Source organism: Nannobrachium achirus, assembly GCF_963921795.1.
Source record: "Nannobrachium achirus genome assembly, chromosome: 10".
Taxonomy (NCBI): Eukaryota; Metazoa; Chordata; class Actinopteri; order Myctophiformes; family Myctophidae; genus Nannobrachium; species Nannobrachium achirus.
The window spans coordinates 62544832-62616920 of NC_137819.1; the positions used below are offsets into that span (position 1 = coordinate 62544832).

Consider the following 72089-nt stretch of genomic DNA (forward strand, 5'->3'; position numbering starts at 1 on the left):
CCCCCTTGCCTATGCAAATACAGAATTCATCTAGATATATATATACACACACACATTACACACAATCTATCAAAAGTCAATATACAGCAAATATATGGTAGTTTCTAATCAAGCGGTGAGCAAAGAGCATGGTGTTATTCTAAATGCCATCTGTTGTTGGAACATCCCCATTGTTTGACAGCCTGTCTGTGAGTGCATTTGTGAGTGTGTGCGTGCATGCGTGCGACGTGCATGTGTGCGTGCATGTGTGTCCTTGCGGGTGAGGTGCTAGGGAATGGAGCGGATGGGCGAGTAGATGGCTGTACAATAGTGCATGTGATTTGAGCAAACATGAGATTTTCCTGTCATACCACAACCATCATAGACGAAGCAGCAGGACTACAATCAAGCAGCTGAGAAACAAAAAACAAAAAGGACATGGACACGAGCTCAAGAGAGTCAAAACATGAAGAATGCAGATGCCTTTCAACCTGAGTATAGGGCTAAACTCAGTACGGCACACCTCATAAGGCCCATTCCCACTGGGCCAGATAACAGATACAAAAATCTTTTTCTCCATTCAAAGTGGATGGTAGATACAGATAAAAAGAATATTTGCCACAGATAAAAGTATCTGTGGCAAATATCTGTGGTAGATATTTTTTTTATCTGTATCTACCATCCACTTTGAATGGAAAAATATCTGGAGAAAGAGATTTTTTTATCTGTTATCTGGCCCAGTGGGAATGGGCCTTTAGTTTCATGTCCAGTGTAATCACTATGATACAATATATTGTCAGTGGTGGAAAAAAGTACTCTAATTTTTTACTTAAGTAAAAGTATGCAATGTAGAAGTAAAAGTCTGGAAAAAGTCTGTACTTGAGTAAAGGTATCAAAATGTACTTGTTATAAGTACCAAAAGTACAAAATGTTTGAAAATAGCAAATCTACAAGCTCACAAGCTTCAGCTATTTTCAAATAGCCTAGGTATAAAATATGGATAAAGTGGTTAATGTATGTTTTGTAATATTTTATAATTTATATCTGCAAAGTAACTAGTAACTAAAGTTTTCTAATAAATAAAAAGTGCAATATTTGGATCCAAGGTGTAGTGGAGTAGAAGTAAAAGTATTGGAAGTTGGAAATACACAAGTAAAGTACAAATACCTCAAAATTATACTTAAGTACAGTATTTAAGTAAATGTACTTAGCTACACGCCTGCGTTGCCTCAGGAACTAGCCCGAAGGGCGAGTTCCGTTGACAGCGCAGAAGTGATGATATTGACGATAAGGCAGACCCTCGAGTGTAATATTGCGATTATACAACCGTTGCCCTTAAAAAACAAACGTTAAGATTTTCAATATAGAAATGTGTAATTTTTAATGCCACATTTAGCTACTATGTCCCTGAACTCCACATGAAAACTGCTAGCATAGCCGCTAGCATAGTGTTGGGACAGGCAGCTTTTTTTTTGCAAACAGACAAAATCCAACAAATTTCACAAAACTATACAATACAATAATACATCTAAAAGAAAAATACAGTAACAATACCCCAAAATACAAAAAATAAGATTACAAATGATTATGTATATAATTTGTCCACATAATGTCACTTGTCATACAGATTTTTCGTCATGAAATTCACAGTCCTATGCCTGAGCGTCCCCAGCCAGAATCTAAGTCTGAAATAGTTAAAAAATGGCTGCCAAACCTTATAGAATTTCTGGACAGAGCCCCTGGTGGAATACTTAAGCTTCTCCAATTTTAAGTGAGCCATCAAATCTCCGACCCAACGTCGATGTGATGGTGGAATGGATGGAGGCGGCGAGCCAATAAGGAGGAAAATGCTATTGCATCAGATTGAGCAACAGAAATACCTGTTGTATAATTTACACCACTGTATAAATCATATGACCCAGCTGGGGATTGAACTCATGAAATCTTAATCCCAGCTACCGGTAGGTCAAGCAGTCTTACCACAAGGCTGCAGCCTTGCCACTCGGAAGTTTTATATTAAACATATGAATCAACAATGAAGAACATTATGTTCAGCCGAGCGAGTAATACAAAAAGATTATTAAGCTATGTTTATTGAATCTATATTGTGGTAATTTACAGCTTTACCAGTTAGATTCACAATCGCAACCAAGAACATTGTGTTTCGGGAGAAAATGTATTTGCATGCTCGACATTTTCAATGATAGTCATGCCAAATCATGCATAAATAAATTATGTTTTAATTTGTGTGTGTGTGTGTGTGTGTGTGTGTGTGTGTGTGTGTGTGTGTGTGTGTGTGTGTGTGTGTGTGTGTGTGTGTGCGCGCCTGCGCGCCTGCGTGTATTTATGTTTACACACACACGCGCGCACACACGCGCAAACACAAATCTATATTATTATACAGTATATTTTGTAAAGCAATTTTTAAGAACAGCATCGCAAAGTGCTTGACGGGAGAACTCACCATACAAAGAAGAATCCACAATACAAGGATAAAAATCACAACTAACAAGAAATACACCCATAAAGTCTATACACCACATTTTTATACACCTCCTTACTTGGTGAATGGACCAGTCCAGGACATGCCTGAGGTGGAGAAACATTGAGTTCCAGCTCCACAGTGTTGTGCGCTGCAGAGATTTGATAGCCTTCCACCTTTGCCCTGCTCTCTGACTCCCCCTGGCCCTGTGGACCGCTCCGAGGAAGAATACTAATTTCCCTGGTGCTCGTCTGCTCCTCTGCCAACCATCCACCCTCCCACTCATTATTTCACCTCTGCCTCCACCACCTCCCTCTCCTCCCACGTTCTCTGTGGTTTGTAATATTAGTGGTGTCTCACCAATTTCTGGGCCCTGCGTACAAGGATTCACTGCAGGCCCCCCATGAGTTTAGACTGGGAACTCATTATTACGCATTATTTTGTGTTTTAGCTATTGAAAAATAGCAGATATACAAGCTTGCAGGTGCCGCGCCGCGAGCCTGTAGATCTGCTATTTTTTAAAGTCTTTGAATATTTCAAATCCTTCTGTTTCTGTGTCAGTGGTGCTCAAACGTTTTCACGTGAAGGACGCCCAAAATGATATGTATTTAGCCACGGACCCCCATCTCAAAATATTTAGTTCCAGGAACCCACCCAGAAGCAAAATTTGAGTTAGAAATGTATCCTTAAAAGAATAAATACATTCAAAGATTTGCACACATTTTCGCGACTTTTCAAAAATAGCAGATGTACAAGCTCGCGAGCTTGTATATCTGTTATTTTTCAATAGCTAAAGTATAAAAGAATTAAAGGAGTTGTTCACCCCCAAAATGACTTTTTCTCTATTGATTACTCATGTCATGGAGACTTGAGTTCAACAATGCAATGATTTAATTACAATAAACGTACCCCCATTGATTCCGGATGGGGACCCAAATAATTTGGGTCCCCATCCGGAATCAACATTATTGAACTCAAGTCTCCATGGCATGACTAATCAATAGAAAAAAAAACATTTTGGAGGTGAACAACTCCTTTAAGGTCCCTCCACCTTGGGCCCTGGTAACTCAGTCCCACTCCCCCCCCTCCCCTTGTGACGCCCCTGCTCTCCGCCCCCATGCAGGTTCTGTCCGTAGAAACTCGGCGGTGAACAGCAGATCCAGCGGCCTGAGCGCCAACCACCGGATAAAAGACAGGGACTACCTGGGCTGGATGGACTTCGGCCGACGCAGCGCAGAGGAATACGAGTACTCCTCATAGAGGGACGTCGCAGCTCACAAGCCTGGTTCATTCATACTAGTTTACTTATAGTCTCGCACCGAAAATAGACACTTTATACTAGCTCACAATGTGTTGCAGCACGGTGCCTTGTGAGTAGTGCTGCACAATATATCGCTATCGCATCGTTATCGAGGTATGACCATGCACAATATCCGTATGGTAAAAGGCGGCGATAGCGCCATATATCGCCCCGGGTGATATATCGCCATATCGTTGCCCATATCGTCAATATCGCTCACATCATTGCCCATATCGTTGCCTTTTGCTACAATTAGAATATCAGATAACAAGTGGGGACGTTCTGGCCATTGGGAAAAGCGGGACAACTCCCGAACGGCCGGTTAATTCCCGGCCAGTCCAGGCCGGCCATTAGGAAAAAATTGAAAATAAAATGTCGGCCTTCGTTCCATTTTGGGGGCTGGGCGGCCAACAAAGTAAATTGTCACTGTCGGGCAGAAACCTCGCATCTCCAAGTTTTAAATGTGTACATTTTTTCGGAAAGCAAAGCCCTGCTTCATCATACAAGGCCGTCGCACTAAAGTATCTATAAGCACACAACGCCGCGTTGTTGATCGGCTGTTTTCACTAGTTTAAATCATTTTTAAAATGATAAATACAAAACACAAACGGTTTTGGACATACAAGGTTTCCACCCGACAACGACGAATTATAACTCATGTAATTGGCCCACTGGCTTGTCATGATCTGAAATGGCAAAGTAGCAGCAGCGCTATAGAGAGAGATCTCTCTCTCTCTCTATAGCGCGCAATGAGGGCCTCTCCAACTCTTTTTCCCGGGCTGAATCAGGGGCCCAGCACGTCCCTGAGTGTGGGAACCCATAGCACTTCAAATCAAGAGTGACAAGGACTTGATATTTTGCCGTCTTTTGAATAATGCTTCGTTTTCACCGTTGCAACACCTAAAATATTGAATATGAAATGTGTACGGTAATATCTTATATCGTATCGATATCGAAATATTTGGCATAATACCGAGATATAACACTTTGCCATATCGTGCAGCCCTAATTGTGAGCTAGTAGTGCCGCTATTTCCGTTGCGAGACACTGGCGCGTTTCGCTAAGAATGAATCAGACCACTCCTATCCCCGCCGTATGAGCACGCAAGAAAACAACGCAAGCTGGCCTCTCAGTGTCTCACGATAAGAAAGTCTGTTCATGATGTATTTGTTGTACATTTGTTTGTAAAACTATATTATAAGAAGAATGCAATATACATATGCCAAATTTTGCAGAAAAGCTCTCACGGTCCATCCCCCCCCCACCCCTCCCCTCCCCTCTTTGTTTTCCTTTTCTTTAACGTTTTGGATGTTTAAGGGTTGGGTGGACTGGACTGGGTGTCTGATGGGAGGGACTTGGATGAATAAACATGAATAAAGACCAAAACTATGATTCTGATGCATGTTTTCAACCAAGCACTCCACCAGGTGTTCTCACTAATTAGTCGCCTCCTTCTCAAGGTTGCACTCGTGCTAATTAATGAAATCAGCCGTGTTTGATTTGAAGGAAAACTAGAATAATCTTGGTAATCTGCTGCACGAGTTGTATAAATTTTGAGCGGTGCAAACCGCTCCTATAAGTGGCTGTGCGTGTGTCCGTAGCCTTTTTCCTCAGCGTTTTGCCATAGTAAAATGTGTGTGCGTAGCATAGCCTGTACATCCTAGACTTAAATCCTAGTCTGAAGATGTTATGCAAGCACGACCACCGCTCACTTCACATTGGGTGTGATTTTTAAATATTTCATGAACTTTCAGCTGCAAAAAAAGGAAACCCACACACCAGAAAAATATTTCAACGGCAGAAAAAAAATACAAATATATGAAGATGGAAACTATACATTCGACATTGTACTGTAAACACCAATGCTTTAGTTATTAATTGTTAATGAATTATTACTAGTAAGACGCCTCGGGTGATGTCTTGGCCAACTGTCCAGTGATGTATATCAGACAAGTTACCCATTTATGGAGACCCCTGGTACCCATATAATATATGGAGATCCATATACTGTATATGGAGATATGCTGTGAGATCAAAGTCACTTTACATGTGAGGGGGTGGGGGGAAGAAAAATTTTTTTACAGACTCTAGCAGAAAGAAGAGTCAGAAGAACTTGCCTGCACATTAGCCCCATATAGAACCTCACCCTGCACATTAGCCCCATATAGAACCTCACCCTGCACATTAGCCCCATATAGAACCTCACCCTGCACATTAGCCCCATATAGAACCTGACCCGTCGCTGCATACTGTTGTGCTCCGAGATGAGGTCCTATAAAGCTACATGTATCCCAGGGCTGGTTCGGGGCTAGTCTGCACTCTGCACATCAAACATTCAATGTTTGTGAAATTACAGACCAAATTTGTAGCCAACTATGCAAGATATATACTCACCCAAGATATGTTCACCCTTGCTGGTGCCAAGCAAGCTCTCAATTCCCAAGAAGACAGTCAAAATCAAGGTTGTTATCATCATGCCCATGGTTTCCCACCCCAGGGCAACCCGAGGGCCACATTTGAGACCTAAATCCAAAGATTTGGATCTCCCTGCAGTCAGTCTCCTGAATATTTCATGACTAATTGTGAAAGAGTTAAGTACAGAGAAAATGGCAAAATGGATTAAAAGATCAAGGAAAATGATGATAGCCTCTCCCCACACACACACACACACACACACACACACACACACACACACACACACACACACACACACACACACACACACACACACACACACACACACACATACACACACACACACACACACACACACACACACACACACACACACACACACACACACACACACACACACACACACTCAAACACATGATATCCTGTCAGAGATAATTAGGGGGAAATCTCGCTTTTGCGAACGCCCATCATTTCGACCGGAGGGTTAGAGGAGGTTAAGGTTAGGGTGAGGGTTAGAGACTCACTCCACGGAGGTTAAGGTTAGGGTGAGGGTTAGAGTCGGGTGTCGAAAAGATGACATGTAGTAACAGCGACACACTCCCGATAATTAAACTTATCAGGCTTATGCCTGGCTGGCACCCCAGACAAGTCATAGCCTATACACTGTTAAAACATAATCATACCCGTGCAGGGGTGTCGCACCAAATTCTGGGCCCTGGGTACAAGGATTCACTGCGGGGCCCCTGTGCTTTAACTATAGAAAAATAGCAGATATACAAGCTCACAGCGCGGCACCGAGTGCCGCGCTGCGAGCTTGTAGATCTGCTATTTTTGAAAAATCATGAAAATCTTTGAATATTTCAAATCCTTCTGAGGTTTTTTGAAAAACCTATGTTTCTATGTCAGTGGAGCTCAAACCTTTTCATGTGAAGGACCCCAAAATGATATGTATTTGGCCACAGAACCCCATCTCAAAATATTGAGTTCCAGGGACCCCCCAGAAGCAAAATTTGAGTTACAAATGTTCGCTTAAAAAATACATATATTCAAAGATTTGCACACATTTTCACGACTTTTCAAAAATAGCAGATCTACAAGCTCGCAGCGTGGCACTCGGTGCCGCGCTGTGAGCTTGTATATCTGCTATTTTTCAATAGCTAAAGTATAAAATAATGAAGGCCTCTCCACCACCTTGGGCCCTAGTAACTCAGTCCCACTTTCCTACCCCTTGTGACGCCCCTGTACCCGTGAGCTGAGCAGTAAATCCCCCGTGACCAGTGATCAACTGATTGGGAGTTAATTGCCTGACACCTCGCCTGCAGTCTCTCTGCATCAGCATCAGCAAAGATCTTTCCAAGTTACCTCAGGTAACACTACAGTCAGACATGTGGGCGTTGTGTTCAGTGATTTGAGTTGGAGATCCCACACGTTATGACAGTGGTGTAGAGTAACTAAGTACATTTACTTAAAGGAGTAGTTCACCACTGTCTTCATATAATAGGTCCTCACTAATGTTCATGATAAAATAGCACAATTTTTTTCTACTCAGTCTGGGTCTCATAGGAGAGCTGTCAAATCCTTCCTACCGGTGACATCATCCTTTGACAAAAAAAAAAAAAAATTTATTATCACGAGAACAATGGCTTCCACTTTAACATTGCAACTTTTTCATGAATAGAAAGCCTCTATTAGCTTGCATTTCCCCTTGATGACGTCACCGGTAGGAAGGATTTGACCCACCCACAGCTCTCCTATGAAACCCAAACTGAGTAGAAAAAAATTGTGATATTTTATCATAAACATGAGGACCTATTATATGAAGATAGGTTGAAAAGTGGTGGAGTGCCCCTTTGAGTACTGTACTTAAGTACACTTTTGAGTTATTTGTACTTTACTTGAGTAATTCCAATTTCCAATACTTTTACTTCTACTCCACTACATCTCGGATCCAAATATTATACTTTTACTCCACTACATTTATTTCAAAACTTAGTTACTTTGTAGATTTGTATTATTATTACAAAACATACATTAACCACTTCAGCCGTATATACATTTTGGCCTTGAAAATAGCCGATCTACAAGCTCACAATGCGTCGCGATGCGACGCATTGTGTGCTTGTAGATCTGCTATTTTCACAAGATTTGTATACATTTGATGACTTAAAATGGGACATTCTGCACAATGAGTACTTTTACTTTTGGTACTTTTAGTACATTTTGATAACAACACTTTTGTACTTTTACTCAAGTAAATGTTGAATACAGGACTTCTACTTGTTACAGAGTACATCTACATTGCAGTATTGATACTTTTACTTGGTGGTTCTCTGTGACCCAGGGCTGTTCAACCAGTTCCTATAGGTCATACATGGGCAACTGGCGGCCCGGGGGCCACATGCGGCCCCCACCTTCATTTAATGCGGCCCGCAGGTTAATACCGTAATACTGATATATTATTAATGATTTCAGCTGTTACAATTCCAAACATGACCTGCTTTAATTCCTTCAGTCTATATTAGTAGCTCAATGACTAGTATAGTAGTATTAACACATCGACTGCCCACTAGGAGGCACCAGTCATCCCCTCTGAGCGCCACCATAGCACTTCCATAGAAGAATACGAGGCCCTGTTGCGTCAATGCATGCGTGATGACGTCACTTGGTCACATGAGCGCAGACAGGATGTTATTGTGTAACTTAGTGTATGGGCTAGTGTTGATCATAGCTGTTCACTGCCGATCAAAATTTGGACATTTTGCCGCACGCGGCCACAGTTTTAGCCATAAAACAAACATCGGAGATAAAGGGCTTTAAAGATGGGGAAATGCATTGGAGTATACGGAGAAAAACGGCCGCGCGATGCTCTCAGCGTCGACTCGAAGCGACTAGCGGCTAATGGGCTACATCCAGGCGTAGCCCCGACCTAACGGTGAGATATAAAGTTATACTGTAATTACAGTAAACGCGTCCAACGCGTCGTGGGCCTCCAGCGACATCAAAGAAATTGTCATGTTGACACCTCGTGGGCACCCGCTGTGTTAAAATGTCTTTTTTTATGTTCAATGTATTTGTATTCAAGTTCATCACGTTAACATGAGTATATAATTAAATGTGTTTGAAATTAAATCAAAATGTTACATTTCAGGATTCCGATTAAAAAAGAACAAAAAATTATTCAGGATTCCAATTCAAAAGGAACAAAAAATAGCCGATCTACAAGCTCAAAACGCATCGCAGCGCGATGCGTTTTGAGCTTGCAGATCTGCTATTTTTTGCTTCTTTTGTATGAGATACTAGAATGACAAAGTAGGACGTAGCAATATGCAATGTGGCCCTCTGGAGTGAAGGTGGAAATATAGTGGCTCTCACCATCATCAAAGTTGCCCACCCTTGCTGTAGAGAAAGAGAAGTGAATCATCTCCTAAAAATGATGCAAGATGAACAGATAATCACCCTCGAGCCTCAGGGCAGTAGTAGGTGGTGCCAGGCATGTGCACACATAGACATCAAAGGGGGCTTGAGCCCCTGCCCTTTTATCCGCCTGTAAAAAGTGCCCTCTCCAGACCATGAATGCAGTTTTCACTATGGCGAAAGAAATGCAAATGCCTCTCTTTCCATGCCACACCTGAAGGCGGCATTCAAGATAATTGCCTTGTCCAAACTCTCCTGAACTTGAACGCAGCATCTTATGTTGAAAGAATTGCATTCTTTGTGTAGAAATCCATGCCATTACGTCACATCTCCAGCATTGAATTGATTATGCTCAGTTCAGTGTGGCAAAAAACATTGAAAATTGCCGACCTCCAAGCTCACAAGGAGCTTGGAGGTCTGCTATTTTCGATGTTTTCACCAAAAGTGCCCTTTTAGAAACTTCAGCCCCTGCCTCTCTAACATTCTCTGCACGTCCCTGGGTGGTGCCTTGGTGCGTACACCGTGCAGCAGCATGATACTGAACTGGTCCGCTGCTGTCACCATCTCTTCCTTTTTCCCCTTTTGTTACCGGCATGAGTCAGTTGTAGGCGTATTGAATGACGCGTTGCATCATAGCTGGAGGTACGCCCGGGATGTGCAGACTGACTGATGTAGTGCATCTGAGACACTCCAGCAACATGTTAAAAGAACTGTGTAGAATGTAGAGTGGTGGACTAAATGTATATCATTTTACCTGGCTGTGACCTTCTGCCTTTTAACAATAAATGATGTATAATGTGCACTTACAGTGAATACAAATACACATGCATGCACCCTCTCACTCTGTGACCCAGGACCCCCCGACGCATGCACACAACGCCTCGCACCGCGAGGCGTTGTGTGCTTGTAGATCAGCTGTTTTCACTACTTTTGTTCGATGGCCTTGTATGATGAAGCGGGGCTTTACTTTGCGAAAGAATATACAAATTTGAAACTTGGAGATACAAGGTTTCTGCCCGACAACGACGATATATTAGTCTGGAATATCTGTAACCTGCATTCCCAAGGGATATCCAATATAATATCCAATATTTTAATACTGGGCCCTGATTGGTCCCTCACTACTTCTGAGGGAGTGAAATCCAATTACAACTGAAATCTGCCTATTCATGGGTTGCATTTGTAGTCCTACACCAGCCATTTTGAGGACCAACACAGGTGTTTTGATTAATGTAGAACATTGGTTCTATGCCAATCAGACAAATTGAACACCTGTGTTGGTCCTCAATATGGTCGGTTTAGGACTACAAATGCAACCCATGAATAGGGCATATTTTTCTTTGCAATGGCAGATTCGTCTGGTTTCCGTCTGATTTAATCCCGTTTTTCCTGTGACAGACAATACTGTAAATGACAGACAATACTGTAAAAGAGGGCAAGTAAAAATAATCGGATATAAAATAAAAGCATTTTTGAAAAACACCACAAATGACTCAAAACTAGTTAACTATTTTGTGCACATTTAATTAAATAAGTTGAATTCAAACCATCCTTTAAAAGGTGTCGATCTAATGCTGGATCTCTGCCAACAGAATCAGCTAAGTACTGTAGAGGCTAAGTCCACATACAGTACAACCTTCTTGTGATTAAATTCACATCTGTTATCAATAATTGAAGGATAATGCCTCCCTCCCCCGATAAAGAATTCATGCTCACATTTTCCTCTCTGAGGCTATCGTATTCATCGCTGTCCTTTTATTGGGTCATCAGTAGCATCGCTAGCAGTTCAGCAGCGCCTTCATAGCTCCAGGTTTCCTCAGCATGAGAATTCTAAACATTTTACATCTTTAGTGTTCTAGAATGGATGTCTAATATTAGTCAGAGCGTTTCGGGCAAAAATCGTGCACTTTACGATAGAAGCATGTAATTTAGCACACAGTTAGAACATGCCATATTATGGAACATTTTTGGCTATAGGGGCATCGCAGATTTGTCTTGGGAAACTTGTGGGAGCCATCAAAGTTGGGCTCTCATAGACTTTACTATACAGTAAATAAATATGCTTTAAGTAGCATGTGAGGGGTCAAACTAGGTGTTCTTCTGGATTCTGAATCCAATGCAAGCATTCGTTTTGCACGAAAAACATTCCTTTCAAAGAAACGGCCCCCACAAAACTGTGAAAAGTGATGACTCATCACTAAACCATGGTTTTATGGGTGCCATTTTTACCCCAAGGAATGTTTTTCATGCAAAACAAATGCTTGCATTGGATTCAGAATCCAGAAAAACACATAGTTTGACCCCTCACATGCTACTTAAAGCATATTTATTTTTTGTATTATTTTACTGTATAGTAAAGTCTATGAGAGCCCAGCTTTGATTGGCTCCCACAAGTTTCCCAAGACAAATCTGCGATGGCCCTATAGCCAAAAATGTTCCATATGACATATTCTAACTGTGTGCTAAATTACATGCTTCTATCGTAAAGTGCACGATTCCATCAAAATACTGCCCGAAATGCCCGGACTATATCTCCCAGTACCAAGATAGAACGCTGCTGCCCGCATGGTTACCAGAACCCCTGCCATCAATCACCCTGTTTTATATCAACTCCACTGGCTTATCATCAAACAATGCATTGACTATAAACTCCTCCTCCATACCTTCAAGGCCATCCATAACCTCGCCCCTCCATACCTGTCTGACCTCCTCGATACCCAGTGGCGTCAGTTCAGAAAAAGCTAAGGTATGGCAACATGACTGGTGTCTTGCACGCGCCAGTCATGTTGCCATACCTTAGCAACAGGCATGATACATTTATTTTAAGAAGTACATTCTATTTCCCCCCCCGTTTCTATGGTTTCTTGGGCTGGATATGGCAGCCTGGAACGGTTGTTCAAGTGCAGCTAAACTTGGCATGTTAGTAAACGTGGCCACAATTAACAATAATGCATTGCACCTCTGCAGCTGACCTGCGGAACCTGGGAATATACCATTCTGTCGAGATGGGGAGAATACAAGTGTGGAGAATATCATTATAGTACCTTGTTAAAGTAATCATTTTGTCATTCCCGGCCGGTCCAGGCCGGCCATTAGGAAAAAAATCTAAATAAAATGTCGGCCTTCGTTCCATTTTGGGGGCTGGGCGGCCAACAAAGTATATCGTCACTGTCGGGCAGAAACCTGGTATCTCCAAGTTTCAAATTTGTAATTTTTTTCGCAAAGCAAAGCCCTGCTTCAACATACAAGGCCGTCGCACTAAAGTAGTGAAAACATCAGATCTACAAGCACACAACGCCTCGCACCGCGTTGTGTGCTACAAGGTTTCCACCCGACAACGACGAAATATAATTGGCCCACTGGCTTGTCACTTGTCATGATCTGAAATGGCAAATCTTTGAGTAGCAGCAGCGCTATAGAGAGAGATCTCTCTCTATTAGCGTGCAATGACGGCCTCTCCAACTCTTTTTCCCGGGCTGAATCAGGGGCCCAGCACGTCCCTGCTACATCGCTACCTGGCCAGGAGGATGCAGTATCGATTCACCTCAACAACTGGCCCCAATACTGAGCCTAAGTGTGATGTGGATAAATTGTGGCAGGTAGATAATGATATCCTGCCCTGATATTGCTGGGACATTATGGATCCTGCGATGGAAATTCAGCTGTCATAGCAGCATGGCAGTAATTAAAAAGGCACTTGGGCGGAGCAGGGATGAAGTACCTGCCCACCGCCACAGAGTCTAGGGGTTCAAATCCCCTGTTGTGCATCTGCCAGCTGTGTATGAATGTTTGATTGATTGATTGAAGAATTTATTAGAAGTTTGCAATAGAAAAAAGTACAGTTTCATGACAGTACAAATCACTGGTACAAGGTCAACTAAAAGGAGATCCTAGAAAGCCGAGGCTTATTTCCACAGGAACCACACTTTAAGTATCTCATATAACATTGAAAGACAGACGGATAGAACATAGTACTTTATCTAGGATAATATCAGTTTCAAAAGCATAACATCAAATACAAAAGGCAGAATACAGAGAAAAAGGGGGGGGGGAGCATGGGGGCTTAGTCTATTTACAAGTCACGGGTAGCTGCTGTCTGAAGGTGACTTTTCATACCAATTTTGAAGGAGGCTAGGGATTTGCTCTCCTTTAGGGCTTGTGGAAGGGCGTTCCACATGTTGATGGTATAGCAGGAGAACGAGTTAGCGCCTTGTTTAGTGTTAAATCTACGCTGATGATGATTAGTGGAGCTGCCTCTGGTGTTATGATCGTGAACATCCTTGACCTTTAAGAAGTAGTTTGTCAGGTACATGGGAATCTTGGAGGTGTAGTGTATCTTGTACACCAGGCCCATTGCAAGATGCTGTACTCTGTCAGCTACTTTGAGCCACCCCACGCTTTCGTGGTGATGCTCGGTAAGGTGGGTCAGAGGAGGGAGACCAAGCACAACCCTAATTAGTTTGTTTTGGGCTGTTTGGAGCTTTAGCTTTAAGGCAGCTGGGGCGTCGCGATACCAGACAAGGACTCCGTAATCAATGAGGGGCCCAATAAGAGCACCTCCTAGTGTCTTTCGGGATTTAATATTGATCAGTGGGGCAACTCTTTGCAAGAAGCGAATTCGTTGATTGACTTTATTGATTACCTTGGTGGTCATTTTTTCACTGGATAGGTTAGCCTCCAGGATGCAACCCAGGTAGCAGATGTGGTTTTTTCTTTCTATCACAGTGTCACCTACTTTAATTGTGAAGTTCTCAACTAGGCTAAGTTTCTGACTAGATCCAAAGAGGATACATTCAGTTTTGCCTAGGTGAATTGAGAGTCTGTTGTCATTGAGCCAGGTGCAGATCTTGTTAAGTTCACAGTTAAGGGCCTTTTCAACCTGCAAAATGTCTCTGCCTGAGACTAGGAGAGCCGAGTCATCCGCGAACAGAAACAGATTGCAGTCACAAGCAGATGACATGTCGTTTACGTATATTAAGAACAACAGTGGTCCTAGTATACTCCCTTGAGGTACTCCACAGTTTACTGGGAGGGGGGGGGACAGGGTTCCGTTGACTTCCACCATCTGTTCCCTCCCCACCAAGTAAGAGTGCATCCATCTCACTGCTGTGCTATCAAGACCAATAGCTTTGAGTTTTTCGATCAGAATAGAATGATCGACGGTGTCAAATGCCTTCTGGAGGTCCAGCATGACCATGCCACAATATTTGCCATCGTGAATTTCACGTTTGATGTAATCATTCAAATAGATGAGGCATGTATCTGTGGAATGGGACTCTCTGAAGCCAGACTGGAACTCGTAGATCAGTTTATTCTCTTCAAGATATCTAGCCACCTGTTCATAGACGATTTTTTCCATTACCTTAGAGATGGAACTAAGGATTGAGATTGGCCTGTAGTTGCCAGGGTCAAGTTTACTGCCTTTTTTGTGCAGGGGGTATGAATGGGTGAAGGAAATCTCCTACTTAGGATGTATCCTTCAAGCTAATCTTTCCAGTGAAAAGATGACTTCTAAAGTAGTAAATAAAATCAACCAACAAACTCGTTTCCTACGGAGGATCGCCCCGATGGTCAATTTCAACACACTGAAGACCATAGCTGGTGCAATAATCCAGCCCCTCTTTGACTACGGAGTCCACGTATGGTATCGTGACGCCCCACAAGCCCTAAACACTAAACTCCAAACAGCCCAAAATAAACTAATTAGGGTCCTGCTTAACCTTCCCTATCAGACTCACCTCACCGCTACTCACCAGTTAAGAGTGGGGTGGCTCAGAGTAGATGACAGAGTACAGCAACTCGCAATGGGCCTGGTGTACAAGATACACTACACCACTATGATACCCAAGTACCTGTCAAAATACTTTATAAACGTTAAGGATGTCCATAATTAGAACACCAGAGGCAGCCCAAACCCACAGATCACTTTCAACCCAGAGTCAAAACCAACAAAGGGTCAAACTCGTTCTTCTGCTATACCACCAAAATGTGGAAGGCCTTACCGAAGGCCATAAAGGAGTGTGGATCACTAGCATCCTTTAAAATTGCCCTGAAAAACCACTTACAGGCAGCAGCCATTCGCAACTGGTAAAAAAAAACCTAGCCCAGCCCTCCCCTACCCCTTCTTTGTATATATTTACGGTTTGTTTAGACTTACTGTTTTTCTTTTTTTGTTCTTTAATTTTATTTTATTTACATATCTACTGCATAGTACTGTGTTCTATTCGTCTGTCATTCAATGTTATATGAGACACTTAAAAGGTTTCCTGTGGAAATAAACTTAGTCTTTTCATGGATCTCCTTTTAGTAGACCTTGTACCAGTGAACTGTACTGTCATGAAACTGTACCTTTTCCTATGCAAACTTCTAATAAAGTCTTCAATCAATCAATCAATAATAATTCTCAGGCTCTCAGCACAGACAATCCATGTTCAAGTCCCGGTCTTCCTATTGTTCAATGCGGGAATTTCAACTCAACTTTACTTACCAACTGAAGGCCTCAACAGCACTAAGAGACATGTTCAATCAAATCCAGTCACACCACCCATTTCAAGAGAGAATAGAGATAGGTAGATACTCACCACCCATTTCAAGAGAGAATAGAGATAGGTAGATACTCACCACCCATTTCAAGAGAGAATAGAGATAGGTAGATACTCACCACCCATTTCAAGAGAGAATAGAGATAGGTAGATACTCACCACCCATTTCAAGAGAGAATAGAGATAGGTAGATACTCAAAAAAGACGAAAAGCCTATTATGCAAACCAGTATTGAGAAATTGTCTGCATTATCCAGAGGTCGAGGGTTTAAACCTAGCTCTGGTCCATAGCGTTAGTGGAGTTCTTCCTATAACGCTATGTTCCTCTACCTCCGCTCCGGCTTGGCAAAACCTGAAAGCCGGCTTGTAGGGTCAGAAAATAACAAAAACTGTTTCGCCCCTCACCAAACCAAAGGTATCAGTGGACAGTTGAAAGCTTACTCTACTTAGTGGACGCGGTCTGAGCCCTCCACCACACCATTTAAAATACATTTCTTGGGCGAAATGACAAATATTCCCCCGAATGGAGACTCTTCCTGGTTAAAGACTGTTTTTACGAAACAGCGCTTCCAACATCGCAGAGCTGAATAACACCCAACAAGACTAATGCTCTGTTAATGCGGTCCTCTGACCTGCGCGGCAGTAGTGAGTTGGCGCCGTGATGGTGATGACAAATAGTCTAAAACTAGGAGAAATGGAGTCTCCATCCATTTATCACTTCGCCATAGAAATGTATTTTAAGCGTGTGGTGGGGGGCTCAGACTGTATCCACTAAGTAGAGTAAGCTTTCAACTCCCCACTGATACCTTTGATTTGGGCGAAACAGGTTTTGTTATTTTCGGACCAGACGAGCTGGCTTTCCGGTTTTGTCAAGCTGGATCGGAGGTAGAGGAACAGTGCTAGTTTAAACCCTGCATGCCTTGCTTTTTACTGTGAAGCTTTTCTTTGCAAACTGACTTCCAGAAGAACAACATAAAAACAGCACAGAAAGCAGAGTGAAGCGTTGTGGTAGCGGTAAAGTGGGGCAGCGGATAAATTCGATGATATCTGTAGGATAAACGTTTTGAGTGTGCTGGTTCAAATCCTGTCACCACCACATACTGTAGTTCAAGAGCGAATAGGCCTAGATAGAAGAGATAGAAGAAGATAGATAGAGATAGATAGATAGATAGTCAAAGGAGAAGAAAAGCAAGGTTTGAATGTCAACATAAACAGTGGAACAGAACCAACATACAGCCAGGGGGATGTGTCTTTCTGCAAGGAAACACCCCAGCACAATAATATAATGGCTGATAAAGGGAAATGACTGCTAAAAATGTATATACATATTAAAAATCACACCCAATGTGAAGTGAGCGGTGGTCGTGCTTGCATAACGTCTTCAGACTAGGATTTGAGTCTAGGATGTACAGGCTATGCTACACACACACGTTTTGCTATGACAAAACGCTGAGGAAAAAGGCTACAGACATACGACATATGACATCACTAGACAACATGCATGATGCTACGTACACACATTTTGCTATGGCAAAACGCTGAGGAAAAAGGCTACGGACACACGCACAGCCACGTATAGGAGCGGTTTACCACCGCTCAAAAATAGTCTTACTAGTTATACTAGTTACCTAGTGTACCTTCAAGCCAGCTGACTAATAGCAAAGGTCTCCAGCTTGTGGTGGTCTATTTTTTAAGGCATTTCTCGTTCTTTAGCGTGGATTTTGCACACTGAAACTTTGATCACATCACAAATGAGATGATCAAAATGTTACCCAAATGTGACAAATCCGAGGCACTGCGATGGCATACAAAATCCAATCAGCACTCAGCTTATATTAAATTACACATCATTAGGGTCCATGCTGACATTTTTGCATTATTGGGATCCGGCAGCTTTCACCTCTCGCCTACGGCAATTTAATAAACTGCTCTCATTATATCCCCCACCGCGCCGACAGACATAGATGGATGGGGTCATGAAAGTTTCTTTATATGGACAGAGAGAAAGGGGAACATTGGAAGTGTAGAAAGACACTCTAATTTGTGTTGATTTATGAGTGCCATCTGTTGGTGGAAGACAGCAACCGCAAGCGTTCCAGTCTAATTTATTATAATATTTTTTAACTAACCATTTCACTGAAAACACATAGGCTACATCATTTAAAGTTGCAGTTCACACATCCAATCTTGGTCAGAAATATAAATGTTTGATCAATTATGTCACAGTCAAGTATTTCGCTAACATCTACAGTATAAATGAGTTTTATAGCACCTTGACTCTGTCTGTGGCTCTGTGCCATCATTGGCCGGTTTCCCAAAGCGATTTTAGCCCATCGTAGCTCACGCATGGTCATAGAGACCAAGCCCCGACTGTCATGTTCCTGTGTGTAAATGGGTTCGGGCAGAGCGACTTATTTAGCCCCTACAACTACACCATCATTCAGATTTCACAAACAAAGTGCTTAATAAAGTCTCACTCCTGTCTAAATACGGTACGGCTTTCTATAATTACCCATATCCTCCGTATTCTTTAATAAGAAACTTTTTTTTCTGATCGCTGTCTGTTTATCTCAATGGGGTTGGTGCGCATGGGGAACGCCAGGAAATACATGGGAAAACAGAAATCGATCGGCCTTGAAAAGTGATTACGTATTCAGGTTCAAAAGTAGTGCAGTGAGTTGTGTGGTTCTCAGTCCACAGACATTCCTACTTCAGTTCCCATACCTTTCATTGTGTGGGAATTATACAAAAGAAGGAAACGTGGAAACCTTGTATCTCCAAGTTTAAAATGTGTACAGTACGTTCTTTCGCAAAATAAAGCCCTGCTTCATCATACAAGGCCGTCGCACAAAAGTAGTGAAAACAGCAGATCTACAAGCACACAACGCCTCGCACCCCGAGGCGTTGTGTGCTTGTTTCACTAGATTAAATCATTTTTAAAATGATAAATGCAAAACGAACGGTTTTGGAAATACAAGGTTTTCACCTGACAACGACGATTTGCTGAACACAGTAGGCTTATTTGTTGCAGGCCTACTGCTTGCATGCATATCGGGTCGCCCGTATGACCATCCTCCTTCCCAAGTAGCTCAAGTAGAGAACAAAATGAATACTTATAAAGTATGTATTTATTTACCTGGTTGTTTAGGCTATTAACTAGAGTTCATGCTTACTCTCTGCTTATTTTGATTTCACACTTGACACTTGATAAGAGCGTCTGCTAAATGCCTAAATCGTAAACCGTAGACACGATAAACGCGGTTTGAGGTCAAGTTATGCACATGTAACGGAGGTGATCCGAACCTCCCCACCCAGTTTCGAACCCGGGTCTCCCACGTGAAAGCCCAATAACTTAACCATCACTCCAAAGGGACATCCCTATGGAACGAGAGCAGATACTAGACTTTTTGAGGCTTCAGGCTGGGGCTGCGACTCTCTCCGCCACACTCACCCCCCTTTGACCTCTTCCTACGGGGAAGCCCGGATCCAGGTCACGGCACCAATGTGACGGAGGTGATCCGAACCTCCCCACCCGGCTTCGAACCCGGGTCTCCCGCGTGAAAGTCCAATATCTTTACCATCACTCGAAAGGGACATCCCTATGGAACGAGAGCAGATACTAGACTTTTGAGGCTTCAGGCTGGGGCTGCGACTCTCTCCGCCACACACACAATAACAGAATGACACAGAATAAGAGCAAAAACTATTTAAAACACATAAGATAATTTAATAAATAAACATGATTACATCATGGGAGTAAGGATGTCTTTGATTCCTCCTGTAAGTGAGACACGCAACCTTTATCAAATCCCAATCCAGTGTACCGAGGACGTACAGTACATGAACACAGTATAACATGGAGATTGTTGAGGCACTAAAATCGCATTCACTTTCACAAACAGAAACCTTGAGGAAATGCAGAAGGAAGCTTCTGACCTCAGTGTCAAATTAGCTACGATCGCCTCACTTCTTCAACCACTTAAACCCTGGTGCCCCTATTTTGGTAGCCTGGCGTTGCTCATACTAATTCCTCACTGCGTATCGGATATTAGTCTGGACTCGCGAGCAGAATTTTCATTTCCAAGGGGTGGGTTAAAAAAATGGCTCTGGACATGATTGGTTAGACCAGACAAATGCCGGGCCCTGATTGGTTCCCCCAAATTTTGGGGGAGAGGAAATGGAGTCACAATGGAGCGGGGCCAGACCCATATTCACCAAGGGCACGTTTTTTTGCCCCAGCGGATTGGTCTGGTTCCAGGCTACTATTTTGGGCCTGGTTATAGGCAAAATCTTTCAAAAATGATCAGACATTTCCAAAAATGTTCTAAAGAAAATCTAACATTTTCAAAAAATGTTCAGAAATAGCACATGTACAAGCTCAAGGTGTCACGTTGCAACGCGTTATCAGGGGCTTGTGGAGAGGCTATTTTCACTATTTATCATGTAAATGTGTAGGGCTTAAGTGGTTAACTCCCTCAGCGCGTCGCCCTTCTATCCATCCCTCTTCCTAAGCTGTGTGGCTTCAGTGCATCGATCCCTGCAGCTCAATGGACAAACTATCCACTTCCCCGTCTAATGGCCAATTATAGGATACTAAACCGATGCCTCTTTAATACTGGCAGAAAATCAGTTAAAGGATTTTCCTGAAAGTGACTTGTTCCCTTCAGGAGGGATTTAGGAAGCATTACAGGAGTCAGAATATCGTCACTGTCGGGCAGAAACCTCGTATCTCCAAGTTTCAAATTTGTACATTTTTTTTTTTTCGCTAAGTAAAGCCCTGCTTCATCATACAAGGCTGTCGCACAAAACTAGTGAAAACAGCAGATCTACAAGCGGCTATTTTCACTAGTTTAGATTGTTTTTAAAATGATGAATACAAAACGAACGGTTTTGGACATACAAGGTTTCCACCCGACAACGACGATATGAGGAAGAGGATTGGGGGGATGGGACTGTACAGTATGTTCCTAAAAATGTACATAAGAATCATGTCTTATTATTCCACTGTGACAGAGTGAGAAAGGCAATGTTCAAGTGTTACTACTAGTGCACATCTACAAAGCGCCGCCTATTGTGATGGCATGATATGTGTGTCAATGTGTGAGGGAGGTTGTTCTTTTGCCTAGAACAGGGGTCTTCAACATTTTCAGGCCAAGGACCCCTTAGTTGAGAGAGAGAGATGAAGCAGGGACCCCCACAACCTGTTCATAGATTCCATGTAGTTTCATCGTTTGACAGCACAATCAGCAGTGTATTTAGGATTCATGTCAATTTGTGTTTTCAGATATTTAACCACTTGAACCGTCAATACTTAATAAACTTGACCTTTCACTCTGTACTTAGTCTGCTCTTTGTCCCCTTTCCCCCCGAAAATAGCTGATCTACAAGCTCACAACGCAATTGCAGCGTGAGGCGTTGTGAGCTTGTAGATTTGCTATTTTTGGCTAAGTTTGCAGAATATGGAGGCTAGGGTTCAAGTGGTTAATATAGTCAATCTTCTGAATGGCAATGATTCTGAATGGAGATGTACGGTTACACATCTCCATTCAGAAACATTGCCATATAGGAAAGATTGACTTCCACTATTCTAAATTGAGGTGTCACCTAAACCTAACCTAAACCCTAACCTCAACCTCAGTGGGGGTATTTCGGAATGGGGATGTTTCTAAGTGGGGGTGTTTCTGAATGGAGGTCTGCCTGCGTAGTAACTCTGAGGACCCCCTAGGGGTCCCGGACCACCCTGTTGAAGACCCCTGGCCTAGAGGGAAAGCAAGAGTGAGAGTACTACATCATCTAGCCAGTAGAGTCAGTCTCACAAGATAGGTATTGGAGTGGAGGAGGGGGGGGGAGATACAAGCAACACTAGATTATGTCATAACCATTGAATGTCACCACACCAGCAGTTCAATATTCCTGATCTGAGGCAATATTCATTGGCTTTTAACACAAGCAGCAGTGGCCAACTATAGTCCCCGAACAACATTACACATGAGCATAGTGTCAAGGGGGGATGCACTGTACGCTAGGGGTGGGCAATATGGAAAAATACAATATCACGATATTTTCCCAAGCTGTATCATGATACACGATTTTATCACAATTCTTTTTTCAAGTTGGTTTTTAATGGATATTTTTCAAGTTACTTGACAAAAGCTAGACTCTCTGGGTTCCTTTTGGGAGGTCTAAAATTACAAGTATGTAACTCTGACAGTATACAAATGAAACCAAATGGACCCTTACACCAAAATGTAGGTTTAAATTGAATTCTGCAATGAATCTCTGTATCAACGATTAAACAGGATTTTTTACAAGGCTCCCTCAATTGTATCACGATATATACGATATCTCTGAAAAGGCATATCGTGGACTGTGGAGACATTGTATCGTCTCAACGATAATTATCACCATATCGCCCACCCCTACTGTACGCCATTATTGTATCCATTGGAGATGCCTTGTAAAGGAGCGCTTGTTTTCGGTGGAGACGTCTCAAGCGGACTTGAGCCACGTGAGACACTGCCGAGCGAGCTAAAGCGAGCGAGTCGCCGTGTCGAGCCCAAGAGGGCGATGGCAAGAGGGCGGAACAGACCCGTACTTCCCGTTTCTGCGTAACGTACAGGTAGGTGGATACCTTTTTAGGAGACGGAAGCATGTTTGGAGTCTATTCGTTTACAATAAGAGAGCTAACGTGAACACAGCTTCTGAACTGTTTTTTTTCTCCATGGTCACTGAACTAAATATTGGACCCGTTCATCACAAGCTACATAATATTAACACTAAAGTGGCTGAGCCGTTTGCCCACTTATGAGGCTATTTGTAGGATTTGTGTACAATGTTGCACTCTAGTGCAGGGGTTCCCAAACTCTTTTGTCTCAGGTCACCCCATGAATATTTGTTTTAATCAGAGGCACCCCTACATTATAATTTTCACTCCCAGCACCTCATATTTATAGCATATCGTCGTTGTCGGGTGTCCAAAACCGTTCGTTATGTATGTATCATCTATAAAATGTACTAAACTAGTGAAAACAGCAGATCTACAAGCACTGTGCTTGTAGATCTGCTGTTTTCACTAGTTTTGTGCGACAGTCTTATATGATGAAGCAGAGGTTTGCTTTGCCAAAAGACGTGCACATTTGAAACTTGAAGAAACAAGGTTTCTGCCCGACAGTGACGATATTTCAGTGTATATGTTGTGAGGAAAACATTGAGATAATTGCCATTTTGGTTAGAACTGACTGAAAATAACTTTGTTCTTCAAAGTTTAAAATAATACTAAATATATGTTTAAGTGTCCAAATAAATTCCAAATATTATCAAATGATCTCGCGGCACCCCTGGACTGCCGTCGCGGCACCCCAGGGTGCCCCGTCACCCCAGGGTGCCCCGTCACCCACTTTGAAAACCCCTGGTCTAGTGGATCCAATGAGGTTGCGCTATCTTCATAAATTAAATATCTTTGGTCGAGCGTTGCGAAGTCCGCTTGAGCCGACTCAGCACCGTCCGAGTTAAGTCACGATAGGGACAGAATAGTAAATCTTGCCCCCTCCCCCCACCTCCACGCGGTCCAAGTGAACACAGCGGAGCCTCCCTACCTCCGGTTCAGCCAATCACAAGCCGCGGCATCTCCTACGGACAACCATAATCGCGCACTGTATCACAGCAGGGATTGTAGCTTGTCGAATAGTGCCCATGGTAACTAATAACTGCTACAGTGAATCATTAGTGATAATGATAATGATAATGATAGTTACCTACTCCTCCCGCGAGGGAAATTCAGATATCGCAGCCCAACCCAGCTGCTTTTTTCAGCTTAACCCAGCTGAACCCAGTGCAGCCCACAGGGAGCGCGAGGGGGGGAGCAGTGATAGCTGAAGGGGGAATCGTACCTGCGACCTCTGGGGTCTCCGGAGTCCTAGGTATGGACACTAACCACTCAGCCATCACTATCAGTACAAGGGCCTCAGCTGACTGTTCAACAGCCCACCCTTGGCGCTCATGGCGGTCCTACTTGAGGCTGCTCTGCTTGGGTAGTCTGGAGGCCAGCAGTAGTTCCGACTCCTCCTGGGGCCCCGGGCCCTTCATGGCCATGCTAGCACCGACCATCGCCGGGTAGCTCCTGTTCCTCCTCATCCCGTCGGGGCCGAAGGGGGAGCCCGACCTCCGCAGCCCGCCCAGCGGCCCCCCCAGGAGGGGGCCGCCGGGGCTGGCGGCCCTGGCGCCGGGCGCGCCCCCTGCCACGCCCAGCCGCCTCACCTTGTCCACCAGGTTGAGGTTGTGGACCGTGACGCTCACGTCCGTCTGGCTCTCGCAGTCCCGGGCCCTCTGCCGGCCCCGCGTCCCCCCCTCCGTCACCTCCTTCAGGATGGAGCGGGCCGGCTTGGACGCCAGGAAGTTGTCGTAGGAAGGGCTCTTGAAGTCGAAGCCCAGGGGGGTGTCCGCCGCCATGCTGCTGCCGCAGCCGCCGGGGGGGTGGGCTGCCGAACCCCCCTGCCCCCCCGTAGGGGAGTTGGGAGGAGTGGAGGGCCGCATGGGGTCAGGGTGGGGGGCTCTTTGGGGGGCGATGGAGGTGCTAAACAAGAGTCCTCCGCTGCCCTGGCCGTACTCCGTCAGGCCCTGGCTCTGGTGGTACATGGCCGCCGATATCCCTCTCTCCTGTAGGAGGCGCACTAGGCCCAGGGAGGTGCTGGTGGTGCGAGTGGCCTCCCTGCGGAGGAGAGTCAGGCTTCATGTCAGGGTTTTGACAGTCATGACATTTCAGTCGTCCATTCATTGTCAAGGATTTAAAGGACCTACACCATGAATTTTCACTTTTTCTATTTTAAAACCTTTTTTTGGGGTCCCACTGGCACCTTCTATCCTCACAAAGTCCTATTTCTGACCGTTGTGTCTTTCTCTGGTTTTGGGCAGACAGAGATGAAAAGCTTTCCACGGGTTCTCAGAACAGTGCTGTTCTGAGAGTTGACGAGAGTGACGTCACTCTCGTTTCCCGTTTTTTTTTTCAGTCAAAAAAACATTTTTTTTTTTCAAAACTTTTTTTTTTCAAAAAAATGCAATGCAGAGTCAAAAAATAATTTTTTTTTCAAAAAGTTTTTTTTCAAAAAGTTTTTTTTTTCAAAAAACTTTTTTTTTTCAAAAACTTTTTTTTTTCAAAAAAAAATTTTTTTTCTCAAAAAACTTTTTCTTTTTCAAAAAACTTCTTTTTTTTCTGGAAAAACCCCACTAGATGCGCCCCTGAGCAAACAGAGGCCGTTTTGGTATTGCAGCTGGAGAGCCTCATTATAGTAGAGCTAGAACAAACAAAAAGAATGGTCAGAGTGTTTGTTGAGGATAAAAACCTGTCTAAGACTCAATTTTGAGCATATATTTATACAAAAAATATAGTTTTAAAAGCATGGTGTAGGCCCTTTAAGAGACAACTTTGTTTTATTTACAAACAAGGGTTCATATTTTAGATTGTAATTAGAGAAAAGAAAATGTGAGTGTTAAAATGTTTTCATTTACTGCTTTCTATTTTTTTTTTGCGATATTAGTATTTTGATTTCAGTGGGTGGGGGCATGTGTACATGGACACAATAAGCCAGCAATGTCATTGTTACTATTTACACCAGCCCCCATAGGTCACATCTGCCCATGAAAGGGTTACATATTTAGCCACTTGCATGCATGCCCCCAACCTGGGGTATGCATGCAAATCAAAATCGTCAAAATCACTAAAACGATAGACAGAAGTAAATGAAAAAAATTTAACACTCGTCTTATCAAAAATAAATACTGTACTATACATTGCAGGCGCTTTTTGAGAGTGAGAAAATAAAAAGACGCATGTGACGTGTGATCTGGGCAGCTTGCCCCGGGAAATGTGCCAAGCTCAATAGGGAACAACAGTATTTACCATTTTATCTTTATGGGGGTCTAAATTAACCTATAAAAGTGTGTAACTCTAACAGTGTACAAATGTAACCAAATGGACCCGTTTGGGTCCATTTGGTTCCATTTGTACACTGTCAGAGTTAAGGGGAGACCTTGAAATGTACAGTCAGGGTTCCCACACATTTTCACCAATGAATTTCCAAAGCTTTTCCAAGACCTTTCCAGAATATTGATGCCAATTTCCAGGACTACATAACAATAATTCAGCGCAATAATGAGTCACTTATGTGCAATGCCCAAAGACAGACAGACAGTGTAGCAAAAATAAAGCGTGCGCGATTTGAACGGGCTGTGGCGTGCACGCGGATCGTGTATGGTGGACACGCACGTACCCACGTCAAAAGGTTAGAAAATCGTGGCAGGGAACCCTCAAAGTCCATTTATGGTGGCAGTAAATGAGTTAACAAAATCAATAACCAAAAACAATGCATAGCTATTTTTTTCCAGGACCTTCCAGGACCCTTGATCAATTCCAAAACTTTTCCAGTTCTGGAAAAATATTTTTCTAATTTCAAAATATTTCCAGGAATGTCATGACCGTGGGAACCCTGTACAGCAGGGTTCCCCAATTAGTTTTCCCCAAGGGCCAAATCATGTCTAGGGTACCAAGCCGAGGGCCACAGCATTGAATTATGTCTAGGGTACCAAGCCGAGGGCCACAGCATTGAATTATGTCTAGGGTACCAAGCCGAGGGCCACAGCATTGAATTATGTCTAGGGTACCAAGCCGAGGGCCACAGCATTGAATTATGTCTAGGGTACCAAGCCGAGGGCCACAGCATTGAATTATGTCTAGGGTACCAAGCCGAGGGCCACAACATTGAATTATGTCTAGGGTACCAAGCCGAGGGCCACAGCATTGAATTATGTCTAGGGTACCAAGCCGAGGGCCACAGCATTGAATTATGTCTAGGGTACCAAGCCGAGGGCCACAGCATTGAATTATGTCTAGGGTACCAAGCCGAGGGCCACAACATTGAATTATGTCTAGGGTACCAAGCCGAGGGCCACAACATTGAATTATGTCTAGGGTACCAAGCCGAGGGCCACAACATTGAATTATGTCTAGGGTACCAAGCCGAGGGCCACAACATTGAATTATGTCTAGGGTACCAAGCCGAGGGCCACAACATTGCAGGGGGCGACGGTGGCGTTCCCGCTACTCCAGTGACAGTTCGGATATCGTCGTTGTCGGGTGAAAATCTTGTATATCCAAAACCGTTCGTTTTGCATTTATCATTTTAAAAATGATTTAAACTAGTGAAAACAGTCGATCTACAAGCACACAACGCCTCGCACCGCGAGGCGTTGTGTGCTGTTTTCACTACTTTTGTGCGACAGCCTTATTTGATGAAGCAGAGCTTTACCTTGCGAAAGAACATACATATTTTGAGATACGGATTTTCCACCCGACAGCGACGATATACTAGTGTTGTTGCTGCTCTTATACCACCATTATTACTGGGATTGGTGGGGGCCAGACAGTAGCCCCCCGCAGGCTGCAAATGGCCCGCGGGCCGCCTATTGGGGAACCCTGCTGTACAGTAAAAGTTTGAGAAACTCTGGTGTTGTGTGTGCAGCGTGCCTGAGGTTGGTGGAGGACTCGGAGGGCCTGAGGCTGAGTCGGCGGGGGTTGCTGGGGGTCACGGCAGGAGTGGTCAGCAGAGCGCTGGTCATCACACAGGAGGATGACGTAAGGCCAGGGTTAGCACTGGAGGAGGAGACATGGAAAACACACAGGAGGATGACGTAAGGCCAGGGTTAGCACTGGAGGAGGAGACATGGAAAACACAACCTGTTAGCCAACATGTTCAACCAAACAAGCAATTTGATGGGATACAGGACAGGTCCAGTGGGAACCTAAAACCTTTGTCATGCCATTTTTCCAAGATGGTTTATATTTTTTTCAGGGGCCTGGTTAAGTGTGAATTGCAATTTAATGTCTGCACAATGTGACATGGGTAGCTATGTGAAATTAAGTAATGTTACAGTAAGTGTGTCTGTCTTTAGTAACAACAGGTTTGTAATTGTATAGTTGCAATGAGTTTAAGAAACAGTAAGACTCCCTAATCGTGACCGTATACACAAATAGGCCTGTAAGTGCCTTTGGTTCCAGAGCAGGGAGCAGTGTCCAAAAATGTGTTTGAAAAAATCGGCCTGATGGTGGCACTAAATAACATAAAGGAGATGACCCACAATTAAGATTTTTGAAAAAAATTGAATACAAAAATGAGAAATTATAAAATATATGAAAATTATATTTAGTCTGCAATAGAGAGGGCAAAACACACCTGTGTCCTATATATAGGGGCAAGCTTACAAATCAATGGATCATTCATGTTACTGGGCTAAGAACACACATAATCTAATGTCATAGAACACAACAACTGATCACTATAAAGATGACATTGATCCTTTGACATCATCCTTTAAATACACAGAGAATACAACAATGAAAAATTAATGAACAATGTACCCATGATGTGCAATAGCTATAATAAAGCAATAAGCCACAAGAGGCGAGTGGTTACCGGGGGAGTATACACCAGCTGAGAGGCGTTGGGAAACACGAGGCGTCAGCCGAGTGTTTCCGACCCTCTCAGCCGGTGTATACTACCCCGGTAACCACAAGCCTCGCGTGGCTTATTGCTTTTCTAAAACGGTCACAATATTGCAACATGAAAATCATAGCATTCCATTATTTAAAGAAAAAAGCACACTTCTCCGCCACCAGGAAGAGACATTTCCTTGTTTACCAGCCACATCCCAGAAACGGAGTCGGAAGCCAGTGTGTGTTTATAAAGTCACGTCATTCTTTTTGCCAAAAAAATAGGGAAACAACACTTATGTGATCAGTCTCATGTTAAGAACCATATTCGATCCATACACATGTTTATTTTCATCCAGATTTAGCTGCTATGTGGGTGAACATCACATCAAAAACGCTAGCATAGCAACCTAAACTAACAGCCGAGTATGTGCCTGGATAATAGAGGCGCTTTTCGCCTTTACAAGCCCCGCCCGGAGCCATTCAGTCACTGTCCTATGCATGCGGGCGGTGCTTAGAAGCACCCGCACGGCAGGATTTGAGAGAAAATCAAACGCTCGCCTCTCAAGTTCAGCCTCACAGCACTGTGGAAAGAAATAACACACCTGGCTTTGATATAAACTGATTCTGATAGATGACTGATGTCATATTGATGATGTCACATACTGGCCTACATGTACTGTGATAACGGGTGCGGCACACGTCATAAGCTGGCCTCAAGTACATACGCTGACATGTACTCTGATAGCTGGTGCTTCATCCCACGATGAATCAAGGAAAGGATTCGGACACAAGTAAACCACATTTTTTAGCCAAGACATTTTGACAAGACGTACACGGAATATCGGACGAATACAACGGAGTGCGTTCAGTGTCTCTCTATGGCTCTAAAGAAGAAGTCTGGATCACCCACCAGCTACCTCGATGAAGTTCCTTTCCAGATCAACGATAAATACCACTGCCCAGCGAAGGTGGGTCTGCCCGTCGGACTGCCAGACGGTGACTCTGTGTTCGCCGCCATGCAGTATGACTTCTCTCTGGAGAGGGAGGTTCTGGCCCGGTACGCCGACGGCAGCGGTGGAGAGAAGAGACCGCAGCCTGCTGCAGAGGACCACAGCCCCCCGCCCCTGGCCATGGACCCCTCTCTAGCGGGACTCGGCCACGACGCCATCCTGATGCCGCTGCCCGCCTCGTGCCTGGGTGCCAGGGGTCCACAACTCCTGCCCGCCACAAACCCGGGCCCCAGGAACGCACATCCCGGCGCTGCCCCGTTGCACAGCCTCAAACTGTCCGACTTCGAGCGGGAGGAGGACCCGTTCCACAAGCTGGAGCTCAAGACTCTGGACGACAAGGAGGAGCTCCGCAGCATCCTCCTCCAGAGTCCACTGCAACCCCAGCCTTCCGCTGGCTCTGTGCCTGAAGCCGCACAGATCGGGCTGGCGTCACATTCTGACAGCCCCTCTCCTCCCGGCACCAGCACTTACCTCGCAGCCCAGCCGTGCTTCACCTACGATCCCAACAGGCTCGTAGCCTTGCTGGACAAGAACAGAGCCCATAGTTCTAGTCCTGGGAGAGGGGGGGAGCTGAAGACGGACGATCGGTCTGGCAATGTTCACCCTCTGACCTTCCCTAAGCAGCAGTCACATCCCGGGGACTGTGACCCCAGCCCGTTGGGGTACAGCCCACTACCCGTTCCTGGTCCCGCCCTTCAACAAAACCTACCCCAAAAAAACACCCTGCCAGCCTTTCCCAAACCCCAGGTAAGTGTTGCTCCAGAGCCACGCGGCCACATTAAGAACGGAGCACCAAAGCAGACCAAATCAGGCCCTGCCGGTCTTCCATGTGGAGATGCTCTGACGAGCCTGACCCCCAGCGAGCGTCAGTGTGTTGAGACCATCGTGGCCATGGGCTACTCGTATGAGAGCGTCCTGCTGGCCATGCAGAGACAAGGGCAGAATGTGGAGCAGGTGCTGGACTATCTGTTCGTCCACAGTGGCCTGTGCGAGCGCGGCTTCGAGTCCAGCGTGGTTGAGGAGTGTCTGGAGATGTACCAGTGCTCGGAGGAGAAGGCGCTGCAGTTCCTGGAACTCATGTCCAGGTTCCGCGAGATGGGCTTCGAGCGAGAGGCCATAAAGGAGGCGCTGCTGGTCCACAACAATGACCAGGACAAGGCTCTAGAGGAGCTTATAGCCCGGGCTGCAGCCAGCTAGTCCAGGACAAGGCTCTAGAGGAGCTTATAGCCCGGGCTGCAGCCAGCTAGTCCAGCTCAGGCACATGCACACATAGCCATCAAAGGGGGATTGAGCCCCTGCCCTTTTATCCATCTGTAAAAGGTGCCCTCTCCAGACCATGAATGCAGTTTTCACTATGGTGAAAGAAATGCAAATGTCCCCTCTTTCCATGCCATACCTGAAGGCAGCATTCAAGAGAATTGTCTTGTCCAGACTCTCCTGAACTTGAATGCAGCATCTTACGTTGAATGAATTGCCGACTCCGTGTAGAAATACATGCCGTTACGCCGCATCTCCAGTATTGACTTGATTATGCTTAGTTCAGTGTGGTATCACTCACCGAAAATAGCCGACCTTGACGCTGCGACACGTTGTGAACTTGCTATTTTTGATATCTCCTCTCTAATATTCTCTGCACGTCCCTGGTCCAGCTAGCCTCATTCTGTCCACCCTATCACACTTATCCCCTCTCTGTGCTTAAACATGTGATGATATCTCTGTACTTCTGGAGGACTGTGTGCCTTTTTACAGTGCTGATTAGACTCTATTCGGTGTTGCGGCGTAGCTCTGCATGAGACTATAGCTGTCTATAAGAGGGCATGTGTGTGGGGACAATCTGGCAAACCGCTTGACCGAAGTACCTCCACTATTTTATGATGTACACTGAAAATCAGTAAGAAACATGTCTGGAAAAAAAGAAGTACCTCTACAAAGATGTTTCGCCCTTATGTTTTATACCTTTTGAAATATATAACTTTAATTTTATGATAATAACGGAAGTCAAACATTCCACATGACATTCCCGGAATTTGGACGACTGAGGTCACAAGCCGGTCACATTGGAGCCCTGCCGATCCTGAGATCCACACGATTAGATTTTTTTTAAATACTGTGTCGACTAGATTTTTGCAAATATTATGTCAAACTGATGTATTTCAGGAATGATGTCCTTACTCTTATGTACCATTTCACTCTCATCTGCCTAAGCATACTGTGTAGACATACAGTACATGTGACGACCATGGACAATGCTTTAGAGTTACACACATTATTCACTTATTCATATTTGTTACTTTGTCCCTTACTATATCACTCTTATGATTCATATCTCCTGGTCTCGTAATGTGACCAGTACTATATTATACCAGTAAGGTAAAGGTCGCGCAGGACGGAATTCGCCCAGCACAGAATTCATTTGCAAGTGTGATTCGAGTTGCGGTTGGTTGTTTAAGTTGGACAAAATGTGAACAAAATATTTTCCCAGATATGGATGTCTTATGTTATAGACCTGTTGGTCAGGACCCCAAGGGGGGTCCCCAAATTATTTTGGGGTGTCCCCAGATGATCAACTTAATGTGCAACATTGTTTTCTCACTCAACAGTAAACAAACCAACATAAAGTTTAAATGTATCAGGGTATGTGCACATTTCTAAATTTAAGGACCATTTAATACCTCTAAAATGACAAATTAAACATTAAAATTGTCAACTATTAGAGGCAGAAATAGTGAAAATAGCTGATCTACATGCTCACAACCCCTTGCAACGCGAGGCGCTGTGAGCTTGAAGATCTGCTATTTTCACAATTGAACCGTGTTATACAAAATGCAATTCCCAACTCTTAGTGCTCGTAGGGTGAGGGGGTCACCAGTTAAAATATGATTATTTTGGGGGTCATGGCCTGAAAAGTGGAGGATGATGGAGATGTGGATGACTTGCTGGACATAAGAAAGGGCGGTGATGGGAAGCCTCTCGAGCGCACATAGTGGAGTGAGAAGAAGGCACAAAACCCATTCTGCCGTCCTTTGTTCTGTCTCAAACTCGAAAAGGCTAACGTCATTAGACTTTTTTGTAGTTTGCATTAGTGTAAATGTTTGAATGTTAATTGTAAAAGAAAAAATCACACCCAATGTGAAGTGAGCGGTGGTCGTACTTGCATAACGTCTTCAATTGGTAATTGGTGATGTAATACAGGCTACACACACACACATATTGCTATGGCAAAACGCTGAGGAAAAAGACTAGGATATAGGTCTAGGATGTAATTGGTGATGTGATATGGCTACACACACACACATATTGCTATGGCAAAACGCTGAGGAAAACACATCGCTATGGCAAAACGCTGAGGAAAAGTGGCTACAGACAGGTCTAGGATGTAATTGGTGATGTAATATGGCTATACACACACACATATTGCTATGGCAAAACGCTGAGGAAAACACATTGCTATGGCAAAACGCTGAGGAAAAGTGGCTACAGACACATGCACAGCCACTCTATGGAGCGGTTTACCACCGCTCAAAAACAGCGCCATTGAACTAGGTATACTAAAATTCACATCACATACAAAAACGTCATAAAAATGTAACTCTGTTATGTTATAAAAGAGGGAAAAAAAGGGCCAGCCAGCCTGTGAGGGTACAGTAGCAGACTGCAGTACAGTAGGAGTGCTGCGTACCTGGGTGTGACACGCGTCTGCTCATCGGTGGGGTGAAGGATCCGACAGGTGGTGAAGGTGTAGGTGGAGCTGGTGTGGGCCATGCATTTCCCTGGGTAGTACGCAGCTGGAAAGAACACAAACGCACACACGGATGCACGGATGCACGCACGCACGCACGCACGCACGCACGCACGCACGCACGCGCACACGCACACACACACACACACACACACACACACACACACACACACACATATTGGTATTACTTGTGAGGATAGCAACATTTTAGGCAAGGGTGTCGCACCAAATTCTGGGCCCTGGGTACAATGATTCACTGCGGTCCTCCCATGAGTGTATTTCGCATTATTACGCACTATTTTGTGCTTTAACTATTGAAAGATAGCAGATGTACAAGCTCACAGCACGGCACGGAGGGCTGCGCTGCGGGGCTTGTAGATCTGCTATTTTTGAAAAATGTGAAAATGTGTGCAAGTCTTTGAATATTTCAAATCCTTCTAAGGTTTTTTGGAAAACCTGTTTCCCATCTCAAAATATTTAGTTCCAGGGACCCCCCAGAATCAAAATTTGAGTTACAAATGTTCGCTTAAAAAAAAAATTTATATTCAAAGATTTGCACACATTTTCACTTCTTTTCAAAAATAGCAGATCTACAAGCTCGCATCACGGCACTCGGTGCCGCGCTGTGAGCTTTTATATCTGCTATTTTTCAATAGCTAAATAATTAATCCATCTTGGGCACTAGTAACTTAATTAAAATTCAATTCAATTCAATGCAGCAACATGACAATCGATAATCAAAGCCTAAATATTTATATATAACATCATTATAATACTGTATGTAATTACGTATACACAGTATATAGTATAATTCTAAATAAAATATGTTGTATAGTATATCTAACTGCTTGTATTGACTGATGAAAGAATATTCGACTATTCAAATACTTTGAGGTCGAATAATTAGAATACTAAAAATCACTATTCGTGAATGCCTTAGCACCAACCTGCTCACCGGATTCGAACCGGGAACCCATCGTCAGTGGTGTAAAGTAACTAAGTACATTTACTTAAGTACTGTACTTAAGTACAATTATGAGTTATTTGTACTTTACTTGAGTATATTCAATTTCCAAAACTTTTACTTCTACTCCACTACATCTCGGATCCAAATATTGTACTTTTACTCCACTACATTTATTTGAGAACTTTAGCTACTAGTTACTTTGCAGATATAAATTATACTATTATAAAACATACATAAAGCACTTTAGCCCTATTTTATACCTAGGCTATTTGAAAATAGCAGATCTACAAGCTCACAACGCGTCGCGATGCGACGCGTTGTGAGCTTGTAGATCTGCTATTTTCAAACATTTAGTACTTTTACTTTTGGTACTTTAAGTACATTTTGATGCCAATACTTTCATACTTTTACTCAAGTACATTTTGAATTCTGGACATTTACTTGTAACGGAGTACATCTGCAGTGCAGTATCGATACTTTTACTTAAGTACAAAATGTGAGTACTTTTTCCACCTCTGCCCATCGTGTTCCGACGACGGTTTCTCTTTCTCTACTCCTGAGCCAATGCGTACTCACCCAGAGCGTCGGTGTTGCTGAGATGCGGGGAGGGGGATGGGGAGGGTGGGGTGGGGGCTGCCAGGCCGGTCTGCAGCGGGGGGCCGGGGGGGTTGGGGGTGCTGGAGGTGCAGCCAGAGGAGGTGACGGCCGGGGAAGCAGAGGACGACGAGGAGGTGGGCAGGTTCTGGAAGTACTGCTCTCCCGGCTCATCCTCCTCAAAGCCCCCCCACGGGTACACCTGCACACAGGGGTCACAGATAATCCTATCGTGGACATTTAATTTATCGTGAAATCGTCCTCCCGTCATGCACTGGGATCAATTCACCTTTTATTTGCCGAGCTGCATGTCCGGTACCATTTAAACCCTGCTTGATACAGTATTTTTTTCACTCTCTACCAAATCTCTTTGCCAGAAAATTGCCGTTCTACAAGATCACAATGTTGTGAGCTAGTAGGTCTGCTATGTTTTGGCAAATGTTTGCAATTTCAATGGTCACAATAATCGTGCAGTGGTAGAATAATTTTGTATCAATGCCACAACACAAAAATACTATAAAAGGCCAGTATTCAGAATTTCCATCAGGAGGCCACGCTTCTTTTTGCCAGACCACCACTGTCAATAAGAATTTGTTCTTATTTTTGTTCTTGATTTGTTCTTATACGCACGCACACGCACACACGCGCACGCACGCACGCACGCACGCACGCACGCACGCACGCACGCACGCACGCACGCACGCACGCACGCACGCACGCACGCACGCACGCACACACGCACACACACACACACACACACACACACACACACACACACACACACACACACACACATATTGCTATGGCAAACGCTGAGGAAAACATATTGCTATGGCAAAACGCTGAGGAAAAGTGGCTACAGACAGGTCTAGGATGTAACTGGTGATGTAATGTGATGTAATATGGCTACACACACACACACACACACACACACACACACACACACACACACACACACACACACACACACACACACACACACACACACACACACACACACACACACACACACACACACACACACGCACAGCAAGGTACACACAGATACAGAGACACACCTGCTCCAGCTCCAGTTCCAGAGGCCTGTAGCCTTTAGGCACCACTCCGGGCCGGGCGTCCAGGATCACACCCAGGTGGGGCTGGGCTAACTGCTGCCAGTGCTGCAACGTGGCAGAGCCTGGCAGAAACACAACAACCCAGGAAGAATCATTTAGAATAGTTTGCCACACGACAAGAGTCGCTAGTCGAAAATAATGCATTATTGGCGAGTGATGCCATTGTGTGTTACAGCAGTGGTTCTCAACCTGTGCAACATTGTTTTCTCACTCAACAGTAAACAAACCAACATAACGTTTAAGTGTATAGAGCAGGGTTCCCCAATTAGTTTTCCTCAAGGGCCGAATTATGTCTAGGGTACCAAGCCGAGGGCCACAACATTGCAGGGGGCGACGGTGCGTTCCCACTACTCCAGCGACTGCGACAGTTCAGATATCGTCGTTGTCGGGTGAAAATCTTGTATGTCCAAAACCATTCGTTTTGCATTTATCATTTAAAAAATTATTTAAACTAGTGAAAACAGCCGAACTACAAGCACACAACACCTCGCGGTGCGAGGCGTTGTGTGCTTGTAGATCTGCTGTTTTCACTACTTTTGTACGACGGCCTTGTATGATTTGCGAAAGAACGTACACATTTGGAGATACGAGATTTCCACCCGACAACAACGATATACTAGTGTTGTTGCTGCTCTTATACCACCATTATTACTGGTGTGGGCCAGACAGTAGCCCCCCGTGGGCCGCAAATGGCCCGCGGGCCGCCTATTGGGGAAACCTGGTATAGAGGGTATCTGGACATTTCTAAAATGACAATTTAAGGACTTTTGAATGCATCTAACATGACAAATTAAACATTGGCCAAAGTGTCAAATATTAGAGGCAGAAATTGTGAAAATAGCAGATCTACATGCTCAACACGAGGCGTTGTGAGCATGCAGATCTGCTATTTTCACAATAGAACCGTGTTATACAAAATGTAATGCCTCAACTCTTAGTGCTCTTCAGGCTGGGGGGGTCCCCAGTTAAAATATGATGATTTGGGGGGTCGCTGGTTGCTGCCTGAAAAGGTCGAGAACCACTGCGATCCACAGCATGTCACGTTACCCCGCTGTCTCTGCAACTGGGAATAACATCATGTAGACCAGTGGTTCTCAACCTTTTCAGGCCACAAAATGGGGACCCTCCCTCCCACTTAAATATTGTGAAGATAGCCAATCTACAGGCTCACAATCTGCTATTTTCACAGTCTTTCCCCCGTATATTATTGTCTCCACCAGCCGAAGGCAGGGAGAGACCGGTCGCTGCCAAACTGAGCACACACACACTCCCTGGATGCCAATTCAGAACCTCTGCCCCACATTTTTCACATGGGCCTGTTCTAGCGCCACCAGGAGGCCAATTTGTGCAAAACTACCTTTTGGCCACTACTCCTACAGATTTTGTCCAAAAATTACGCAAATCGGTAGACAGTATCTCTACAATCGTGTGATCGACATGGATCTGTCTGATTGTCCATATTCCATCCTGATTGGCTGAGATTGGCTTTCAAAGTTTGTAAGATTGGTCAGTTTTGAACAAAATGCCTCAAATCAGGAACACAGCGTGCAATTTTTGTGAAATTGTGCACGCACATACCCACTAGGCCGAGGAAGAAATGCCACTTCAAACTTTTCAAATCAGCCTTGGTGGCGCTCACAATATGTCAGAGGTCGGCTATTTTCGATGCTTGATCTCTACACATTTTTAGATTTCAACATAAGGTACTGCATTCTAGTTCAGGACAAGGCAATTCTCTTCAGGTATGGTATGGAAAGAGGGCATTTGCATTTCACCATTAGTAAAAACTGCATTCATGGTCTGGAGAGGGCACTTTTTACAGATGAATAAAAGGGCAGGGGCTCAAGCCCCCTTTGATGTCTACAGTATGTGTGCACGTGCCTGGCCTATACACTATAGTTTGTTGATTACTTTTGATGCAGTAATGGTCTTTACATTGTCACTTCATTGTCACCCACTTTTTTCTCCTTGTCTTCTGGGGGCTTTTGACTTGCAAAGATAATAGATTCCTGTATGTGTCGTAGTTCAGGCACTTTCCTGTTAATCGTCGCCTCTTTTGGAACGCAACAACCAAAGTGGTAAATGGTAAATGGTGCATTGGAGGATACAAAAGAAAGTAACAGCAAAGGTCCCCCCCGTCCCCCCCCCCCCCCCCCCCCCCCGCCCTGAAATCATCAAGGCATTCTTATGAATACTGTAAGTGTACACTAAACTTATGAATACTGTAAGTGTACACTAAACTTATGAATACTGTAAGTGTACACTAAACTCAAAGTCAATGTAAAAATAAAGTGAAGCGTTGAAGCACAAGGGAAGAGGAGACAGAACATGAAATGAGTTTATTAATGAAAACCACAATGAAGAGAAAACACAAAGACGCCAGAAACAATAGAAGAATTATAAAATGAGAGATGGAGGAGAGGTTAGAATGAGAACGTTGTTTTAATTTATTGCACAGCCACAGAAATTAAATAGGGATAATACTGATGAGCATTAACAAAGCAAACAGAAAAAGAATAAAGGACGATATCAAATTATAAAGAGGTAAAGACAATACATAAGGAAGAACAGAGAAACATGGAAACACAAATAAAAACAAATATGTGGTGATGATGTGTAATGTCTATGATGGAGAAAATGTGAAAATAAATGTATTTCGAGTTCAACCAAAAGCTTTTAACTTAACTGCAGTACTGATTATTCACCAGCAGAGGGGAGCACAAGCAAACAAAAATGTTTACAGCAGTAACTAACCCTAAAAGCAGACCTAAGTTGTACTTTTAATTGGACACCAGTTGTGGTTTTGTAAACTCACCAGTTTAGTAAGGGTGATATTGGCAACATTTTAACACTTGTTGGACTGCTCCTTGGTGGCCATTCAGTGTTGATTTCGTCGACTAAAACTATGACGAAAAATGTTTATCGACTGCGTTTCTTTCACTGACGAAAACTAAATAAAAACTAAGCTGTGATGACTAAAACTAAGACTAAATATATTGACGTCAACAAAATAAAAACTAGACTAAAATGTTAGGGAGGGACTAGTGGAGAAGAGTAATTTTATGTTTGGTTGCTCTCCAGTGTGAGCTTGTAGATCTGCTATTTTCAGCACACAACCGAATGAAAAATCTGTCATTATGATGGCATCATGGCCTGCCAAAATACATTTTAGTTGACAAACTCAACTGTAGATTTAGTCGCCTAAAATCTTATGATATTCAGTCAACTAAAACTAGACTAAAACTAAAACGTTTCAGGTGACTAAATTATGACTACAACTAAATGACGTTTTATTCAAAAGACTATGGCAGAAACCTTGTATATTCAAGTTTCACATTTGTATGTTTTTTTTGTAGATTAAAGCCCTACTTCATCATACAAGAGTGTCACACAAAAGTAGTGAAAATAGCCGATCTACAAGCACACAACGCCTCGCCGTGCGAGGCGTTGTGTGCTTGTAGATCGGCTGTTTTCACTGTTTTAAATCATTTTTTAAAATAGTAACAAAAAGAAGGATGGTTTTGGACATACAAGGTTTCCACCCGACAACGCGTCTCTACAGCCACCCTCTGGGCTTGGTGTCTTTATAAAAGGGACGCGGCGACGTGAAGCTCCCCGACCTGTGGTTGTTGTGCATCAGGGACCAGAAGGAGAACAGCACCAGCGACATGGGCCTCTCCGCGCCTCTCTCCCTCCTCGCATCCCCCCCTCGCCTCCTCTTGCCGCCGCCCGCCTTGTCCCTGGCCCACCGCCTGCCCCTCTCCCTCTCTATGCCCGCGATGGTCTTCCTCGCTGGCCAGCCCCATCCCCTGGCGCCGCCGTCCCTCCTCCCCTCCTCCCCCTTCTCCTCGTCCGTCTCCCAGCCCCGCTTGCTCCCCTTCCTCCCCGACGTCGTGCCCTCCTCTGCCCTCTCCGCCTCGTCGCGGCCCTCACCTTCCAGGGGTTTGACGATCTGGAGCTTGTCGGGGAGGTAGGGGCGCGAGGCCCACAGGTGGATGCTCCCCAGGGACATGATGCTGTCCGAGGGGGTCATCATCTCCCCGCCACCGCCGCCGCCGTGGACCAGGCCCAGGCCGTCGTGGAGCCCCCCTCCTCCTCCTCGCCGCCGCTCCCTCTCCTCCTGGAAGAAGTGCCGCTCGCTCAGGTTGTTCTGCCGGCGGAGGGACAGGCGCCGCAGGGCCAGCCGGAGGTCCTCGGCCCCGCTGCTGGCCTTCTTCTCGCGAAGGGTGTCGGCGCTGCATGGCAGAGGACAGGGATTGAACAATAAGGTATCACAGGTTTCATAGAATCCAATCCAATCCAATCCAATCCACTTCCTTTATATTTTACAACCGAGGTTTATTAAGTGCTGCGCAGAAAATCAAAAGTTTAGGTGCCGGCTACACAGAGCTGGATATTTCTGAAGCTAGACATTTTTTGGTGCGGTTGGGGCTTGCAGCCACACGAAGCTGGATATTTCGGCCGCGAAACTGGATATTTTAAGTGAAGACATTGAAAAAAATCCGATTCACTCGATCCGTGTAGGAATGGAACATGGATATCTTTGAAGACTTTACTGTGCGTGTGCTTGTCCCCCTAGTGGAGGTCTTTGTCGTGTGGACCTAGATATTTTTCTATGTGGATATCTGAAAAACCAGGATATATGACATATCAAGCTCTGTCTGGCCTAGGTACACCGCATAAGCTACAAACACAGAAAAAACAATAGCAAAATCACACAAAAAATAAACAATCATTGAAAGACTTAAGGCGAGATTTAAAAGACTTCTTGCCTGGAAGTCTTGCCTGGAAACGTACAGTCTCACAAACGTTCATACACGTTTCATAGAAGATGACTAACTTCGCAGGCTCGTAGCATGGAGTCCGAGGTCCACATTGGAGCCATGCCATTCCCATGTGAATTAGAGCAGTGGTTCTCAACCTTTTCAGGCCGCGACCTCCAGAATAATCATATTTGAACTGGGGACCCAACTGGGGTTTTTAACCGTGCTGAGCAGCCTTCCTTCACAACTAAACTAATAGTCAAGTCGCTTGTGTAATTTAGTAATATTTTTCGGGGGATTATGAAAACTATATATTTTTGGATACTTCAGAGTATAACAAATCAGAAAATCCATGATTCCATTTGCAAAATCCATAGTGGAATTTTTGACAGCTGCTGAAAGTGTGTGTCTCATTCACTTACTCACTTACACTATACTATAAAGGAAAGAAATACCCCCAAAAAATCTAGATAGGGGTTTTTAATGATTCTGAATCCATTGCAAGCATGTTTTGCATGAAAAACATTCCTTGGGCTAAAAACAGCCCCCACAAAACTCTGAAAAGTGATCATCTGTTTTTAGCCCAAGGAATGTTTTTCATGCAAAACAAATGCTTGCATTGGATTCAGAATCATTAAAAAACCCTAGTTTCACCCCTCACATGCTACTCAAAGGACAACTTTGTTTTTTTACAACAAGGGTTCATATTTTAGATTGTAATTAGAGAAATGAAAAAGTGAGAGTTAAAATGTTTTCATTTGCTTCGTTCTATTGTTTTATCATGTTTACCGTGCTAAAATGTGGGGCATGCGTACACATGGGGGCATGCGTACAAGTGGCTAAATATGTCTTTTTAGACACAATAAGCCAGCAGCTTCTTTATTGCTATTTACAGTAACACTTCTAGCCCCCATAAGTCACATCCAACCATGAAAGGTTGCGTTGTATATTGGGAATGGGCTTATTCTGTGTAAAATGACATATTTAGCCACTTGTGCGCATGCCCCCAACCACTGAAATAAGAATCTCTAAAACAATAGAAAGAAGTAAATGAAATCATTTTAACACTCATCTTTTATATTCTTTAATTACAATCTAAAATATGAACCCTTGTTGTAAAAAACTAAAGTTGTCCTTTAACAACGCCTCGCATTGCGAGGGGTTGTGAGCGTGTAGATCGTCTATTTTCACAGGTTGAGAAACACTGAACCAGAGATCCGTTTCTTATTGAAAGCTTGCCCTCCTCCTCCTCCTCCTCCTCACCTCTCCTGATTGGCTGCCGTCTCCATCAGAATGCTCTGAGCGCGGTTGTCCAGGGTGGGCGTGGCCTGTCCGCTGGAATGGGGCGAGGTCCTGCTGGACAGTGATTGGTTGGAGCCGGGGATGTTGCTGTTGGAGGGCGTCAGCGAGCGGCGGCGTGCCGTGGTCTGGTTGATGTTCTTCACCGTCTCAAACACGCGCTTACGGTGAGTCCTGAACGCAGCAAAACACAACGTGATCTCACTCGGATGTACAGTATATGTTGAGCAATAAACACCTTTTTGAGCGGTGGTCACAACGCTCCTATACGTGGCCGTGTGTGTGGGTCTGTCTGTCTGTTTGTCTGTTTGTCTGTCTGTCTGTCTGTCTGTCTCCGGGTCTGTAGCCTGCAGTAACCTTTTCTGACCACACATGTTAAGGGAGGGGCGCTGTTGCACACACACACACACACACACACACACACACACACACACACACACACACACACACACACACACACACACACACACACACACACACACACACCACCGCTCAGTTCACACAAGTGTGATTTTTTATTTCTAACTACCCGTAATTGCTGGACTATAAGCCGCTGCTTTTTTCCCATGTTTTGAACCCTGAGGCTTATACAATGGTGCGGCTTATAGATTTTTACAGCTAGCGGCCAGTTAGTTCGTTTTACAATGGTCTTTAACAAGGATTTATATAGAGATTGTTACAGCTAACGGCCACCAGGGGCACTCTAGCAGGAAGGACACCTGCGGCTTATAGTCAGGTGCGGCTTATATATGTGTTTTTTGTCCTAAATTTAGCTGGTGCGGCTTATATTCAGGTGCGGCTTATAGTCCAGCATTTACGGTATTAATTTACCGAATGTCTGTCCGCCGTCTATCCGCATGCTGACATCACTGACACTAAACAGTGTCACCACCATGGTAACAGCCGTATGCTCAAACAATGCCCGAAATCACTGACTGACATCACTGACTGACAACTCACGGAACACCATATATGGGCATAAACGGGTGAAACAGTTGACAGGTGAAATAGTCCTGTGCCCGGAGATGTGCACAGAATACTGGTATGAGTGCACAGCATCCCACTAAACAACTTATACTAGACATCTAAGTTTATATGTATAAAGAATGGTCTACCAGAGGTATAGATATGCACGTTTTTTAGATGTCTAAACTTAGACTAGACGTCTAATATACGTCTAATAGACGTCTAAGTTTATACCTGGGTCTAAATTTAGACGTCTAATAGACGTCTGTATTTAGACCTTAACGGCCGTCAAAAGTAGTGAAAAACTGACCTTAACGGCCGTCAAAAGTAGTGAAAAACTGACCTTAACGGCCGTCAAAAGTAGTGAAAAAATGACCTTAACGGCCGTCAAAAGTAGTGAAAAACTGATTGTCTCGCTGCCTCTGGTGCTTGAGTTCTGTTCTGATGCTCTGCATGTTTTCACAAATTTAGACCCAGGTATAAACTTAGAAGTCTATTAGACGTAGACCATTTTTTATACGTATAAACTTAGACGTCTAGTATAAGTTTAGACGTATATTAGACGTTTAATATACCTAAAAATGTTTGCTGGGATATGATGGATTGAATGTAGGAGTCTCAGAAGTAATGTTGGAGAACCCAGACCGGTACCCGTTGGGCAGAACAGTCACCATTCATGTCAGGTTGTGCAATACCTGTTCTATCCGTCTGTCAGTCTGTGTCCCTTTCATGCCCATACATTATATGGAGATCTCTGTTTCAGCATGCGGCTGTCACCATGGTGGCGACACTGTCTAATATCAGTGTATTTGTATATATTTCCACTTGTAATTGCCCAAATAAATAAGCCAAATCATAGGCAACACAAACTTGGCCCAGGAACTCAGTGGGTATAAATTGAACACTTTCTTCAGTGTAAAACGAAAGACAAAATCCCGGTCTGAAAACTACCAAACCCTCAACCCTCACAAGTGTCTTTTTTTTGTAACCCATTTTCACCCAGTGCTAATGGCCTATGTCATCCTGGGCTCTGCTCTCCCTCTGCCGTGCCTGGGGAGACAACAGACTGACCTCATGCTTCCTTCAATGCATGAGTAGTCCAAGTTGTTTCTTTTCACCTGACAGGGGGGATTTCCCTGGGATGGACATAACACGTGGAAGGAACACATTATTCCAAACAGTTCCTTTCCCCTCCATCAGGCGCCCTAGGGTATCTACCCTAGGAGACACGGGGAGAACATGCAAACTCCACACAGAAAGGCCCTATCGCCGACCCCACCTGGGGTGTGGGGGCTGATGATGCGGAGGGATTAGCGGAGGAGCACGCCCCCAGCACCCAGTAGACACTGACATTTGACAGTACACACTATGTATAAGGTATGTCAGAGTAAATCAGAGCACATGTTGTACAGCAGCGGTCTGTCCTTACTTTAGCTCTTCACACTCAGGGTCATCAAGACACATCTCCTTCCTCATGGTTCCTTCAATCTCAGCTGCCAGGGAGTCCTACCACACACATAAGATAATGAGATTTTATTTCATGTTATTTATTTCTACATGAAACAAGTAGTTCAATATGTACAGTATCTTACTGCTTGTATTAAAGGAGTAGTTCACCCCAAAACTAAATGTTTTAGTGGCATTCCTAAGCCAATAATTAGATGACAGGGTCATCGGACAGTAGGAGACTCTGGAGACTCCAAATGATTGGCTTAGGAGTAGGACTGTGACAAAAACCAATACATCAAGGCTTCTTGAGGTGTGTAATTAATAGAAAAGAAAAACAATCTTGGGTGAACTACTCCTTTAACTGATGAAAATGTTGCCATGTTTGTGCAGTAATGCAGAGAAAATAAATGAATGTAAATGTATAAATAAACGTGTAAATGTATCTCTCTCTCTCTCTCTCTCTCTCTCTCTCTCTCTCTCTCTCTCTCTCTCTCTCTCTCTCTCTCTCTCTGTGTCTCTCTCTCACCATAGGGTAGAATCCGTGGGGGTGGTAGCGGCGGGGCGTTCCAGCAGGAAAGTTGCGGTTCCTCAGGTTCTTCAGCTCCTCCTGGGCCTCGTGAAGCATCTCAATGCACTCCATGTACTTGTGCTCCAGCTCTGTAAGCTGAGACACAATGCAATACAATATGATGTCAACAGACACTACTTGATGCCCCAAACAAGCTTTAATTAGTCCATTTCACGCAGAAAAGAAGTTCCCAAAACCTTTTGAGTGGAATAATATATTTTTTCTGTCGAACAACACTTTGTCTGTGGAATACAAAATGGTCTGGATACCTTTGTAGGCTTGCTAGTCAGCAAACTAATAAAACAGTTACAAACCGTGTGTGTGTGTGTAAGAAAAAGAGTGAGCGAGTGAGTGAGCGAGTGAGAGTGAGTGAGTCAAATTACAGGAAGTATAGTGGAAAATTTGAAAACTTGTGAAAACGGGCACTGATCTCGTGTGGCGGATGTTTTGGTGTTTGAAAGTTTACGGCAAGCTTCCTCGTAACTTTTACGGAATGTACTGACAGAATAAAAATGTCCCTATAGAGACAACGCTAGAAATCAAAGTACTGGGAAAACAAATAGCTCTACAAGCTCACAACGCGTCGCAGGCGCGACACGTTGTGAGCTTGTAGATCTGCCACTGTTCGGCGAAGTATAACTCAAGCTATCGAAATTGGAGAGCTGAACTCTAGGGCGAATATAACCCCACCTTTTAACCCCCGCGGGAAAACAGCTTGCTTATCCTCTGTGCTAATACCGTTAGAAACAAATGAAAACGATCGCTTATCAAGCAAATACTAGGACTTATGCTGCCAAGGAGGGCATTAGAAAACGGTCTCTCCCATCGCAGCGGAACTGGTTTACCCATTCATTTTCCCCATAGACTTTTACAAAAATATTTATAACAATTACGTTAAGCCTAGAACCAAGCCATCCAGGATCTCAGTGAATCATGACCATAAAACCTTTGATCCTATGTGAAAACATATTTCAATATTTAATTATTTGATATACCCTTTTTCAGAGAAGTTCAAATTTTTCTTTTCACAGAAACAAAGGTTTCATGGTCATGATTCACTGTCATCCTGGATGGCTTGGTTCTTGGTTTAACATAATTATTATAAATATTTCCGTGAAAGTCTATGAGGAAATGAACACGATATTCTGTAGTGGCACCAGTAATCCACGGCCACTGCGATGCTCTATAACCATTCCAGCGAGCTATGCTAATTATTTTAGCTGGAAGATTCTGGCACTGTAGTGAAACACAGCTTTAGTTGGGGAGGTTAATTACCTCGAAGGTGAGCTGTCTCTGAGCATCTTTAGCTGCCACCAGGTGTTGGGTTAGCTCCTCGTTCTCCACTGCACACTGGAGACACACACACACACACACACACACACACACACACACACACACACACACACACACACACACACACAAAAAGAAAACACGTTATGCAAAATTATCTCATTTTGTCGTATCTCATCTCATCTCGACTCGTCTCATTTAATCTCGTCTCGTCTTCTCTTGCCGTGTCTCATTTCAGCTCAGGTCGTCTTGTCTCGCCTCATTTCGCTTCGTCTTGTCTGGTCTGTTGTTGGCAGTGTGTCAGGGAATGTTATAGAGGCAGGGGCTGACTTTTCTAAAAGGGCCTTTTGGTGAAGATATCTACAATAACCAACAGACCTCCAAGCTCACAACACATCACGCTACAATTCTTTGAACATAATACGGTGCATTCAAGTTCAGGAGAGTTTGGACAAGGCAATTCTCTTGAACGCTGCCTTCAGGTATGGCATGGAAAGAGGGGGCATTAGCATTTCTTTCACCACAGTAAAAACTGTATTCATGGTCTGGAGAGGGCACTTTTTACAGAAGGATAAAGGGGCAGGGGCTCAGGCCCCCTTTGATGTCTATGTGTGCACATGCCTGCTATGTGTGTTACAATACTTACAGACTTGGCTTTCTTCTGCAGGTCTACTATCTGAGAGAGGAGGTGTGTGATCTCCTCCTGCTGCCGCGCAGCGTCCTCGGTCTTACGGGCCAGCTCCTCTGCTATGGTGGAGATCTGGAGACTGGACAATCCTGGCAGACAGGGAGAGACACGTCTCCATTAATGTACAGTATGTGTTTCCTAAACCCACCAGGCTTGAATTAAGACCCGCCTCTCAATAATCTTAAGTATGAAAGTGCGTATGAGCGTTAGTGCAAAGCAATACTGTACCTACTACCTACCGATCCATTACAATAATACATGCAGCATATCCAAACTATAACAATTTAACCGATAATTAGTAAGAGTTTTTATTTTGAGCACAGTACAGTAGTGACAAATTACCGGTAATAGCTTTCTCAGTACGTTTTTCTCTTTAGCAAAGTTACAAAGTTTTACCTTTTTTAAGCACAGTACAAAGTAAGTTTCAAGTTTTTTTTTTAGCACAGTTTATTTTGAGCACTGTAGTGACAAATTAATAGCTGTGCATTGTGAAAATGCAGGCTTTTCTCAGTAGCCTACAAGTTTTATATCGTCTTCATGCCTTTACTAGGTCTGACTTTATCCATGTGTCCGGCAAGGATTTCAGCCACTCCTGGAAGTCCTCGCGTTTCCACGAGGCGGGTCTTAACTCAATCCTGCTGGGTTTAGGAAACACGCACAGTATATTGGTGGTATTAAGCTAATGCTGCTTCAAGCTTGTACCTGCAAAATTGCCTGTCTAAGAGCAGCTTCTGGTAAATTCTATAAGCCAGATGGCACATGCAGTAGCATTGTAATTGGCTAGCCTGGCCAGATGCTTATGCCATAGTGTTTATACATTAATTTAAAAATGACATTGTCGTCGCCCTAGTAATGTTCCTGTCAGACCCACACAAATTCCTGCGCGCCCGTGCACGCCCTCACACGCACGCACGCACACCCAGGGGTGAACTCGTGATTTTTGCCCCGAGTGAGCTGAACAGAGAAAGCGAGATCGAGAGAGACAAGTAAAATAAGAGAGAAATGGGTGTGAGAGATAAAGAGGTGAGAGAGAGAGGAGAACTTACTGAGCTCGTTCACACAGTCATTGACAAGCTGCTGTTCCTTCTCCTCGTACGACTCCGTCTCGGACTTCAGATGGCTAGCCTGCACACACACACGCAAGCACGCACACACGCACGCACGCACGCACACACACACACACACACACACACACACACACACACACACACACACACACACACACACACACACACACACACACACACACACACACACACGCGCACACACACACACACGTGCACACACACATTAGACCACTGGTTCCCAAACACTGGGTTGTTGGGACCCATTTGTGGGTCGCAGACACATTTCTATTCTAAGGGTCCCTTAATTTTTGGTTTCCAACATTTTGTTTTTAATTATTATTATTTCAAAACATAAAAAAAGAAAACATTCCCAAAAAAGCCAAATTGTTCATGATGATGACAATGATTTAGTAATTTTATGAATAAATAAAAGAAAGATCTAAATAAATCAAATAATTAAGAAGTAGTGAAAATAGCAGATCTACAAGCTCACAGCGCGGCACGAAGCGACGCGTTGTGCGCTTGCGTTTGTGTTTGCAGATCTGCTGTTTTCACTAGTTTGTGTCATCAAATTTCTCTTTTGGGTCACAAGCTAAAATGCTTGGGAACCACTGCATTAGACTGTCATGTATCCTTCCCTGTGCTTGTGTGCGTGTTTGCGTGTGCATGAGCATGTGTGTGTGTGTGTGTGTGTGTGTGTGTGTGTGTGTATATATGTGTGTGTATATATGTGTGTGTGTGTGTGTGTGTGTGTGTGTGTGTGTGTGTGTGCGTGCGTGCGTGCGTGCGTGCGTGCGTGCGTGCGTGCGTGCGTGCGTGCGTGCGTGCGTGCGTGCGTGAGTGAGTGCGTGTTGGTAGACAGTAGACACCTCGGAGCGGAGGGACAGGTTCTCGTCTTGCAGCTCCTTGAGTTTCCTCTGCATTGTGTCATTCCCAAAGCTCCCTGAAGCAGTCCCCAGTCTGGTCTTCCTACCAGCCCTGACAGACAACAGACAGACAGACAACAGACAGACAGCAGACAGACAGACAGGTCAGTTCAGCTGTAAAGTATGTTAGACAGGAATTACTGTCCATGGTCGCCACCAGTGTTGTTTTTGACAGCAGATTTTGATTTCGTTTTAGTCATAGTCTTTTGAATAAAATGTCATTGTCAATTTTAGTCATAATTTAGTCACCTGAAAAGTTTTAGTTTTAGTCTAATTTTAGTCGACTAGATTTCAGGCAACTAAATCTACAGTTGATTTAGTCAATTGAAATGTATTTTGGCGGGCCTTGATGGCATCGTAATGACTGATTTTAAACTTGTTTGAGTGCTGAAAATAGCAGATCTACAAGCTCACAACGCGTCGCAGCGCGACGCGTTGTGAGCTTGTAGATCAGCTATTTTCAGCACTCAACACCTGAGAGCAACCAAACATAAAATGACCCTCTTCTCCACTAGTCCCTCCATTTTAGTCTTTTTAACATTTTAGTCTAGTTTTGTATTTTGTTGACGAAATTGTCAATATATTTAGTCTTAGTTTTAGTCATCACAGCTTAGTTTTTATTTAGTTTTCGTCAGTGAAAACAAACATTTTACGTCATAGATTTAGTCGACGATATCAACACTGGTCGCCACAAAGAGAGAGTTGCAGAGGGGAAGAGGCTCACGTGGGAGAGCTGGGTTCATCGTCGCTCTCCTCTGCAGCGTTGGTGTAGAACTGGAGGAGCTCATCCTTCAGGTTCAGCTCGTGGTGCAGCTGGGCCACCTGATAAACACATCAAACACAACCAGTTAGGTGTGGGCAATATGGTGATAATTATCGTTGAGACGATACAATGTCTCCACGATATGCCTTTTCAAAGGTATCGTATATATCGTGATACAATTGAGGGAGCCTTGTAAAAAAATCCTTTTTAATCGTTAATACAGAGATTCATTGCAGAATTCGATTAAACCCGCAGTTCTCAAACATTAAAATGTCAAGGTCTCCACTTAACTCTGACAGTATACGAATGAAACCAAATGGACCCTTACGGGTCCATTTGGTTTCATTTGTATACTGTCAGAGTTATATACTTGTAAAGTTCAATTTAGACCTCTCAAAAGGAACCCATAGAGTCTAGTTTTTGTCAAGTAACTTGAAAAATAAGCATAAAAACCAACGGGAAAAAGAATTGTGATAAAATCGGGGAAAATATTGGGAAAATATCGTGTTATTGTATTTTTCCACATCGCCCACCCCTACAACCAGTAAGACACCTGAGGGCGAAAAGCGACCTCAGACGGAATTCGCACGGGACAGAGTTCATTTGCAAGTAGTGATTTGAGTTGCGGTTGGTTGTTTAAGTTGGGACAAAATGTGGACAAAGGATTTTCCCAAATATGGATATGACTGACGTCTGACATCATTGATGTCTTAAGTTATAGACTCACGCAAAATGTCCATATTTGGGCATTCCAAGCTATGGGCTTAACTTATTGACTGCGTGAGTTTGGGCGTATGTGCGTGCACATCGTGCACGACGGTTCACGGATTGCGTTTGCTCTACAATCCAGCCGTGGTAAGCCCCCCCCCCCCCCCCCCCCCCCCGTGTGACGCCCCTGCGTGTGTGTGTGTGTGTGTGTGTGTGTGTGTGTGTGTGTGTGTGTGTGTGTGTGTGTGCGTGTGCGTGTGCGTGTGCGTGTGTGCGTGCGTGCACCTCCTCCGTGATGTGGCCCACTTGCTCCTCCAGATACTCATTTTGCTCAGTCAGAATTCGGTTCTTCTTAAGCAGCGATTGACCAATCCTGGCAGCCAACTCCAAATCTCTCTCTTTCTATTGGTCGGAGAGGAGAGGAGAGAGATCACAGAGATCACATACTGAAAACATCGGAGCTCCTAATAGCCCATGGGCCATACGAGATGTTGGTATCGGAAAGGTGGCAAAGGGTACCATGCATTTTTGAAAAGCTCTATATCTGTAGATAATATTTTGGTATGATAACCCTTTCTTAGACACAGCTAAATTGGTGTTATCAGCCGCTGTTCCATTAACTTTACATTACAGGGGAAAAAAAGCAAAAAATTCATCTGCTTTAAGTAGCATATGAGGGGTCAAACTAGGGGTTTTTCATGATTCTGAATCCATTGCAAGCTTTTGTTTTGCAAGAAAAACATTCCTTGGGATAAAACGGGCCCCGGCTGTTTTTAGCCCATTTTTGCAGATTTGCATTCTGAATAGTGAAAAAGACTCAAGACCTCATTGGAGACATACAGTATATAGTGAATAGAGAAATTGTCCATCAAGGTGTCATCAATTGATAGGCAAAATCTTATGAATATATTTCCAACTATGTAAACTCTACAGATGTTTTAGTGAGAGTAGTGCTGTAATCTTAGTAATGTAAAAGTATAGGGTGAAAAATGATAAAAACAAGTAAAGATAATGTGTAATTAATAATGTAATACGAGTAATGCATGGATGAAAAATACAATGGCAGCTGATTATATGTGCTGTAGTGTAGGGCCCCTGTAGCAGAATCAACATTGAAATTGTAATTAGATTTTGTCTCTATTGATTTATTGACCAATAAGAGAACAAAAACAGTTGTGTGACTGGTTATGAGAAGCCGGCTTCCCATATGGGGCTTAAGTGTTTAAGGAACCAAAGATAAACAAAGATTTATTTGATATTCATTTTATCAGACAGTCCCCATCCGGGCCCATTCCTATACAAACCCATTGGAACTTCAAACTCCATTTTAACTATGATAGATTCAATGAAGAGACCTGTTCTTTTTGAGCGGTGGTCACACCGTCTCCATAGCGTGGCCGTGTGTGTTTCCGTGTGTGTGTATGTGGGTGGGTGCGTCCGTAGCCTGAGGTATTTAGCCTGCAATACCTTTTCTGACCACACATGTTAAGGGAGGGGTGCTGTTGTTCAGGCCAGGCACACTCACATTCACACACACATGCACGCATGCACGCGCGCACACACACACACACACGCAGCCTCCACCGCTCAGTTCACACGAGTGTGATTTTTTTTTTCTGGTGACTCATACTACCCTCCTAATACGTGAGCTGGCCATGTTTTTTCGACAACTTTCTTCATTTATTTTTAATACTTTCTTTATTGTATTACATTTTCCCCAAATAATTATAAAAAATAAATGAAAAAAAGCTATCGAAAAAAAAAACACGGCCAGCTCACGTATTAGGAGGGCAGTATGAGTCACCAGAAAAAAAGACGGGTGTTTTTGATGAATCTATCATGGTTAAAATGGAGTTTGAAGTTACAGTGGGTTTGTATAGGAATGGGCCCTGGATGGTGGTGGTGTCTGATAAAATGAATAAATATTGAATCAAGCAACTTAAAATCTCTCCAGGGAGTTCACAAAAGCCTGAGTAAACAATAAAATGACCAAACGTCTTTTTTTTAAGTGGAATATCCCTTTAAAGAGGTGGTGCCATAGTTTTGTACTTATTCTGGTTTTCATGTACTTCATTAGACCCCCTGTTGTGGTTGTTATGAGCAATTATGCATTCTCTTTTTATTTGGGGTTTTAGCTGGAGGATGCCACCTGCTGGGTCAGACGTGCCGTTCCAAAAACACCCATACTTATTACATCATAGAATCAACCCCTCCCCTAATTACCATTCACCCAACACATGTGGGTGTGGCTAACTTCAGCTGGGTCACCACCCACCATGACAACCACGCATACCAATGAACTGGTGGGTGTGGCCACATAAAAAGATAATTTTAACTCTTTCTGTACACTTTTTTGGAAAGATTCTTCCTCCTTAGCATAATCATAATAGTAGATAATCATGTTTTATAGAGGGGAAAATCATGGCACCCCATCTTTAAGCAGATAACCATACCAAAGACCTGGATTGATGGACGGACGAGATGAGACATCGAATATATAAAGCTGAAATGGTATTCAGAGTAGATGAGAATCTAAAGCTATATTATGAAGAGAGAACTTCAGCACAGTTAAATGAGAGAGTAGAGCATCAGCGTCTGACCTCCTCCAGCAGACGTGTGACAGCGTCGATGTCATTGTATGTCTTTGTCATCTGGCCCACTCTGTCTGCACATAGCACTGTGGAAGCAGAGGGACACAGGGGAGAGCACATTTAGGATTATCATCTGGCCCACTCTGTCTGCACATAGCACTGTGGAAGCAGTGGGGACACAGGGGAGAGCACATTTATGATTATCATCTGGCCCACTCTGTCTGCACATAGCACTGTGGAAGCAGTGGGGACACAGGGGAGAGCACATTTATGTTTATCATCTGGCCCACTCTGTCTGCACATAGCACTGTGGAAGCAGTGGGGACACAGGGGAGAGCACATTTATGATTATCATCTGGCCCACTCTGTCTGCACATAGCACTGTGGAAGCAGTAGGGACACAGGGGAGAGCACATTTATGATTAACATCTGGCCCACTCTGTCTGCACATAGCACTGTGGAAGCAGTGGGGACACAGGGGAGAGCACATTTATGATTATCATCTGGCCCACTCTGTCTGCACATAGCACTGTGGAAGCAGAGGGACACAGGGGAGAGCACATTTATGATTATCATCTGGCCCACTCTGTCTGCACATAGCACTGTGGAAGCAGTAGGGACACAGGGGAGAGCACATTTATGATTAACATCTGGCCCACTCTGTCTGCACATAGCACTGTGGAAGCAGTGGGGACACAGGGGAGAGCACATTTATGATTATCATCTGGCCCACTCTGTCTGCACATAGCACTGTGGAAGCAGAGGGACACAGGGGAGAGCACATTTATGTTTATCATCTGGCCCACTCTGTCTGCACATAGCACTGTGGAAGCAGTGGGGACACAGGGGAGAGCACATTTATGATTATCATCTGGCCCACTCTGTCTGCACATAGCACTGTGGAAGCAGAGGGACACAGGGGAGAGCACATTTATGATTATCATCTGGCCCACTCTGTCTGCACATAGCACTGTGGAAGCAGTGGGGACACAGGGGAGAGCACATTTATGATTGTCATCTGGCCCACTCTGTCTGCACATAGCACTGTGGAAGCAGAGGGACACAGGGGAGAGCACATTTATGATTATCATCTGGCCCACTCTGTCTGCACATAGCACTGTGGAAGCAGAGGGACACAGGGGAGAGCACATTTATGATTATCATCTGGCCCACTCTGTCTGCACATAGCACTGTGGAAGCAGTGGGGACACAGGGGAGAGCACATTTATGTTTATCATCTGGCCCACTCTGTCTGCACATAGCACTGTGGAAGCAGAGGGACACAGGGGAGAGCACATTTATGATTATCATCTGGCCCACTCTGTCTGCACATAGCACTGTGGAAGCAGTGGGGACACAGGGGAGAGCACATTTATGTTTATCATCTGGCCCACTCTGTCTGCACATAGCACTGTGGAAGCAGAGGGACACAGGGGAGAGCACATTTATGATTATCATCTGGCCCACTCTGTCTGCACATAGCACTGTGGAAGCAGAGGGACACAGGGGAGAGCACATTTATGTTTATCATCTGGCCCACTCTGTCTGCACATAGCACTGTGGAAGCAGTGGGGACACAGGGGAGAGCACATTTATGATTATCATCTGGCCCACTCTGTCTGCACATAGCACTGTGGAAGCAGTGGGGACACAGGGGAGAGCACATTTAGGATTAACCATTCATTGTGTTTCTGTCATTGAACAGTTAGCAGGGATGTGTTGGCCATTGGGAAAAGCGGGACAACTCCCGAACGGCCGGTTCATTCCCAGCCGGTCCAGGCCGGCCATTAGGAAAAAGTTAAAAATTAAATGTCGGAGTGAGGAGGAGGCTTCACTTTCGCTTTAACCCGGTACTCATCGTTCTTCTTACGTTAATCCAGACTGGATGATGGGAGCATTTGCAAATCGCAGAGTCAACAGTCTGACCACGCGAGACTACTGAACAGTAGAACATTATGAATAAAGTTAGGACAAATAACATAACATTAATTACTTTATAATCCCCCCTCCCCCCAAAGAAAAAACTAAACAAAACACATTAATAGTGGAAATATAGCCAGTCTACATCAACTATTTCAGCCTATTATCAGCGATTTCCATTATTTAATTCATTTTTTGAAAACACAAGAACATTTTTTGGAACATAGATTATGACGAATATGCAAACAATAATTGCGATTATAGGCAATTATGTAATAATTGTCACAGGCCTATAGGATTGGCCCTTGCTAAGCTAACATGCATGTATGCGTGTGCGCGCGCACACACACACACACACACACACACACACACACACACACACACATACACACACACACACACACGCTAGACATATTGAATCACTAGATTGTGCTTACATCACTAAACGAACGCTGGAATGATGTAACAAGTCATGTAAGGTTTGGTCGATAAGTGGCTATTGAACGCTATCTGTTGTCCTCATTATTCCCCTGGAAGTGCTATCGACTCTGAATCCAATCCATAACGTACCAGTTATAGGAGTTACACGTTCTTAAACCTGCACTTTGATGTCATTACTTATCAGGTGACCAAAGGGAAATGAATGAACTTTAATGTTTCATTTAAACTTAACGTCCCACTTTTACAAATTGGAAAGACTATGCAAGAAACGAGCTCTGCTGATGAACCCAAGAGCAGTGATGTAAAGTGACTAAGTAGATTTACTTAAGTACTGTACTTAAGTACAATTGTGAGATATTTGTACTTTAATTGAGTATTTCCGATTTACACTACTTTTACTTCTACTTCACTACATCTCGGAGCCAAATATTGTACTTTTACTCCACTACATTTTTGAAAACTTTAGTTACTATTTACTTTGCAGATATAAATGATTATATTATAAAACATACATTAATCCACTTTAGCCCTATTACCTACAGTAGGCTATTTGAAAATAGCCGATCTGTTATTTTCAAACAGTTTGTACTTTTACTTTTGGTACTTTAAGTATATGCCAATACCTTTACTTAAGTAAAAAATGGGAATACTTTTTCTATCACTGCCCAAGAGGTATAAAGTGAATACAGTAACTGTGTATGCCTGCATGTGTGCGTGCGTCTGTGCCAGAGGATGTGTGCGATTGAGGCAGAGATGTAAAAACCGGGTGAGGTCAAAGTCACGCTGGCTCAGTGAAATCCTCTTAATGAGATGAACAATGCCAGTGAATTGAACTCGAATGAAACGTTAAAAACGGTTTATGATGTTACAAAAGCATTTGATACGCCTAATCTAATGCATAGAGATATATATATATATATATATATATATATATATATATATACGACATGCCGACGCAACATCAAAGCAAAGATGTCTCTTATCTTTCTTCCATGACAAAACCGCAATAGCTTTACCAATCCCTGCCCTCTTCACAGAACCAGGTATCCTGTATACATGTGTCTCCTGTCAGTCTGTCCATCCTGCTCTTACACCAGTGTTTCTCAACCACTGTGCCTGGGGACCTTTGGTGTGCCCCTGAGAAGGGTCAAGTGTGCCCCTTGAAACTGCTTGAAAGCCAGTATTGAATTTATCATTTTGAAAACGATTTAAACTAGCAGATCTACAAGCAGATCTACAAGCACACAACGCCTCGCACCGCGAGGCGTTGTGTGCTTGTAGATCGGCTGTTTTTTTCACTACTGTTGTGCGACAGCCTTGTATGATGAAGCAGGGCTTTACTTTGCGACGAAACGTACAAATTTGAAACTCGGAGATGCGAGGTTTCTTCCCGACAGTGACGATATTTACATCCCCGTATTATGTTGGTGTGCCCATGGATTCTTGGGACATGAAAAGTGTGCCCATGCAGAAAAGGTTGAGAAACACTGTCTTACACTGTCCTCTGGTTAGCAAAGCAAGAGAAACAGGGATTCTACAGCACTCCATCCATGGATGACCATTTAAGCAGCACTTACTTGCTCCTGTAGAAACTCTCTTCCCGTGGTATCACTTGCTTCCAGGACCTCTCAATCCCTCACTTCTGCCCCCGACGCGACACTACCGTATACACAGACTGAACTACTCACCCCTTGACCCACACTATACATAACGAGAGAGAGAGAGAGAGAGAGAGAGAGAGAGAGAGAGAGAGAGAGAGAGAATGAGAGAGAGAGAGAGAGAGAGAGAGAGAGAGAAAGAAAGAGAGAGAGAGAGAGAGAGAGAGAGAGAGAGAGAGAGAGAGAGAGAGCGGAAGAGCACGTATCTGTTTTGGAACAACAGCTGATGCTGAGTCGGAGGGAAAAACCAAAAGCTGAAATCGTCACGTTCGGATTGGACGAAGAGGACGGTAAAAGGGAGCCAATCAGGGACCAGCGTTAAGTGCTGATGGTTCCCGCCTCCTTCCGTTCGGCCCTGTTTTCCCCTGTTTGATTTGTTTTTCCTCTTCCTTCCACTCCCGTCTGTTCTCTCCCTTTCCTCTCTCTAGCCTGAAGGTCACGCGCCATCCATTCGCCCACGGCAACAGTTACCATGGTGATTTTCCTCCTCCCACTCTAGGGCTCTCTCCATCTCTCTCTCTCTCTCACGCTCGCTCACGTCTTGCTCAGGGGCGTCAATTGGGTATGGCAGGGCTATGCAGCTGCCATACCCTGGGTCCAAATAAAAGTTACTTTTAAATATAAATGCATGAGTGTCTCTTTGTCTATCTGTGCTGGTTATTATGTTGTTAAATTACAGTAAAATAACTACAAATGCAAAATTTAACAAAAATGGTCGCTTCAACAAGGTATTTTAATTATATTCTCCACACTTTTATTCTCCCCATTTTGACAAAATGGTATATTCCCAGGTTCCGCAGGTCAGCTGCCATATCAAGAAACCATAGAAACGGGGGGAAAAAATTAAATTTACTTCTTAAAATAAATGTATCATGCCTCTTGCTAAGGTATGGCAACATGACTGGCGCCTTCGCGCGCATGCAAGACTCCAGTCATGTTGCCATACCTTAGCTTTTTCTGAACTGACGCCACTGGTCACACACACACACACACACACACACACACACACACACACACACACACACACACACACACACACACGCGCGCGCACACACACACACACACACACACACACACACACACACACACACACACAAAGCAGAAATGCTTACTCAAGTTGTAAATCTTTTCCATTATGCACAACATTAATAAGTAACAACTGGGAACCAAATGTCTCGTCTGGCTTCCTCCAATTAGTTCCTCCGTATTAGGTTTATTATGACTGCCTGTCACAATTATTACATAATCGTCTAATAGCAATTATTTGACATAATCGCAATTATTTTGTCAAAATCGTCATAATCGTTTTCATGTTGAAAAATGTTATATGTTTTCAAACATTTTCAAAAATAGTGGAAATAGCAGATCTACAAGTTCACAACGTGTCGCATCAATGTCCTTTTTTAAGTATAAAGTTGTCACATATGTCAGTCATTTCGTTGTATATTTGTGTCGTATCTGCCATGTGCAACTTCAAAGCCTAAAAGCCAAACAGGAATGCAATTGTCAACGACAAAAACACAATGAAATCGTTCATCGCAATTATTTGACAATTAATAGTTATGTAAAATGTCATAATCGTGACAGCCATAGAGCTCAAACAAATCTGCCGTATGTATCCTTTTACATTATCTATCAATATTCTTGAAAATCCGGGCGGTGAACAAATAAAAGTATAGTTATACTACACATACCCTTATAATTGATATTATTTTGGTCTATTAAATAAAGTTCTCTCTGTGGTCAGGTGCGCAGATATGCTCATATATGGACTGGAAATGCGCTTCAACCCAAATCAGCATATTGGGAGTTGAGGGGGAGGGAGCGAGAGGGAGAGAGGGAGAGAGGAAGGCATGGTGACACGGGGGAATGTTTGGGGGAATGTTTTTAGAAAATATTGTTTTGAAATAATAAAAATTAAAAACAAAATGTAGGAGAAAAAGCATTGAGGGACCCATAAAAATGTGTCCACGACCCACTGATTGGGAACCAGTGGAGTAAAGTGATATAATATAAATAATAAATACTACTAACAGAAGATATATATAATTGGTCATAGTTACATGTGTGTGTGGATATTAAGACTGTTGGGTTATGTTTTCACAATGATGGATGAAGATTTTGACGGTAATATGATATTGACTTGTGCCAGGGTATTTGCATGACGGTGATTGGCTATTGACGTCCCATAATGGCAGAGGGACAAAAACATTGTAAATGGATAATTACTAGTAAAGGTCAGGCACGTGCAGACATAGACATCCAAGGGGTCTTGAGCCCCTGCCCTTTTATCTGTCTGTAAAAAGTGCCCTCTCCAGAACATGAATGCAGTTTTTACTATGGTGAAAAAAATGCAAAATTCTGTACTTGAAGGCAGCATTCAAGAAAATTGCCTTGTCCAAACTCTCCTGAACTTGAATGCAGCGTATTGTGTTGAAAGAATTGCCCTCTTTGTGTAGGAATCCATGCAGTTACGCCATATTTCCAGTATTCACTTGATTATGCTTAGTTCAGTGTGATATCACGCACCAAAAATAGCCGACCTGTGAGCTTGGAGGTCTGCTATTTTCAATATTTCCACCAAAAGGCCCTTTTGGGAATTTCAGCCCCTGCCTCTCTAACATTCTCTGCACGTCCCTGGTAAAGGTCATCTAAGTTGGGTGACTAGTGCAGATTATTTATTCACAAAAATGACATTGTTACCATTGACAAATCTGAGACATAAAATTTCACCAACAATCCCTTTTGGATTGGGAATTGTCACATGTACACAACTTTTCACCTCACGAGTCTTTGCTTTGGAATAATTTCAGAGTGACATAAACCATGTTCTCTCTTTGGCAATGTGCTCTTCTATGAGCAATTTAGAGCTGTTCACAATTTTCCGAATACGAATCATTAATATGTGCGATTCCCAGTGGAATAATGCAACTGGTTAAAAATCATAATAGGAATATTGTACAACCTGTATTGATATTGATATTGAATGGAATTGGACTTTTGGATAAAGGATTTACCAACAGACATATTCGTCAATCTCTTCCGAAAGGAAAGACTGTTGTCTTTTCCCCCCATATTAACATTGTATTATATGTCTTATATCATGTACACAGACTGGAAGTGAGCGTGGCTCTTACCTCACAAATATTGTATATCAAACTGAGCTTAAAGAGAAGGGCACTTCAAATTGTTACACAACATATTCCCTACAAACAGTGTACTGTAATTGCAAAATGTACAGATATTGATAGCTCATGGTCATTTTAAACTCAGGACAATGAAACGTTACGCATCTATTCTTTCCTCTGTTACCTGATGTGTTTGTACATTTTAGATTGTCAAAAATGTTTGGGGGGAGAATTGAAATCTATGGCCTGCAGCCACAGGACATAATTATGATGCTGATCATCCTTGGCCCAGTATTGGTCTGGTCTAACCAATTGTGTCCAAAGCCATTTTTTTAACCCGCCCCTTGGAAGAAAAAGAAACATCCATATTGAAGTAGTGGGGCGGCAGTGGCTCAGGGGTAGAGAAACCGTCATTAGAACACGCAATTCCATCCCGGGCTCCCCCAGAGTTCGTGTGGAATAGTCCTTGAGCAAGACTCTGAACCCCTAGTTGCTCCCGGTGAGCAGGTTGGTGCCTTGCATGGTTTCCTCCACCATCAGTGTATGTGAATGGGTGAATGTGATGCAAAATCTCTGTAAAGCGCCTTGGATAAAGGCGCTATATAAAAAATGCAAAGTACCAGACTCATGTCCACGCAGTGACGCAGTCTGGCTACGCGAGGCTAGTCATCCTAATAAGCAAGAGTACAGAGGCTCCATGCAGCGGTGTCGCACCAAATTCTGGGCCCTGGGTACTTTAACTATTGAAAAATAGCAGATCTACAAGCTATTTTTGAAAAAAATCTTGAAAATGTGTGCAATTCAAAGATTAGCCCACATTTTCTTTGACCACATTTTCACGACTTTTCAAAAATAGCAGATCTACAAGCTTGCAGTGAGCTTGTATATCTGCTATCTTTTAACGGCTAAATAATTAAAGGAGTAGTTCACCCCCAAAATGACTTTTTTTCTATTGATTAGTCATGCCATGGAGACTAGAGTTCAATAATATTTGTAGTTTTTTGTCCTTCCTAAGACAAAAATGTGATAACAATAAATGTACCCCCATTCGTTCCGGATGGGGACCCGTTTCGAAACGGGTCCCCATCCGGAATCAATGGGGGTAAATTTACTCAAATCAAATTTTTGTCTTAGGAATGTGACAAAAACCCCAAAATATTATTGAACTCTACTCTCCATGGCATGACTAATCAATAGAAAAAAAGTCATTTTGGGGGTGAACTACTCCTTTAAGGCCCCCTCCACCTTGGACCTTTCTAACGCAGTCCCACTCCCCCCCCCCCCCCCCCCCCCCCCTTTTGACGCACAGACACACAGACATCGACTCCATTAACCCCGTAAGGACTTACGGAAATATTTGAGCGTCTCCTCTATCTGCTCGGTGGTCAGGTCCACGCTGGCCTCCGACGAGAGGATGGGGGTGTGCAGCCAGTCGTCGTTGTCATAGCCGTAGACGGTGTCGGCCCTCAGCCGGTACACCGGGAGCTGCTCTTCTAGAAGACTGATGATCTCAAACTCCGGGAGGTCGGTGCTGTTGCACACATCTGACAGACGGAGAGGGAGGGAGGAGAGAATACAGCTCTGTTATCGTCACTGTCTGTCGGGCAGAAACCTTGTATCTACAAGTTTCAAATTTGTAATTTTTTTTCGCAAAGTAAAGCCCTGCTTCATCACACAAGGCCGTCGCACAAAAGTAGTGAAAACAGCTGATCTACAAGCACACAACGCCTCGCGGTGCGAGGCGTTGTGTGCTTGTAGATCGGCTGTTTTCACAAGTTTAAATCATTTTTAAAATGATAAATGCAAAACAAACGGTTTTGGACATACAAGGTTTTCACCCGACAACGACGATATGTTGACGTGACTGACTGGTGCCAGGCCCGATACTGGTGGATTTTAGAACTACAATGAACGTGCTGCTGGACTTTAGTTTGCGCTCTTTGAGGATGACACATCGATTGTGATATTGCCAGAGAGCCACCACCACCATGCTGCTTTATATCGTAGTTCTCCAAATTCACCAGGAGAGGGCAGTACACCACTTCAGCCACATCATCAGAACCTAATCATACAGAATCATAAGCAGATGCTCAAATGTTATTGAACATACTGTATATGTACATATTTCACAAATTAGGGATTTTAGCCTGTAGGCTACCTTATTTATTTTGAAAACATTCTAAAATAGGGAAAATAGCCGTTCTACAAGCACAACATAATTGGGATAAGGGGATGAGGCACCAAGCAAAGTGTTGGGATAAGACGGCGAGCAAAATAGGGGCCCTTGGGTGATTTCTGTTTCTTTGCACATTTGACACTGCTGCTAAAGATATTGCCTTAAAGGAGTAGTTCACCCCCAAAATGACTTTTTTGAGCAGTGCAAACCGCTCCTATAAGTGGCTGTGCGTGTGTCCGTAGCCTTTTTCCTCAGCGTTTTGCCATAGTAAAATGTGTGTGCATAGCATCATGTTTGTCTAGTGATGTCATATGTCGTATGTCTGTAGCCTTTTTCCTCAGCGTTTTGCCATAGTAAAATGTGTGTGCGTAGCATCATGTTTGTCTAGTGATGTCATATGTCGTATGTCTGTAGCCTTTTTCCTCAGCGTTTTGCCAAAGCAAAATGTGTGTGTGTAGCATAGCATGTACATCCTAGACTTAAATCCTAGTCTGAAGATGTTGTGCAAGCACGACCACCGCTCACTTCACATTGGGTGTGATTTTTTGATATTTGATTAGGCCAAAAGATCTGGCATATCCATCTGAGACATCTGTTATGGCAGGGGTTTTCAAAGTGGGTGACGGGGCACCCTGGGGTGCCGTGACGGCAGTCCAGGGGTGCCGCGAGATAATTTGATATTATGTGGAATTTATTTGGACACTTGAAAAAATATTTAGTATCATTTTAAACTTTATTTTCAGTCAGTTCTAACCAAAATGGCTATTATCTCAACGTTTTCCTCGCAACATAATCACTAAAATATCGTCACTGTCGGGCAGAAACCTTGTATCTCAAAGTTTCAAATGTCTTTTGGTAAAGCAAAGCCCTGCTTCATCATACAAGACTGTCGCACAAAACTAGTGAAAACAGTCGATCTACAAGCACACAGTGTGCTTGTAGATCTGCTGTTTTCACTAAAAGATCATTTAATAGATGATAAATACAAAACAAACGGTTTTGGACATACAAGGTTTCCACCCGACAACAACGATATGCTATAAATATAAGGTGCTGGGAGTGAAAATTATAATGCCTCGGATTAAAAAAATATTTATGGGGTGCCCTGAGACAAAAAGGTTTGGGAACCCCTGTGTTATGGAACACTTCCATTTTCCTGGTGTCTGTTTTCACCACTCTCCAGCTCTCAGAACCATACGGTAGCACAGATTTAACATTGCTGTTGTAAAGGAGCATCTTGGTTTTAAGGCTGTATTGCTTTGATCTCCAGATGGAACAGAGTTGGGAGAAGGCACCCTGAGCCTTTCCGAGCCTTAACCCTGATGTCTTATGATGCCCCGCTGACTTTACTGATGAGGCTGCCCTTTAGGGACCTGCTTGTCATTAATGCACGAATATATCTATGACGTCTATTTTATCAGATGTCCGGTAAATTTTAATCATGTCTGACATTTGGACCGACAATCCTAGCGCAACCATTATTATGCATTATAGCAAGTGTTACTGTCTCTGCGTAACATGTCCCACCATCATTTTGTGCTTGTAACAATCCTCTTGATTCTTGGGCCTGGTGTACAAGATACACTAACACCACTAAGATACCCATGTACCTGGCAAAATACTTTATAAACGTTAAGGATTTCCATAATTACAACACCAGAGGCAGTGCCACAGATCACGTTCAACCCAAAGTCAACTCAAACAAAGGGTCAAACTCATTCTTCTGCTAGAACCAAAATGTGAAACGCCCTACAGAAGGCCTTAAAGGAGTGTGGTTCCCTAGCATCCTTTAAAATCGCCTTGAAAAACCAATTACAGGCGGCAGCCATTCGCAACTGGCAATAACAAACCTAGCCCAGCCTCCCCTGACCCCTCTTTGTATTTACCTACTGTATATATATATTTTTTTGCACTGTTTATTTTATTTTTATTTACTTTTTTTTTTTTTACTATATCTACTGCATAGTACTGTGTTCTATCCGTCTGTCATTCAATGCTATATGAGATACTTCAATGGTTTCCTGTTTAAATAGTGCTTTCCTAGGATCTCCTTTTAGTTGACCTTGTACGAGTGAACTGTACCGTCATGAAACTGTACCTTTTTCTATGCAAACTTCTAATAAAGTCTTATATCAATCAATCAATTCTTGAATAATTCTTGCTTGTTTATATGCAATATGGAATAGACAAAGGTTTATAGGTTTGTATAGCTTTATCACTACATTCTGCTCTGTGAGATCTGACACAGATTGTTAAAAACAGTGTAATGTTGCAGAGATAATGTTTTGTTTAGTGTTATCACGACATTCTTAAGCTTTCAAAGATTGCATTGTGCATTCCGAGAATGTCTACATAGACTTGTGATAGCTGTGTGTCTACAGTACATGTTATGTGGGGGTATTTTCGAAGCAATCTGATTGGTTGAAACAGCTATCTACCTGTGATGATAACAAGCATTATAGAACGGGTCTCATCAAACAAAAACAATCAGTTGTGCCGGTCGCGAAGGAGCTGCCGTGCTGCCTGTCCCAGCACTATGCTCGGCGGCTAGGCTAGCAGTTTACATGTTAAGTTCAGGGACATAGTAGCGAAATCTGGCATAAAAGATTAGCAGATTTCTATTGAATATCTTAATTACAATGAAATGAAGTTGACCTGTTGTATAATCGCAATATTACACTCGAAGGGTAGTGGTTTATCATGATTATCAGCACTTCAGCTCTGCCTATGGAACTCACCAGTTCCTGCAGCAAGGCCGGCGTGCCGATAATCATGATACAATTTACCAGGGGCGTCAATTGGGTATGGCAGGGGTATGCAGCTGCCATACCCTGGGTCCAGAGGGGAGAATAAAAGTTAGAAAATAGCCGATCTACATGCTCACAACGCCTCGCAGCGCGAGGCGTTGTGAGCATGTAGATCTGCTATTTTCACAATAGAACTGTGTTATACAAAATGTAATGCCTCTTTTCCATGAGGACTCCTATCTTTGCCATACCCTAGCTTTTGCTGAACTGACGCCACTGCAATTTACAATTACAATTTAGGCTTTTAGTAGACGCTCTTAATCCAGAGCGATTTACAATGAGCACGGTAAAACATCAACATTGGGATGGAATGCATATAAATATCAATCTAGAGAAAGATAACGTAGGTAGAACGAGCACCTAATCAGTAAAAAAGCTTTATATGAAGGGGGAAAAAGCTATCTAGCTTTCATGTATGGTGACGGTCGTTGGGGGAGGTGAGTGCTACGGTAAGTGCTATGGGCTTAGGTGGAGTCTGAAGAGGTGAGTCTTCAGGCCACGGCGGAAGCTAGCGAGTAGGGTTGGGTATCGTCTGCGATACTTTTAATGGTATCGATTCACTGACGTCGATACTATCGAGTATCGGTTCACGTAAAAACGAACGATACCTTGTTTCGATACTTTTGAATGCACCCCTTGCCGGTCGCATCTGTAACAGTTGGGCTACTGAAAGTTTAATGACTGCTTTAGTAGGCTACACTCATTACTGTGAAAATAGCCGAGAATAGCCTATAATGTTTATTATTATGATAATGATCCAACGTCTATAAAATAGCCCATAGAAAAAATAATAATAATAATAATAAATAAAAGAAAATAAGTGCGACAGGGAGTTTATTCCACAGTTTGGGGGCCAGGAGGGCAAATTTTCTAGAATTTCCTAGAGTTTTTAGCGAGGGTTCTGTCAGCATCCCTGTGTGTTGGCTGATCTGAGTGAACACCCTGTGACACGGGTAATTAACCTCATTCAAATGACAAGATCTCTGCAGTATTTGGATATTTTCAGCAGACTCACACACAGTAAGCACAATATGCACGCACGCACACACAAACACACACACTGAAATTTGACATGAACTGTGAAATGTTGTGCAAGAAAAGTCAGCAACGCCTCTATTGTGCCTCTAGGAGGCTTGCCACATTTCGCGTTGACAAATCTTTAATGAGACTGTTTTACAGTGCTTTTATTGAGTCAATAATCTCCTTCTCCATCATCTGTTGGTATGGAAACCTGAACATAAAAGACAAAAACCACCTTGGAAGAATTGTGAGAATGGCTTCAAAGATAGCTGGAGTAAACTTCAGTAGCCTGGATCACGTCTTCCAAAGACAGATGCTAAAGAAAGCCAAGTCCATTGGTATGGACAGCTCTCATCCTCTCAGCTGTGAGTACAAGCTGCTTCCTTCTGGCCTTCGCCAAAACAAACAGGCATAAGTTTTCTTTTGTGCCTGCTTCAATAAAGGCTTTAAATGCTGATATGAGGAGGAGGTAATCTGTTGCTCTGGGAGAAATGAAATGATGCGAATTTCAATATATGGCCTATGATTGTTGCTTTTTCTTTTTTGTTTACTTCTGGCTGAGATCATGAACTGCTACCCTATTTTTATTGCTCTGTGTCTTATGTGTTTTATGTGTCTTTTGTGACAGAGTATGCTTTTATATATTGCTGCAACCGAATCGCCCTTCGGGGACAAACAATAAATGAACTTGAACGCACGCACGCACACACACACACACACACACACACACACACACACACACACACACACACACACACACACACACACACACACACACACACACACACACACACACACACACACACACACACACACACACACACACACACAAACACCTGTGATGGTCTCAGCATCCCTGCAGCCAGGCGGTGCTGGTAGTGCGTCCAGCAGACTGGGTTCCCCCTCGCTCACATACTGCTCCTCCAGGGCGGGGCACGGGCCAGGCTCTGGGTCCGGGTCCGGGTCCGGGGGGTCCGGGTCCGGGGCTGGCCTCAGGGAGGAGGGGGCCGGGGAGGCCAGCTTGGCTAACCTCCAATGTTGTTTTTGACAGCAAATTTTGATTTAGTTTTAGTCATAGCCTTTTTGAATAAAATATCATTTATTTTTAGTCATCATTTAATCACCTGAAAAGTTTTAGTTTTAGTGTAGTTTTAGTCGACTAAATATCATACGTTTTTAGGCGACTAAATCTACAGTTGATTTGGTCAACTGAAATGTATTTTGGCAGGCCTTGATGGCATTGGTAATGACTGATTTTACATGCTGAAAATAGCCGCGCTGCAACATGTGTGAGCTTATAGATCTGCTATTTTCGGCAACCAAACATAAAATGACTCTCTTCTCCACTAGTCCCTAGACGTTTTTGTCTAGTTTTTATTTTGTTGACGAAATTGTCAATATATTCAGTCTTAGTTTTAGTCATCACAGCTTAGTTTTCATGTAGTTTTTATTTAGTTCTCGTCAGTGAAAAAAAATCTACAAAGTCGACAAACATTTTTCGTCATAGACGAAATCAACACTGCTCACCTCTCACTCGGGTGGAGGAACAGCTGCCATGCGTCTACGGAGCTGCAGCTCCTCTGCCACAGGGCAACGGACCCGGAGGTCACAGCGACCTGGAAGGAAGGAGGGGGATGGAAGGAGAGAGGCATGAGTATTGAGTGAAAGGTAAATACATAGAGAGATAAAGAAAGGAAGTCTTCTGGTCAGTGGAATGTAAAATAAGAGCACTATGTGTTGTTTTCACTGTTGCTACACTTAAAAATATAAAGTAACATGTGTGAACCCATAGTCATATTCATAGTAGCCGGGGACCCAGTCCCTCAAAATGGGAGAGGACCTGTGATACGTGATGTGCCGTACTTTCTATTTCTGTTTTATCTATTAGTTTGGTCATTAAGGTCCACAGAATGAGAGGCCTGCTCTGACGGAAACATCTCGAAAAAAAGTTATGGCCATTTGTATATTCACTGTCTCATTGACTCCACTACACAGGAAGAGAAAAATCTACACAGGAACAGAAAAATCTGCTTTAAGTAGCATGTGAGGGGTCAAACTAGGGGTTCTTCATGATTCTGAATCCATTGCTGAATCCATGGATTCAGAATCATGAAGAACCCCTAGTTTGACCCCTCACAGGCTACTTAAAGCAGATTTTTTTCTTGTTTTAATATTTTTCTGTTCCTGTGTATGTGTAGTGGAGTCAATGGGACAGTGAATATACAAATGTCCATAACTTTTTTTTCGCGATGTTTCCGGCAGAGCAGGCCTCTCAGACATTCTGAGAGGCAGCGCGACGCGTTGTGAGCTTGTAGATCGGCTATTTTCAGCACGCAACCAAGTGTAAAATCAGCCATTACAATGTCATCAAGGCCTGCCAAAATACATTTTAGTTGACCAACTCTAACCCTCTAGATGTAGTCGCCTAAATTACTATGATATTTAGTCAACTAAAATGAGACTAAAACTAATACTTTTCAGGTGACTAAATTATGACTAAAACTAAAAGACATTCTTGCGGTGCGAGGCGTTGTGTGCTTGTAGATCGGCTGTTTTCACTAGTTTAAATCATTTTAAAAGTGATAAACACAAAACAAACGGTTTTGGACATACAAGGTTTCCACCCGACAACGACAATATGTAACATATACGACATATATATATTATGACATAATCATGACATATCACCAGATATCTCATCTCATATTATCTCATCTAGGACTTCCTAGCCCTAGATCAGACATGTTATTACCCACAATCCACTCTGATCAGCAGCATGTGACCCGGTCCCCAATCTCCGTACAAAGCCTCTAACAACAGTGTAGCTGCTGACCCTGCAGTGGGCAGCCTGCCAAGCAGCCACCACATACAGTTACAGTACACCCACTGCAGAATCCACTTTTCAGCTGGGATATTCAATATCCCAGCTGATAACAGGTTGAGAACCACTGGGACAGTGGTCCTCAACCTTTTCTGGCCGCGACCCCCTAAATAATCATATTTTAACTGGGGACCCCCCACCCTGACAAGCACCAAGAGTTGAGACATTACATTTTGTATAACACGGTTCAATTGTGAAAATAGCCGATCTACACGCTCACAACGCCTCACAACGCATCGGCTATTTTCACAATTTCTGCCTCTAATATTTGACAATTTGGACAATGTTTAATTTGTCAGTTTAGGGATATTAAAAAGTAATTTACTGTTGAGTGAGAAAACAATTTTTCACATTAAGCTAATCATCTGGGGACCCCCCCAAAATAATTTGGGGACCCCCCTGGGGATCCCGACCCACAGGTTGAGAACCACTGGGATATTGCACAGCATCTACCTGGTTTAGCCGTACTTGATTCTTTTTTGCGTAACCTCAATAAGAAATACGTTTTTATTTCATGGATTAAAGTTCAGTCGCCACAACTGATTTCAGTCGTGTTCGGAATTTGGATTCCACAGAAGTCCTCCAAGGAATCATGTGATGCACCGAAAATAGCCTATTCACAAGCTCACAGCGCGTGAGCTATTTGCGGTTATTCGTTTTCTTTTTTAAGATGAAAGAGTTATTGAAGTGTTCAAACTAACAATAGAATGCATGTTCAAGAAGCATCTTACAAAAACCTTAATGGTCTTGGATATTTATTAATAAAAAACAAAGGCTGCGTTTTCGTCAACTGGAATGTAGAACATTATTAATAATAGGAAGAAAATGAACAAAACATCATCATTCTATTGTGCTACAGTAATTGTTTAGGAAACACTCGGTTTAACAAATCACAGATTGGGATTTGGCCTAACAAACGTTTTCATCACAATTTGTTTTGTTTATGACTGCTCTGTATTGTTATCTATATCTATCTATCTATCTATCTATCTATCTATCTATCAACTATGCCCTAGGTTCAGTTCTGATAGAAAGGCCTGTGTTGTACGGTAAGAATCTAGAATAAGTTATTATTTAAAATAGTGAAAACAGCCGAATCTACCAGCAGATCTGCTATTTTCACTTCCTTTGTGCGACACTTTTGTATGATGAAGTAGGGCTTTAATTGACCGAAAAACATACACATTTGAAACTTGGAGATACTAGGATTCTGCCTGACAGTGACGATAATAATGCTCCGTCTGTCTCAAATGTACAGAAGGGTTCACGAACAGCACTGCAGCAGCAGCCCTCTGTCTGTCCTGACCCTGCGGGCATCTGTTTCTTTTTTCACTGCAGCAGATGTCCTGCCAGGGAACACATGATCAGACCTCTGCTCTGCGTTGTGAAATTCATCTCTGTGTGAAGAAGACTGAGCAGGGACGTGCAGAGAATGTTAGAGGCAGGGGCTGAAATTTCTAAAAGGGCCTTTTGGTGGAAATATCGAAAATCCAAGCTCACAAGCTCAAAAAATCCAAGCTCACAACGCGTCGCGTTGCGACACATTGTGAGCTTGGAGGTCGGCTATTTTCGTTGCATAATACCACACTGAACTAAGCATAGTCAAGTCAATACTGGAGATGTGGCATGGATTTCTACACAGAAAGGGCAATTCTTTCAACATAAAGATGCTGCATTCAAGTTCAGGAGAGTTTGGACAAGGCAATTCTCTTGAATGCTGCCTTCAGGTGTGGCATGGAAAGAGGACATTTGCATTTCTTTCACCACAGTAAAAACTGCATTCATGGTCTGGAAAGGGCACTTTTTACAAATGTGTGCACGTGCCTGAGACTGAGATTAAAAAGGACAGACATCTCTGAAAGTGGACACTAGGACCAGAGGGAAGGTGTGTGTGAGTGAGTGCGCACATGTCCTCCTCTCCTCTCATTGCAGTAATACAGGACACAGCTGGTTGCCTGTAAAGGTGATGCTTTACACTTTACATAAGAGAATATACACCTATAGGGAAAGATGAGTGCATCTGTCACACCATGAAAACATGTGCAGCTGATGATGCATCAACCATGCAAGACATGCTGGGCCCCTGATTCAGCCCGGGAAAAAGAGTTAAAAGAGGCCCTCATTTATTTATTTATTTTTTACATTTCGTTGTTGTCGGGTGGAAACCTTGTATGTCCAAAACCGTTTGTTTTGTATTTATCATTTTAAAAATGATTTAAACTAGTGAAAACAGCCGATCTACAAGCACACAAGTTGTGTGCTTGTAGATCTGCTGTTTTCACTACTTTTGTGCAACGGCCTTGTATGATGAAGCAGGGCTTTGCTTTGCGAAAACATGTATGAATTTGAAACTTGGAGATACAAGGTTTCTGCCCGACGGTGACGATTTACTTTGTTGGCCGCCCAGCACCCAAAATGGAACGAAGGCCGACATTTTATTTTTTATTTTTTCCTAATGGGAAACCGGCCATGAATGAACCGGCCGTTCTGGAGTTGTCCCGCTTTTCCCAATGGCCAGCACGTCCCTGACCATGATCTACACAAGGACACTCGCATCAGTCATATGCGAGTGTGTCGGGTCCCATCCAGTGTTCATTTCTGCAGTGGAGTAAAGTAACTAAGTAGCCTACATTTATTTAAGTACAAGTACAATTTTGAGTTATTTGTACTTTACTTGAGTATTTCCAATTTCCAGTACTTTTACAGCTACTCCACTACATCTCGGATCCAAATATTGTACTTTTACTCCACTACATTTATTTGAAAACTTTAGTTACAAGTTACTTTACAGATATCAATTATAGGCCTATTATTATAAATCATACATTAACCAGTCGTAGCCCTATTTTATACATAGGATCTTTGAAAGTAGCCGATCTACAGGCTCACAACGCAGCTTCGCAGATCTGCTATTTCCAAACATTTTGTACTTTTACTTTC

The 72089-nt window shown here is 43.4% G+C and overlaps 3 protein-coding genes across 3 annotated transcripts in view; 2 read left to right on the forward strand and 1 right to left on the reverse strand.

The window, feature by feature from the left end:
- Positions 1-3721, forward strand: part of ccka (cholecystokinin a) — a gene marked incomplete at both ends in the record, with an annotated part of 11085 nt that extends 7364 nt beyond the window's left edge. The window contains one exon of the mRNA XM_080735641.1: positions 3585-3721. Coding sequence (XP_080591767.1) covers positions 3585-3721 — 137 coding nt within the window. The remainder of the gene's footprint in view (positions 1-3584) is intronic.
- A 20417-nt stretch (positions 3722-24138) lies between these two features.
- LOC308292549 (trafficking kinesin-binding protein 1-like) lies at positions 24139-53178 on the reverse strand (the record flags this gene model as incomplete). Its single annotated transcript, XM_080734911.1, has 16 exons — positions 24139-24838; positions 27650-27775; positions 33305-33410; positions 34908-35127; positions 35984-36102; positions 39974-40275; positions 42067-42276; positions 44498-44574; positions 45044-45181; positions 46361-46435; positions 47022-47152; positions 48110-48188; positions 49000-49108; positions 49781-49878; positions 50813-50929; positions 53128-53178. The coding sequence occupies 16 exons, from the start codon at positions 53176-53178 to the stop codon at positions 24139-24141; spliced, it is 2658 nt and encodes an 885-aa protein (XP_080591037.1).
- On the forward strand, positions 29494-30822 carry LOC308292331 (ubiquitin-associated protein 1-like; the record flags this gene model as incomplete). Its single annotated transcript, XM_080734646.1, has 1 exon — positions 29494-30822. The coding sequence occupies one exon, from the start codon at positions 29494-29496 to the stop codon at positions 30820-30822; it is 1329 nt and encodes a 442-aa protein (XP_080590772.1).
- Positions 53179-72089: the final 18911 nt, after the last annotated feature.